Here is a 72,089-nt window from a genome sequence, read left to right as displayed (position 1 = left end):
CAGCTGGCACTGTTTTTGAACAGAGATTTCTCACAGGAACTTTGTGAGCATTACACATTCCATTTGCCTCAATAATGTGAAACTTATTTTTTCTAAAAAAAGGAATAGGCAGATCCCAGCGTGACTCACTAGAGAACAATAGTTAAGTCATAACTTATTTTTGTCTTTTTCCCCCAAGAAAAAGGAGGAATTGGTTAAATGTATAGGGCATGTAAGCAGGCATACATTTGCATAGGGTGACTTGGTGGAAAACTTATACAAGTATACACACCATTACCCAGGCCCAGGTGAATCTTGTGAAGGAAAGGTTCAGGGAATCGTGTAGTGACTTTCACTTATCTGGAAGGGACAGAGCAGTCTTCCTGAGGAAAGGGAGATGAAGCCAAAATCAAAAGAATGAGTAGGAGTTGGTAAGACCACAGTGGGGTGAAAGGGCAGGAGCCTCATCTGCCAAGACCCTGGATGGGAAAGAAACTGAGTGCGGTGGGCAGAGGGAGGAGAGTTAAAGTATTCATTTCTACCACGTATGCCTGGATTAGAATCCAGCCCACCTCCTCTTGTTGCTGTGTGGATGTACTCACGCTTAATTGCTTCCCATTCTTGCTTCCATTTCCATGCTTCCATCCCCTTAGTTCTCATTTTAGTGTAAGTTTGCTGGAGACAAATAATATCAAATCTTCTTTTCTTCTTTTTAAAAATTTTCGAGTAACACTTTTCTCCCTAACAACTTTTGATGAAGCTCCTTTCTTTATGTGAAGTATCCAATCAATGGGCCTTCAGAGCTATGTACCTGTGAATACTTTCTAACGCCTCATTTCACACATTAATCAGTTTGTTCATCCCTCCCTCACTCCCTCTTTCTCTCTGTTAAGTTGATTTTTTTGGTACTGAAATGTTTCAATTTCTCCCTCCTTTCTTTTTGTGCATATTCTATAGCTACTTTATTACCATGGGGATTACATTTGACATTCTAAAGTTGTAATACTCAAATTTAAACCAGTTTATCTTCAGTCATGTACATAACCTGCTCCTTTGCATTTCTTCCCTTGCTTCCTTTATTTTATTTTATGCTGGTCCTGGGGCTTGAATTTAGGGCCTGGGTATTGTCTCTGTGCTTTTCTGCTCAAGGTTGATGCTCTACCACATGATACACAGCTGTACTTTGGGGGTTTGGTGGTTAATTAGGGATAAAAGTCTCATGGACTTTCTTGTACCCACTGGCTTTGACCTAAGATCCTCATATCTAAGCCTCCTGAGTAGTTAGAATTATAGGTGTGAACCTCAAGCACTGGCCCCTGCTTTTTTTTAGTTGTTGGTGCTACGGTCATACCCTTTCACAATGTTTCAAAAAAATAGGAATCAATTTTATTATGTCTAGTCCTAGGGAATGACCTCGGAGCTTGGGTGCTGTCCCTGTGCTTGTTTTGCTCAAGGCTAGTACTCTACCACTTGAACCACACCTCCAACTCTGGCTTTTGCGGGGGGGGGGTACTTAATTGGAGATAAGAGTCACATGGATTTTCCTGCCTGGGCTAAATTCGAATCATGATCATCTTCAGAGCTCAGCTTCTTAAGTAACTAGGATTACAGGCATGAGCCTGTAACCAAAGTTACAGTAACACTAGTTTAGAGTGATAATTCCTATAGGAAGTACCCCCATTTTCCTCTTTCCCTCTCTTCTGGCAGCACTGGGGTCTAAACTCAAGGCCCTGTGCTTGCCCTTTTTTAAAATTTTTTTTTATTGTGAAAATACTGTACAGAGGAGTTACAATTACATGGGCAAGATAGTGAGTACATTTCTTATCAAGCATTGTAGCCTCCTCCTTTGTTTACCCTTCCCACCCCTTCCCATCCCCCCCCCCCCCTCCCCCACCAATCCTCCTGCCCCCCAAGTTGTAAAGTTCATTTTTGACATGACAACTTGTACTTCTCATTGTTGCAACAGGTCCACCTGTATCCATCCTTATTTAAACGACTTGTTTTTCCCCTTCCCCTCCACAAATTATACCGACATCAAATACAGTAAAAGCAGGGGTTATACTGTGGGGGAGGGACATACAAAGTAACAAAGAAATAATCTTATAATTGAGTTAGAAACAAATGCATGAAAGAAAAAAAACATTTAAAATACATATCTTAGGGTTCATTTTCCTAACATCACCTTATCTGACCTTTTCTGCTTGACTCATACATAAAAATACTATATATTGCAAATAAGGGAAATCATGGGACCTATGTTTCTTTGGGCCTGGCTTACTTCACTTAATATAATTTTTTCCAAGTCTTTCCATTTCCTAACAAATGGGGCAATGTCATTCTTTCTGATGGAGGCACAGAATTCCATTGTGTATATATACCACATTTTCTTGATCCATTCATCTACTGAGGGGCATCTGGGTTGGTTCCAGATCTTAGCTATAGTAAATAATGCTGCAATAAACATAGTTGTGCTGGTAGCTTTAGTGTGGTCTTGTTTGTGAACATTTGGGTAAATGCCCAAACTTGGGATTGCTGAGTCATAGGGAAGCTCTATGTGGAGTCTTTTGAGGAACCTCCATACTACTTTCCAAAGTGGTTGAACAAGTTTACACTCCCACCAACAATGCAGTAAGGTTCCCTTCTGTCAACATCCCCTCCAGCATCTGTTGTTATTAGAGTTCTTGATTTTTGCCATTCTAACTGGGGTAAGGTGGTATCTCAATGTTGTTTTGATTTGCATTTCTTTTATGGCTAGGGAGGTTGAGCATTTCTTCATGTGTCTATTGGCCATCCTTCTTTCTTCTTCAGAGAAGTTTCTCTTTAAGTCTTTAGCCCACTTATTTATTGGGCAGTTGTTTCTTTGAGGATTTGTTGTTGGGGGATTTAATTTTTTGAGTTCCAAGTATATTTTAGATATGAGACCCTTGTCCCTTGTATGGCTAGTGAAGATCTTCTCCCAATCCGTGGGCTTTCTATTGATCTTGGTAGCTATGTCCTTTGCCATGCAGAAGCTCTGCAACTTCATGCAGTCCCATTTGTCCAACCTTTCTTTGATTTGTTGTGTTTCCGGGTCTCTATTAAGAAAATTTCGGCTTGTGCCAAGGAGACCTAGGGTTTCTCCTATTCCGTCCTGCAATGTTTTCAGAGTGTCTGCTTTGACTTCAGGGTCTTTGATCCATTTGGAGTTATTCTGGTGCAGAGTGATATATAAGGATCTAGCTTTAGTTTTCTACAAGTAGTTAACCAATTTTGCCAGCACCATTTACTGAAGAGGCTGTCTTTCTTCCATTCTATTTTTTTAGCTCCCTTATCAAAGATTAGATGGCTATAGGTCTGTATGTGCTTGCCCTTTTTGTTATAGTTATTTTTCAGATAGGGTCTTGTGATTTTTGCTTGGTCAGCCTCGAACCACCATTGTCTAATCTCTGTCTCCCATGGTACCTAGCCCTAAGTTTCTTAGATCAGGTAGAATGTTTTTAATGGAGTTACAAATCATTATTGCAATAATACTTTCCTTTGAGGGAAAAACTAAGAGAGAGCATTCTAAAAGAAATGTACTCATGACCTGACATATGTAAATCTGTACATTACCTTTAAATAATAATTTTTTTAAAAGGGAAGGGATAGGAGACGGGTGCTGGCTCAGTAATTCTCCTTGAGCTCTGGGGAGTCTAATGGCAATAAAGGAAGTTAAAATAACAATGGTCCCTGAATTGTGTTCACACACCATGATCAGAAGCAGCAGTCAAAGCATAGATCCCTAATGTTTGGGGGCCAAGGCCCTTTTTGCCCTTTCTGGGTCTTATAAACTCAGTACAGGCAGTTCCTGGGGCTGAGGACTTGGCACATGGTTAGATGCTACTGTGCTAAGAGCTGAGAGTGACAAATTAACAACAATTTACCTTCCAGTCCTTTCTGGAAGTTGCAAGCCTTCAGTGGAATCCAGAGTTCCAAAGAAATGAATGTGAGACAGATTATGCCATTTTCCATGTGGAGAAATAGTCCTGGTGACTCTTCTCTTCCAGAATGCCCCCATGGACATATGTTTTTATTTCCATTTAGTAGTTGCTTAGGAATGGAATAGTGGACCGTGTGGTACAGTAATTTTCTTTGGGTGGAGGAGCAGTACTGGGGGGTTGAATTCAGGGCTTCACACTTGCTAGACAGGTATTGTACCACCTGAGTCAGATCTCTAGCCCCTCCTTGTGGTAATTTTATGTTTTCCATTTGAGTAACTCAAACTTTTCCCAAGTAGCAAGAGCAGGTGAACATTCACATTCACATCCCTTCACATTCTTTCTAGTAGAGGGGGAGGGTTCCTGGAGCTTGAACTGAGGGTCTGGGAGCCACAGCTCTACTTCTAGCCTTTTTGGTAGTTAATTGGAGATAAAAGTCTCACAGGCTTTCCTACCTGGACTGGCTTCAAACCACTATCCTCATATCGCAGCCTTCTGAGTAGCTAGGATTATAGGTGTGAGGCACCAGCACCCAACTACTAGTGTTTATTATTGTCTGTTTCTTTGGTCATAGCCATCCTAGTGAGTGTAAAGTTATATGGCCTTTGACTTGCAGTTCTCCAGTAACTAATAGTATTGAGCATCTTTCCATGTGATTATTAGCATTCATTTGCCTTGTTTGTACAAGTTCCTACAAATTCTTCGTTTTAAATGGGTTTCTTAAAATAGGTTTAAATACAATTTTTTATATTAGAATTCTAGATATTGGTCCTTTATCAGATATATTATTGGAAAATATATTCTCCCAGTCTGAGTTGTCTTTACATGTTTTGATAGTTTATTTGAAACTAAAGCTTATAATTTTTGACAAAGTCAAAACATACCTATCTTAGAGTGTGTTGATTGTCTATCTGGTTGTCTAACTTAAGATCACAGATTTTTCTTCTAAGAGATTTATAGTTTCAGCACTTACATTTAATTCTGTGATCCATTTTGTGGTAATGAATACATATGGTGTGAGGTTGGGGAGTACAAACTCTGTTTCACATGTTGATGTCTACTTGTCTTAGAACAATTTGTTGAAAAAGACTTCTGTTCTTGGCATGCCTATTAAAATGAATTTCTATACTTTCCTGCATTTATTTCTATACTTTCCTGCATTTATTTCTAGGCTCTTAAGTTCTATTATCTTGGTCTATGTATTATGATGAAACCTTACATCTGTAGCTTTGCAGTTTTGGAAGTAGAAAGTATGAGTATTCACCTTTATTATTGTTTTTCAAGATTGTATTAGCTATTTGGTCAAAACTGATAGAATGGAGAAAGACAGATCAACAATACCAGTTTTATATCATTGTTAATTTTCTGCTTATTCTAGCCATAATTAAAAGTGATACCTCTAATTTATAGTGGAATCATCTCTCCTTTTATCAGTTTTTATGGTTTTACCTTCCTGAAATGCCTGCCTCGCCTCCTTTCTAACAATATTTTAAAAAAATAAAAGGTCATTGCTATAATACAAAACTTTAAGCAAAATCACATGGTATTAGTAATTCTCTGTGTAATTTTTGGCCAGATTCACCAGTTTTTCACATTTTACTTCATTTGCTATGTTATTGTTTCTTTGTATGTTTATCTATATATTCATACCATTTCACTTATATACAATTTGATAGTGAACTAGATAAATTATATGTATATTTCCTAAAAACAGGTATTTTGCCAGACCTGAGGCTTGAACTCATGGCTTTGTCCTCTCTCTTGATTTTTGTGCTGAAGGCTAGCATTCTACCACGTGAGCCATGCCCCATGTCAGGGTTGGTTTTTTTTCAGGTTAGTTGGAGATAATAGTCTCTTTGATTTGTCTGCCTATCCTGGCTCCAAACAGTAACCTTCAGATTTAAGGCTCCCGAGTAGCTAGAATTATAGATGTGAGGCCACCTGTGTCTAAGACTGGGACTAGATTTCAGTACCTGTCACTTTGGCTGGTGCCTTACCAACTGAGCCATACCCCCAACCCCAAACACTTGTAAATACCATAATCACACTGATCAAAATTGGGGAAATTTAAATTATACAAGATTATTATATAATCCACAGTCCTTGTTCAGCTTTTGTTATGGCAGTTTCTCATCCACCAGTTCAGGACTATCTGTTGCCTCTGCTCTAGAACAAGTACGTGTTTTCAGTAGTACAGAACAATCTTACAGAATCTCTCTCATATTCATATGACTGAAGTTTCCTTATAATGGGATTCTTTTTCAGGTGCCATTGTGATATTTTCTGTTCCCATTATTTGCCCACTGTTGGAGGAGATAGATTATTTGTTTTTCATTTATTGGATTATAAGGACTACAAATTTGTAGTCCTTCTGCTTCAGCTTCTTGAGTGTTGAGATTACAAGCACGAATCAATATGCCCACAGTAGAAATTACTTGTTTTCTTCAGATTCATTTTTAAAAATATTTTCTCCTTGTTTACAAGGTTCTTTTTGTTTGTTTTTAAAATAATCATTTTTAAGTTAGCCATGCACATTATAGACAACAAAAAGCGAAGTCAGAATTATTTTTTTACAAATATTTTCCCTCTGCTTGTCTTACCTATTCACTTTTCCAATGTTACCTTTCAATGAGCAAAAATACTTCATTTTGATGAAGTGCGAAATTTGTAGTGTTTTTCTTTTGAGGGATTTTAAGCATGTCTGAGACATTTTTGTTTATCCAAAGGTAAAGAAAACAGATTCCTAAGTTTTTTTTTAGAAGTCATATATATATATATATATATATATATATACACACACACACACACACACACACATATTCCTTTATATTTCTATTGCTTTACCACTTTTTTGTCTTGTCTAGTTATTTTTCTTTCTAACCAACCTTTTTGTGTTAATGAAATGTTTAGCGTTCCATTCTTAGGTATATTTTGGCTATTTATTTATGAGACCGTGTGGTGCTATACAGCCAGGCTGGCATTCAACTCTCCATCTCACTGCCTCAGCTTCCTGAGTACACCACTGTGCCTGGCCTCTTTTGACCTTCTTTTTTTGCTGAACCTCTGCATTAGATGTTTTAGTGATTTAATGTAGAGGATCACAATATTGATTCTTTTTTTTGGGGGGGGTCCGGTCGTGGGGCCTGAACTCTGGGCCTGGGCACTGTCCCTCAGCTCTTCAGTTCAAGGCTAGCGCTCTACCACTTGAGCCACAGTGCCACTCCTGGCTTTTTCTTTTTGCTTATGTGGTGCTGAGGAATCGAACCCAGGGCCTCAGGCATGCAAGGCAAGCACTCTACCACTGAGCCACCTTCCCAGCTCACAATATTGATTCTTAATGTCACTGTCTAGCTGAACACCAGTGGCTGAGGTTTGTAATCCTAGTTACTTGAGGCTCAGATCAGGAGAATTGTTGTTTGAACCCAGCCCAGGCAGAACATTCCATGAGACTACATCTCCAAGGAGGAAAGCTGGACATGGTGGCATGGACCTGTGATCCTAGCAAGGACAGGAAACTCAAGTAGATAGATTGCAGGCAAAAAAAAAAAGAGGCTCTGTCTCAACTATAAGTGGCAAAAAAGAGGACTAGAGAAATGACTCAAGTGGAAGAACACTAGCCTATTAAATGTGAGGTTCTGAGTTCAAATCTCAGTACCACCAAAAAAAATCACTGTCTACTTAAGAATTAACATGTACAATGGCATATAAAATGCAAGAACCTTGTGATAATTTCTGTTTAAAACCTCAATTTTTACAGTGTAGTCACATACCACATCTACATGTGCTATAAGGTCACACCATTGAACTTTATGCTCTGAAATAAATTGAAAGAAGGAAAAGATGCTATATTTGCCCACATACTTAGTGTCTTCAGTGTACTTCATTACTCCTGTAGCACTCACCTCATCTGGGATTATTTTTCTTTAGAACTTCTTTTTTACATTTCCTGTAGTATATGTGTGCTGGAAGCAAGTTCTTAACACTTCTCCCTTTTCTAAAAATATCTAGATTTTTGTCTTTGTTGAGTGATAGTTGGCTGCATATGGGTTGCTTTATAAAAATGGCATACCATTACTTTGTTGGGTTAATTGTTGTCATTTGTATTGTTGCTTTTTGGTATATGTATCATTTTCCTTTGGCTGTTGTCAAGTTTTTTTTCTTTGATTTTAGTATCCTACATGGGGTCTCATGTTAATTCAGACTTACATTGTACATCCTGCAGGTATTCCTGCCTCCATACCTTCCTCTCCTACTTCCCGGACTTGGTTACATGTATGTGTGGTCCATTGACCTCATGTCACTCGTCAGTGAGACTGTGTTCTGATTTGCTGTTTCCCAGTCATTTTGTTCCTGCTCTTCAGATTATGTTCTTTTTATGTTTCCAATTTTCCATGAAGCCCTTTTTGTGAATATTTCATTTCAGAAATGATACTTTCCATTGGTTTTTAAGTCCCCAATATGTAATTAGTAGCTTCTTTGAAGTCTTTCTCTGCTAATGAAGCATTTGATCACTCGGGTGCATTTTCTTTTGAATAATTTTTTTTCTATTGCCTTTGTTTCATTGTCCTGTTTCTGTAAATGATTAGTAAATTTTGATTATATGGCAAACACTGTGAATGATACACTGTACAAACTCTGGAATCTTGTTATATTCTCTCCTAGAACTGCTGATTTTGTTCTAGCAGGCTATTAACTTGACTGGACTCAAACCATTAACCAATCCTATCTCTCCTAAAGGGGGTATTAGAACAATTTTTAGCTCATTTGTCTTACCTTCACAACTGTTAGCTCCTGTATACTATTTGTCATTTCCCCATTATGTTCATGTGAACTAGAAAAACATTTGCCTTCAGTTGGGTGTTCCTCTCTCTAGTGTTCTTTTTGTTCTTGTGCTAGCCCTCCTCATTTTCCATCTGCTGTGGCACCCTTAAACTTTATTCTTTGATCACAGGTGTGCCGAGGCCACTATACAACACACAAATCTGTAGGTTCCTTAGGTCTCTCCCTGTGTAGTTCTCTTTGCTTAAGGTGATGCTGTTCTAATCTCTGTCTTCTTCAACTTATTGCTTATTGCTTTCAACTTATTACTGTTAGTATTTTGTTTCTAATTTGTCATTACCATCTGCACAAGATAATAATGATATAGGCTACTCCACCATTACTGGAAGCCTAACACATCTGTAGTTTCAGGGTTTTTTCAGAGTTTAGGGTTCATATTAGCAGCTATTTTCTTTCATTAGAGTTTTCTACTTAAAATACAGTTACCTCTGACAGGACAACCCCATTGCTGATGCTGACTAGAAAATAGGCAAGTGTAGAAATCATGGAAAAGATGATGGGGAATCCATGCAGATTCTGCCATGGGAAGAAAGTAGGAGGGAGGAATGTGAAAAGAGGGGTGAATAACATCAAATTCATTTCTTTGCCAGTCTTTGGACTTGAACCCAGGGCCTGGGCACTGTCCCTGAGCTTCTTTTGTCCAAGATTCTACCACTTGAGCCACAGCACCACTTCTGGCCTTTTCTGTTTATGTGGTACTGAGGAATCGAACTCAGGGCTTCATGCATGCACTCTACCACTAAACCACATTCCCAGCTCCTCAAATTGATTTTTAAATGTAACCTTCCCTAAGGGTAGCCCCACATGGATGAGATTATCTCTGGAGAAGGGATGGAAATGGGGACTCTTTTCGGACCTTAGTACAACTCTGAAGTTAGGCAACTTGGTATTCAAAAATCTCAAAGGATGTTCCTACCCAGAAACCCCATTTCAGTTGTTTCTCTGCCGCAGGCAGTCCAGGGCACTGTTAAGAAAGCAATGAAAAGCTGCAATGGATATAAAGGCATAGAAACTCACCCCATGGAGCAAGCCTACAGTCTTGGGAAGAACAGGTTTCAGAAGACACCTCCCCAACAAGTTCTTGACTTGAGTCTTGGAGAGTCAGTGAAAGAAAGAACCCACAGGGATCCGGGCACAACCTGCAGGGTAGTTCAGCATTAGTCACTCCGTAGGGCAAATGCCAAAACTTTTATCCATAATTGTATAATTGATTATATGTACCTAGCATACAGGCATTTTTTCTTTGCATTGTGTAGGTAAATATAGGGGACTGAAATTTTTTTAAGTGTGTTAAAATCTATTCACACTCTTTTTGTGAGCACACTTTTGTTCCAGTTTTCAATAGAAGCTGCAGCTAATGATGGAGCTTTGCCATGAGCTGGAAGGAGCCAGAGGTCACAGCTCAGGTGGTGGGGAATGGGACAGCCCCCACATTGAGACTTCTTTAGAAACAGGACTCCCTTGGATTCTGTAGGCACCCAGAGACACACCAATGAGCACTGTACACCACATAGGGGACTGGAGAGCGTATGACATCCTTGTGAGTTTATTAGGACTCCTGAAGAGGTCCTTCAGGTCCAGATTTAGTCTACAGAACAAGTTTTCCTCGATTGAGACTTACAGCTATCAGAAAGACAAGAAGGTGGAGGGTAGATGCTGTCCAGACCTTAGGCCTTGGGTTCCTACAAAGATACTTGTTTTCATGTGAGAAGGCAAAGATGTGCTTAGAGAACATGGTTGGCAACATGGTTTTCCTTCTGGATTTTTCCATGGATTATTTTATTTTAACCAGGGGTGGGGAATGTATATTCAGAAGGGCAAGTTACTTCTCCTAGTGGTGATAACATTCTGTTGTCACACATTTCCCCTGGAATGTTGTGCAAAGAGGACCCCTTGCCATCTGTGCACACTACAGTCTTAGAGGGAAGACATTCCTTTGAGATTCTGGATGTTTTATCAGTTACCTGGCAGCAGTTTGACTCCATCAGGCTTAGGGGATGAGGGAGTTCTGTTCAGCCATTCTGTGATTGATAACAGTGACCCTAAAGAGAACTGTTTGCACAGGAGCCTGTGATTTCAACACCTACCTGCTGCTGGTGCTGTATTTGTTCATGGATGGGAACACCTGTGCAGAATGAGCAAGTGCTTGCTGTGTGCTGTGCTCTGGCCCCAAATTGGATTAAAATGTTAATGGCCTCCATTGTAGATGGGAAGACTAAGTCCCAGTGCTGATAGGTATTAGGGTGAAGTTTTAACCGTAGGCCATCTTGACAAGAAGACTTAGCTCTCTTCCTCTTCACCTTATCACACATTTGTTAGCATGAAGACATTTGGGATATGAAGCATGAGCAGAACTCAGACCTCCCATGTGAGCCAAGCCCATTTGTTAACCTTTGTACCCCCATCAGTGGGCATCTTTTGCCTCAAGAGTCTGCTGGCTCTGCTGGCATCTGGCAGAGATCTTTGTATCAGCTCTTGGGAGAAGGACCCACAAAGGTGTGACCGGTCTGACTCTTGACCTTCCACCTACTCCTGAGTCCTCTGCTGTCAGTGGCCTTGTCACAGCCACTTCATTCAACCTTAGGAGAAGCAAGAGTGAGCCTCTGGACTACTTCAGGCCCATAGGATAGAAACTGGATTCTCTCTTGGGGCTTCCCCACTGGGGCTTATACTCTCCTATACACCCCTGTACACTCCCAGCACTTCCTAATATTGGTCTTTGAATTCGCTACAGGTGACTAGATCCTTGGAGGTAGTATCACAGTTCCTCTAGTTATCCTTTCCCAGTTTGTTGACACATGATGGCAATATCTAATTCCTCCCTTCAGACTGAGACTCCCTGTCATCCCCAATGGACGGTCAGTCCCTTCTTCTTGGAAGGTAGAGGCATTTCAATGGGAGATTCCATCCTTTGATTTCCCAATTTTCTTTGAGCCCCTTTGGACTCTGCTGCTCTCCAGGTCAGCACCTACCTGTAAGAGGCCAGAACTATGCTGGTATCTTCTGCCACCAAATCATAGCAGTTCAGAAGCACCAGCCTGAGTGGACAGTCACGTGGGTGTTCCAATTGGTGTCTGCTTCACCACCTTGGGCAAGTTAATGAACCTAACAATGTTTATTCTTACCTCCAAAATGAAAGAGCTCAAAATTCTTGGGGAATACTTGAGAACATTCAGACAATAATCTATGCCCTCAATAAATCACTTACAGTTGTGGTTAACCCCAAATTCAAGAAAAGGAAAGCTTTTGTACTTGTACTTTTGAGTTCGGTGCTAGCCTTGGCAGTTGGTAGCCCAGGTTAACCATCCCTCACATTCTCCTGGCACCCTTTCTCTCCATTGCCTCCTTTGATCATCACTGAGCAACAGGATACCCAGGCATTAGGAGGTTGCTACATCTTGGAGATGTAAGGTGGTGACTTGGCAGCACTTGGACCTTTTGGTTAGGACACAGCTGCTTGACTACCTCATCTGTTGCTTTTGACAGTGAGCACAGGTAGGGACAACTAAACTGTTCTTTCAAGCCTGTGATGGTGGTCGGGGATTTGAACAAGTTCTATTTCTGCCCCACTGCCATTTTTTTTGTTTTTGTTTTTTGTTTTAAATAGAATGATAGGGGACATGATCATGAGTCAGATTTGGTAAGGTTCCAACAAAGATTTTGGCATTGCGGATGGAAGACCAGATGTGTTTATAAAGCTAACTCATAAGAAAATTGAGGAGCAAAGTTGACAAAGTTTTTTTTTTTGGCTTTTAAAGAATGGCTAAAAGGGCGGACAGACATTCTGACATTAATATTAAAGGACACTATTAAATATTAGCACCAGCTTTGACACAGCTCTTATTCTGTTCCTTTCCTTCCCTCTGTATTTTCTTTGTATTTCTCCCTTCATTTTTCATTATGTAGGAGTTGTAAATGTGAATTAGCTAATATCTGAGCCCTTTTTTCAAGTGTGAGAATTTGGTCACTCTGAGCAAGAAAAGCTTTCTAGATAAACAATGTGTTGGTTTTCGTAAGAAGAGTGCACTTTTTTAAGTAAGCATTTATCTGATTTCCATGAGAAGTCAGATTTTTTTTTAACAGTGTCTGGGATGATTTGATTAGAGAGACTAGTGGAAAGGCTGTGGGATAGAGGTAAAGATGAAGCAGGAACCGCTTTCTGTAGGTTCATCATGTTTTCTGAACTTTTATATCTGCTTGGAATTTCTCATAAGTTCAAAAGAGACGCTCAATGTAAACAATTACAATGCATTGAAATAATTGGATAGCTCTTAAAATAACATGTATGAAGAATTTTAATAAAATTATGTAAGGAGATGAGGACATCAACCATCCTAATGTGTCACCTTATTGACTGGTAACTTCTGCTCATCATGTTCCTTTAACATGAATTTCCGTCTGCTTTCAGCGAGCTGGACATGATTTCCACAAGGGTGACGGACATTAAGCTTCGGGATGCAGCGGAAAGCCTTGGGGAAGATGGCACAGGTGAGGCCCTGCTTCCTCTGCTCTGGGAAGAGCCCTGGGGTTGGGGTGAATGAGGGGCTGATGGACTATGCACTTACTGGGAGTATATCCAGTCCCTAGCATGTTCAGGTAGGCCTTATCCTGCACTGTGACCCCAGGCACTTTCATATTACTTGTGGGAGGGACTCCCTCTCTTCTCTGTCAAACATGGAGACTTTGGACAGCATTTTCCTCTTACTGGAGGTGAATATGTCTCTGACTTGAAAGCAAAGGAAACAGTGCTGAATGGATTCATTTGTCCAAGAATGTCCCAAGGCATCACTAGAGGCCTTTACAGGATGACCTGATTATATAGAAAAAATACATAAAAAAACAGCCTTTGAAGTTCTCTCTCTTGTGACTTTTCTCCTTCAGGAGGTCTTTGTTGTCTTCTGAGCGAAATTCCAGACCCGTGAATCATTATCTCAGAGCAAGGTCCAGGATTACTCTCCTATGTGACTCGTCCACTGTTATCCACACAGTGCTATTTAAGGCTTGATAGACTTGTGAAATTGAGATTAAAAGCCTTCAAGCTCCACATAAAGTCCCTTTTCCTAGATTAGATATTTGTATGGCTCTTGCTTTGCTATCACAGGCCTCCATCTTCTTCTTTAAAGTCAAGATGCCAATAATGATTTTCTGTGATGTAGTTCAGTTAAGAAAAGCCTCCGTCAATATTAAATCCTAGCTACTAGCCATTAGCTTCAGACTCCCTTTCATATGTTACAGATGAATTTTTCTTATTATTCTGTATAAGAACCACTTTCTCCAAATGTAAAGGTAGGAAAGTAGTTTCAAATTTCTCATAGTATGGGACACAGAGAATTATTGCTTACTTTAAGTCAGAAAATATTCTTTGAACAAGTATTTTGTTCTCTGAAATAACCTTGGTAAATACTAGTTCTGGATACTTACACAGTCATCATGAAGAATCAATTTTAGAAGAAGGAAAGAAACTAAATTTTCTCCATTTCAAATAAGAGTGAGCTTTAAGTATTCAGACCAACCCTCTCCACTTAAAATAAACAATTTTAGATAATAACATTCTGGGGCCAGAATAGAAAGAAATATTGTAACCCAAAAGAATAAGGGAGCACTTTGCCCTCAGATCATATTGAAATTTTGAATTTCATTTTCATGTCTTTGTGGGGTCATAGGTGAGAGGGTCAGGAAACAAAGTTGGGGGTATATACAAGGTGCCTCTCTTGTAGAAGACCTTTCTACAATAATCTGGGAGCCCACAGAGATAGAAAATTGGAATAGATGTGAACTAGGGATAGCTAAGCCCTCATTTGGATTGGTAACTTCAGTTTGTGTCACTTGGTAATTAATTAGGAGAACTTCAAGCCCTAAACTTGATTCAATTGTGTTCCTAGACTGTACACACCTCAGGTACATTGCAGAAGCAAACAATCTTCTCAAAGGGAAACCTCTGTCTAAACTTCAAATTACTATAGAACATAGTATTTTCAATTCCATGACAAGCATGTCATTAATGATAACCAGGTGTGTAAGGCAATAAGGCATCATAAATGAAAACCAACATGCTGTGCATTGAACTGTGTTCCCAGAATTTATATGCTGAAGTCCCTAGCACTTCCAAATGTATCCTTATCTGGTATTAGTTAAAATGAGTTATGTGGAATAGGGTGGTCTTACAATACAATGGCTGAGTCTTTATAAAAAAGGAGATATTTACGAGGATTCTATATCCATGAGGATATAAGCAGAGGACTTATGGGAGTTGGGGCAAGAGACCAAGAAAAGGGGTATAAGAGAGATGAGTAGTGAATAAGATCAAAACACATTGGATGCATGTGTGGAATTGTCATAATGAACCCCATTATTTCATGCAATAAAAATACAGCATATAAACTTTAAACAAAATAACAATGGGGGGATTTGAAGATAGACACATGGGGAGAACATCCCTGAAAATGTAGGCAAAGAGTGGGGTGATGCATCACTATTGTGTGCCTCTCTACAAGAGGTCAGAGCTCAGATAAGAAACAGATTTCTTTCCATCTCAGCCCTGAAGGATCCACGTGTGTCTGCACTTGATTTCAGCCTTCCTTCCTCAATAATTAGGAGACAATTTATTTCTATTGTTTCAATTACCCAGTTCGTGGTGGTTTGTACCACAAAGCATATTTCTTAGTTTTGCCAACAACCTTGGCCAAGTAATAAATGCAGAAATAAGAGAATTCACATAAAGTTACCAAATATCAGGATTAACAAATACACGCAATAGAGTACTTTGCAAGGTAATAAAAAAAAATGTTTGAAACCATCTAGAAGTTTCAGGGAACCTTAAAAAGTGGCATAGAAAACAATCCTGTGCAATAAGTTAAGAAAAAGAAAGGGTTAAAAAAAGATGGAAGGAAGAAATAACACTTTTCAGATTGTTAGTTGCTTTTTGCAGCTAACCAAAATGTATAAGAAAGTACCCAAACTCATATATTTGTACATACTAGCTAGCAAAGAACAATTGAAAATTGAAAATACTTAAAAGTATTGTTTACAATAGCACAAAAAATTGAGATCCTTCAATATATATCTAAATATATAAGTGTAGTGAGTTCTAGACCACCCTAGATTACATAGAGACTCTCAAAAAGATTAGTTAACCCACAAATAATTGATTAAAGAAATTAACAAGGACTGAATATATGGAGAGAGATATTGTACTTTTGGATTGGAAGACTCACTGTTGCAAGATGTTAATTCTCCTAAAATTGAGTTGTGACTGTGTACGTCTAGGTACAGTGCACTGTTTAAAATGCAGCTATGTGTTAGGACATGGCTCAAGTGGTAGGGGACTTGAATAGCATGTGCAAGGCTCTGGGTTCAATCCCCAGTGCTGGGGGTTGGGAGAAGAGCTATGAAGCTCAGATAAACAACTTGGGATTCTTGACCAGTAACAACTGGTTTGACTTGACTTTCATAAAGGTTTAAAGATTTTTATTTAGGAAGAGGTTAAGTCTATGTAGATAAAATGATGGTAATGCTGAAATAACCTAGGGAGAATGGCAGGAAGCAGATAAATGTGAAACAATCAAAATCCCATCTGGACTATTTGCAGGCATTAGAAGCTGTTTCTAAAACTTATGTGAAAAAAGAAGGAACTAACATAGGACAATTTTGAAAAAAGAACAAAATTTAGAAAGTCACAATACTTGATTTTTTTTTTTTTGGTCAGTAGTGGGGCTTGAATTCATGGCCTAAGCGCTGTCCCTGTGCTTTTTTTTGCTCAAGGCTAGCACTCTACCACTTGAATCACAGCGCCACTTCCAGTTTTCTAGTGGTTTATTGGAAATAAGAGTCTCACTGACTTTCCTGCCTGGGCTGGCTTTGAACCACAATCCTCAGATCTCAGCCTCCTGAATATCTAGGATTACAGGTGTGAGCCACCGGTGCCTGGGCCACTTTTGATTTTTGAGTGGTTAATTGGAGATAAAAATCTCACGGGGACTTTTCTGCCCAGGCTGGCTTCAAACCATGCTCCTCTAGCTCAGCCTCCTGAGTAGTTAGGATTATAGGCATGGGCCACCAATGCCCAGCTTGTATGGTTCTCTTTTCTTTTTTTTTCTTTTGGTGGTTATTAGGGTTTGAACTGATGATTTCACACTTCCTATGCACTTTACTACTTGAAAAAAACTCCCCAGCCCTTTTTGTTTAGTTATTTTTCAAATAGATACACTTTTTGCCAGGGTCCAGCCTGGGATTATAATTCTCCTGTCCCTCCCCTTCTCCTATCCCTTGTAGCTAGGATTACAGATATACTCTATCATACCTGGATTATTCTGGGATATAGGGTCTCACTAAGTTTTTGCCTCAGCTAGGGTTGAACCAAGCCTCATATCTCTGCTTTTCTCTCATACATGTATGAATGCTCACACATGACCCTTATAGTTCTACATCTGCATTGTGGGGATAATTATGCTATTCTATGCACACTTCTTCAGAAAGAGTGACTTTTTTTTTACTGAATTTTAAAAATTAGAAGATTTTAAGAACAAAGGCATTTCTAAAAGTAAATATAACCACTAAAATTTCAATGTGGGGTTACATTAGCTTGAGATCCCAATAAATTAATCAGAATATAGGATAGCATGAGGAAATAATGAAGGGAAAGACAAAAGGCATAGATGTGTATAAGGCTGTAGTGTACATTTAGCAGAGTCTTGAGAGGAAAGAGTGGCTGAGAATGTTCTGGAATTGGTAAGATGATGATGATGGTGATGATGATGATGATGATGATGATGATGATGATGATGACGACGACGATGACGACGACGACGACGATGATGACGATGACGACGATGATAATGATGATATAGATGGCCTGGTCCTCAGATTTAATGAACAAGGAGGATAAGTAAAAGATAACACATGCAGTGTGTGTCTGCAAAAAACCCAAAATAAAAATCTTAAAATTAGTACAGGAAAAAATTAGTAACTGGCATCTTAATGCAACAGAACCCAGAAAACAATGAAATAATAGCTTTAGTATATTCTTAGAAAAAAATTAACTGCTGACCTAGAATGCTTCACCTAGGACACAGCTTTGGTTCTGCTAATCACTGGAAAAAAAGGAGCAAATAATTAACATGAGGGAGGAGAAGGGAGCCACCAGTACAGATACTGTGGATTCTAGAACCATAAGAAAATATTAGTGCTGGAGGATCTTAACCCTCAAAAATCAGTGGTTTTTCTGTATGCCAATAATGAGAAGAGGAAGGCTGAAATCAGGAAAGCAACTACTTTTGTAATATCCCCCCCACCAAATAAAATACCTAGGAATTAACCAAAGACGTGAAGGACCTCTATGATGAAAACGTTAAAAACCTGAAAAAGGAAATGAAAGTCGAACTAAGGAAATGGCAAAGCCTCCCATGCTCCTGGATTGGGAGGATCAACATCGTGAAAATGGCAATACTTCCAAAGGCTATCTACAAATTCAGTGTAGTACCCATCAATATCCCAACATCATTCTTTAATGAAATAGAAGAAGCAATCCAAAAATTCATATGCAATAATAAAAGACCCCAAATAGCAAAAACAATCCTTAGCAGAAAGAACAGTGCTGGAGGAATATCAATACCAAACTTCAAACTCTACTACAAGGGAATTGTAATCAAACAGCCTTGTACTGGCACAAAAACAGACATGAGGACCAATGGACTACAGCTGAAGACCCAGAAATGAACCTGCAGACCATGGCCATCTAATCTTTGATAAGGAAGCCAAAAATTAGGATTGAAGAAAACTAAAGCTAGACCCTAATAATATCATCCTGGACCAGAATCAATTCCAAATGGATCAAAGACCTCAAGGTAAAAGTAGATACCCTGAAAACATTACAGGAAGGAATAGGGGAAACAATAGGGCTCCTTGGCATAGACCAAACATTTCTTAATAAAGACTCAACAAATCAAAGAAAGGTTGGACAAATGGGATTGCATGAAGTTGCAGAGTTTCTGCATGGCAAAGGACATAGCTAGATATATCAATAGAAAGCCCACAGATTGGGAGAAGATCTTCATTAGCCATACAACAGACAAGGGCCTTATATCTAAAATATATTTAGAACTCAAAAAACTAAATCCCCCAAAAACAAATCCTCAAAGAAACAACTGCCCCCATTAAAAATGTGATAAAGACTTAAAGAGAGACTTCTCTGAAGAGGAAATAAGAATAGCCAATGGACACATGAAGAAATGCTCAACATCTCTGGCCACAAAAGGAATGCAAATCAAAACAACATTGAGATCCACCTCATCCCAGTTAAAATAACTATCTAATAGCTATTTTAATGCTATTTTATCTAATAGTAACAGATGCTAGAGGGGATGTGGTCACAAGGGAAAGCTACTACACTGTTTGTAAGAATGTAAATTGTTCAACCACTCTGGAAAGCATGATGGAGGTTCCTCAAAAACTACACATAAAGTTCTCCTATGACCCAGCAATCCAATTTCTGGGTATTTCAAATGACCACAAACAAGTCCATACTAAAAGCTACCAGCACGACTATGTTTATCACAGCATTATTCACCATAGCTAAGATATGGAACCAACCCAGATGCCCCTCGGTAGATGAATGGATCAAGAGAATGACACCGCCCCATTTGTAAGGAAATGGAAAGACTTGGAAAAAATCATATTAAGTCATACTCGAAGAAACAGATCCCATGGTTTCCCTCATTTGTAATAATTAGTATACGTCTAGGATAATCCCAAGAGATGAACAGAATAGCTCAATAGCTACATACACATGACCATATAAGATGATGCTAAGCAAAATGAAGTCTAAGACATGGACACAAGAGGTTTTCTTTGTTGTTTTTAATGTACTATGTGATTTCTTTTTTTTCTTTTTCCTATGGTTTATCTCCTGTATTTGTATCTTATCTTATCTCCTGTATTTGTATTTTATCTCCTTTCACTGTATTTGATTCTGGTACACTGGGTATTGTATATGCGTTTATCTGAATTAGGGAAGGAAAAGGGAACAACAAAATGGTGAGACAAAGAACAAAGGGTGAACCCATGCAACAGTGATACTCACAAGACAATATGTTGGAAATGAACCGTACAACTTGGGAGGCATGGGGAGGAGGAAAAGTGGGAGAAAAATGAGGGAGGGGCTAACAAGTTCAACAAGAAATGTACTCACTGCCTTACATATGTAACTGTAACCCCTTTAAACATCACCTTGGCAGTACATTTTTAAAAAGAAATGTAACCAAAAATTTTAAAAAGAATATATTAGTGATGACTTGTTGCCAATAAATTTGGAAAAAAGATAAATTCACAAAAAGGTATAAATGAAAAATATAGGTTCAAGAAGTAGAAATCCAGACCATCCCTGTAACCATTAGAGATATTGAATTACAAAGCCTAGCACTAGAAGAAAAAGACCACAAATGGACAGCTAACATAAGTGGCCCAGGAAGCACAGAGTTATACTCAGGGCCTTGGCTGCTCCAGTCTTACCCACACCATCATTTGGTCAGCAGCATCTCTGACTGTCAGGAGAGGAACTGTATTTTTTCACAGCTTCAAGGACACCTACCAATATTTTTCCCCATTTTTTATTTTATTGTTATTGTAGAGGTGATAGATATAAAGAGGGGTTACATAAGCCAGGCAATGAGTGCATTTATTTTTGGACAATGTCACCTCTTCTCTTGCTCTCTCCAAATTTTTCCCTCCCATCCCCAACCACAGGTTGTATAGTTCATTTTCCACATAGTATCTAGTGAGTACCACTGATACATTAGTTCATCTTTTGTCCCACCTTTTTTTGTCTAAGCAAAGGCCAGGTGGTTTTCCAACCAAGTGCAGGGAACTCAAAATAACTCTCATAGGAAACTATCCTTTAACAACATGAACATTTTGTGGTTATTCCCACTAGACATTAAGAAAACTATGCTGTAGAATTTACCTACTACCAGAGAGAGGTTCTCTCTATTCCTGCTAGAATAATCCTAAGTAATTCTCCTCATGAATTCAAGATCTTGTAAATTTCCCAAGGGAATGTTAACAAAAATGAAATAGAAATATCCTGTCATATTTTAAAGTAATTTATAAAATATTTACTTGTAGCCAGGCACCCATGGCTCACACCTGTAATCCTGGCTACTTGGGAGGCTCAGATCTGAGGATCATGATTGGAAGCCAGCCAGGGCAGGAAATTCTGTGAGATTCTTATTTCCAATTAAGCACTAAAAGCCAGAAATGGGGCTGTGGCTCAAGTGGTTGAATGCTAGTCTTGAACACAAAAGCTCAGGGACAGCACCCAGGCCCTGAGTCCAAGTCCCGGGACTGGTACATGTACATGTGGGCACACACAAACACAAACACATACAAACACACAGTTTACTTACTATTTGAACTAAATTGTTTTTAGCAAATTCCCATGATGTACTGGGCAGCATTGTGGTGATCTCTGATGTTGCATCTTTTTGCTGTGAATTTTCAAAAATACTCAGAGGGAAAGGAAAGAGCTCCTATTGTGAAGTTACAGATATGATAGAATCTATGGGCAAGGATGAAGGTGACATCAGAAATGTATCACAAAATCTTCAAAAGTCCCTCGAACTGCAACATTGAGGAAGCATAGATGAATCGGGCACTCCTGACCACAACCTGCCCCCTCCACTATGGGGATGACCACCATCTGGTGCTTCAGTAGGCCATCTTCAGTGATTGTCCTTAGTGTAGTGGATAAAGAGAATGTTGATTCTGGACACACTGATGCACTCTTGTAATCCTAGCTCCTGGAAAAGCAGAAGCAGGAAGATTACAAATATGTATCACACACATGTATTAAACTATTACATTATCTCCAAGTTATATCCCATATATGCATACTGTTATCACATGTTAATAAAAAGATTAAATGTTTAAGGAAGGCTTGGCACAGTGGCCACTGTTTGTAAATCCCAGCTACTTAGGGAGCAGAGATCCAGGAGGAGCAGGGGTTGAGGCCAACCTGGCAAAACATTAGTTAGACTCGGTCTCAATAAGCCAGGTATGGTGGGACGTGCCAGTCATTGTAGCTACACAGAAGCTATCAGTCATGATCTGAGGCCAATCCCAGGTGAAAATATGAGGCTCCACCTGGAAGACAACATGAAGCATAAAAGGTCTGTGGTTTGGATTAAGTGCCTAGCTAGCAAATGCATTGAGTTCAAACCACAATAGTACTTCCTCCAAAAAGTTTAAGGATATGGAAATGTTAACACCCATATTTTAATAATTGCAAACAATATACATGTATCAGTTATCTCAAAATATGCTATAAATCTGTACAATTGAAATAATATTTTTGGTTATACTGGGGTTTGAACTTAGTGACTCATCCTTGTATGCAAGCATTCTACCACCTGAGTCACACCCCAACCCTTGTTGCTTTAGTTATTTTTCAGATAGGGTCTAGTACTTTTGTCTGGGGCTAGCTTTGGACCGCAGTCTTCTAGCTCTGCCTCCGGTGGAGCTGGTATAACAGGAATGTAACAGCATGCTCAGCTTGTTCTTTGAGATGGAATCTTGGCAACTTTTTCCCAGGCTGGTCTGAAACCACAGTCTTCCTATTTCTGCCTTCCAAGTAACTGGAATGACAGACATGCACTACCACACTGTCCCCAAATAATGTTTTTTAAAGGAAAATAACTTGCATTATCACATAACCTTTACTTCATCCAGACTTTTGTTGTGGCCTGTATATATTTCAGAGATCAGTTGCTTGGGCTTTGATTCTGTGCTCATGCTCCAAAGAGTTCATGGCCCATGTGCTTAACGATCCTAAAGAAACAGAAATCAGAGGCAATTTCTGAAGCAAATGATTGAGAAACCACTGGATGGTGGGGATACAATTGTGCCAGTTTCCCACCTGCACATAGATACACAATCTTTCTCATCTTCTTTTCTTTTAATCTGTATAGGAAAGAAAAAATCCAAATTCAAAACCTTCAAGAAGCTGTTTGGGAAGAAGAAGAGAAAAGAATCCCCGTCATCCACAGGAAGTAGCACTTGGAAACAAAACCAGGCCAAGAGCGAGGTCATGGCCATCGAGTCGGGGCCCGTGGGCTATGACTCTGAGGATGAACTTGAGTAAGTTACTTTTTATGCCCATTATCCTGTATGCCCCAGCCAGGAGATGGTTTCTGGACACAGGAGGACCCAAAGTCTTAAGAATTTGTAGGGTCCCTGAGCCTTCCCTCCTCCCAGGTAACATCCATAGAGCTTACCACACGTACTGTATTTTACCATTGCAAACATAATGTTGGAGGAAACCTAATTAGGTAGCTGCTGCATAGATTAAAAGTCCACGATGGCTAGACAGAGGAACTATGCACCAATACCAGCTACAGAGCGAGACTTAGGAGCCTGCCCAGCATTCTACACCTGAAAGTTGCAGGATTGGGATGTGGACTGACACTTAATTTCACATTTCATAATACCGGACACATATATCTCTGAACTTGAACACTGAGTAGTCTAGTATCTGGATGGCGGTGAGGTGGGATGAAGAAGGGAAGATTTTCTGTTGTTCAGTCTTAGGAAAATCACCCAAGAATACCGTTGTGAGGGCGGACCCAATTAGGGATGAAGATAGTTAAATCGCTTGATTTTTGTAACTTATTTCACCAGACTGTGGTTATACATAACTTGATGTTCTAGCAGTTCTTTCTGTTGGGAAGAGAAACACATTTGTTGCAGTGGCAGCCTTTTCTCTTTCTTCTACACATTGACCCCCTCACTCGAGAAGCATGATATTCCTCACGAGTCAGCTGACATGAGGTCCTAGGTTTGAGCATCCAGCAAGGATGTCCTGTGCCTGTCTCCTCAGCAGCCTCCCTCCCCACGCACATCAGCTTTGGGAGGTGTAGAAAATACGTTGACCACTTGGTGGCACCAAATGACTGAAGAGAACAGATTGGGTTTTGATTGACAGTACTAGCTGGGATCACGCCTGAGTAGTGGCTGTGCCTTATGAAGCATGGTGGAAATGCTTTGCACATGTTTTTAAGTGCTGCGCTCTGAGCCTTTGGGGAGACAGATTTAATGGTGATAACATTACTATTCATTCATTGTTTTCACTAGCTAGTCTAAGAGGAACTCTTTTAACACCCACCCACGCCATCCCACATCCTGAGGAGCACACTGTCCTCCCAGGGGCAACAAGTCTGAGAGTGACCTCTGCAGCCACGGACAGGAACATAGTCATCTAGAGGACTGAAGGGGGAGAAATGGCCTCCTTCCCACAGCAACCCAGGGCAAAAAAGGGGGGAACAGACCCTTTTAATCTTTCTGTTCACAGCATTTAGCAGAGAAGCTATCCTCAAGATGATCATTTATCAAGGTTGACATTAGCTACTGAGAAAGGAAGTTTGAGATACCTGATCTGATGAAGCTCAGGAAGTGAATGGTGTTTTTCAAGAGTGGCACTGAGGAAGAGACAGTTCTCTAGCTCTGTGAGATTCTATGTCTTTCAGCCACCGCAACAGTTTCCCAGCATGGTCACAGGCACTGGCACGGGCAAGAGATTCCATGCGCTAAGATAGCTTAGTGCTGGCAGAACCCTTCTGGAGCTGTTGGGTTTCAGTTGATGGGTGTTTATTACCTCCTTGTCTTTACCTATACCAATTCTCCAAGCCCTCCTTCCTGTTTCCTGTCATTGGTCTGTAGAAGGAGCAGGATCCTTTGTCTTGCAGAACGTCCTGAACCATGGATACTTCTCTCTTGGTACAATTGATGGTACAATTGAATGTGTGCCTATATTCTCTGGATTCCTTGTGAACTCATTGATCTAGATGTATAGCTCAAGTCAATGCTGTCCCTGATGTATCACATCTTCATATTTAGCAAGGCCCTGGATTACAAGGATACCAGTGTGATCCCTCCACCAACCTTCACTCAGTGCTTTTAACATCTGCTACTGATCCATTGATTCTCAGCAATGGTACTTTTCATAATTCCAGCATTAGTTTTATATTTGCTAACTGGATTGCTCCTTTGTTTTCATGGGGTTTTATTTGTCTGATTTTGCTTTTGGAAAAATTCAGAGCCTTGCACTTGCCAGGTAGTTGCTCTACCACTTGAGCAGTTGCTCTTTGCAGTGCTTTCGGCTTTAGTTACTTTTTAAATAGAGTCTGGTGCTTTTTACCCAGGGCCTGCCTCAAACCAGGATCTGCCAAATCTCTGCCTCTTACGTAGCTGGGATTATGGGCACGAACCACTACATTCAAGCTAGATTTCTTGTATGAAGAACTATCTTTCATCAACTTAATGATAGTATAAAATATAGTCTGAACAGGAAATACAGGCCAATGATTATTCGCTCAGCTGACTCAGCTCTCTTACTAGTGTGCTGGCACTCCAGTGCCTCCCAATGGTCACCATCAGGGTTTCTTTTTTTCCCAGACATGAGTGATATATCTGGCCTTGCTCTGTGCTATCTGTGATAGTTTTGCTTAGCTTCATCCCATGAGACTACCCCAGCTTACAGAGCTCTTTTCCCATGTGTGGGCTATAGTGTCCTTTATCATGTGATGCTTTGATTTACTACTGGGGTAGAGGGTTTTGATTGTGATTCCCAGAGGGTGGCCACAAGCTTTCCATGTTAAAGGGAAATCCAGATGTGTATTTGACCTCTGGATTAAGAGCTGCTGTTAGCAATGAGGGCCAGGTGTTTTCACTGGGCTGCTTGCTTCCCAGAGCTGTGAGGACACACCCTTCTTGGAATCCTGGGTTCCCATTTTCAGGCTTCCAGTCATGAACTAGCAAGTTTAATTAAGAGGATATATCCAGCATGATTTGTTCTGTAGGAAGGCAGGGCCACACATCAGTCCCCAATGCCCCATCGAAGACAGGATGCCCAGAGACGGCAGGGTGGAGCTGGTGTGCACAAGATGTCCCATGTGTGCATTGGCGGCTTTCCTTCCTTCACCAGCAGTCTCTTGGTCATCTCCTTCCACCTATTGTTCAAGTTGCTAGGAAAATCTGACAGCTAATTCCCACATCCTCTGAGCATGTTTCATGAATGTCCTGTGGGTTCAGATCCAAATCAGATCCTTGAGCTGGAGGCCTGGGATGGTGATGATGCTCAAGACTAGAAGCACAAGTAATATGCACAGATCAAAACAGATCATAGAAAAAGGTGTGGCTTGGCAGATGTGCAGATCTCATTCTAAAGGAGCCACGGGTAAATGGTTTTGGCCATCTTAGGAGGATGCTCTGTCAGGCTTGCCTTCAGACTGTGGTACAACCTCCACTTCCACAAGGGGCTGACCTCATCTTCTCAGGACATCCAAAACAAGTTTCCACAGAACCCAGCCAAAGCCAATCCCTCCTTTCTGCAGGCTTGCTGCCTTGGACCTCACACCTTGATCAATCTTGGGTTTTTTCCACCATAAAAAAGATTTCCTACAACCGTTAGATGTCTTAGGGAAATACCCATTTGTATGAGGCTCCTGACAGTAACTTGTGATGTTTAACAGCAAGGGGGATAAACTGAAGTACGAGGCAACTATAAACTAAACACAACAGAGGGCTCCTTGTATGCTGCGGTGCTAACCCCCACCCCCTTTCACACTCCGAGTCCCTCAGGGCTCAGTGAGATTCAGAGCTGGAACCAGGATCACAGTGGTTCTTTTACCCTAGGGAGTCCAGAGGCACGCTGGGCAGCCGGGCCCTCTCACATGACAGTATTTTCATTCCTGAGGCGGGGCAGGATCCTGCTCGACCTGTGAGAGTGTTTTCCCAAGAAAATGTGTGTGACCGGATTAAAGCTCTGCAGGTAAGCACCACTTGGTATATATGTCAAATATCAATCCAGATGTTTCTAAATCATTTGTGTTTGGTCCCTGATGTATTGAAAATAGACTCACAGACACTTCACAGCTCTCCTAAGATGCACAAATTAGCATCTAAGTTATAACTTAGATGAGGATGGGTGCATCTAAGTAATTTTCATGGCTCATGTCTGTAATACTGACTACTCAGGAGACTAAGGTCTGAGGACCAAAGTTCAAAGCTAGCCTGGGCAGGAAAGTCCATGAGACTCTTCTCTCCAATTAACCAGCAAAAAGCTAGAAGTAGAGCTGTAGCTCAAGTGGTAGAGTATCAGCCTTGGGTGAAAAAGCTAAGGGACAGTGCCCAGGCCCTGAGTTCAAGACTTAGATGAGAGGAAACAGGGAGGGGGAGCAGGTGGTGAACAGCAGCCCTTTCAGTTCTTGCTCCGTACCACACAAGGGCATTGTAGGTATTTCTTGATGAATGAATCAGAACAGGAAGGTTTGTTAGGAATCTTGGATGAAAATAGTAAGAGCAGATGTTCTTTATTTCAATCCAGTTAAAAATACAATGTAATGTGCGAATGGGACCACCACCTCCAGGAGGGATTCCTGCCAAGCGGGCAGAGGACACCGGCATGAGTTCTGAGGATGACGGGCTACCCCGGAGCCCCCCAGAGATGTCCCTTCTGCATGACGTGGGCCCCAGCACCACCATCAAGGCAAGTGCAGCCCGTACCCTGCATGTTTCCATCTGCACCTGCAGCAGCTGGGGCTCTTTGTGCTTCCTCCCCTCACCTGCCAAGTTCTCCAGGAGGGAGGGCAGTGTCTACACAGAGTGCGGGCGCAGGTCAGAGAGTCCACCATATGCTCTTGGATTGTGCTTCTTTTCATTTTTAGAGCAGTAATTCAAATCTGATGAGGAGATGTGGTTTGAGTAACTTCTTTCTTCAGTGGTAGATCTGATACAATCAACCTTTCTACCTCAATTTTCCTGTCTAAGCAGACAGCTGGACCCAGAATCCCATTTAAAAGAAGGGAGATACCTGTTCTCATGACATTGACCAGTGGAAGAAGTAAACATATGTCACCACCATGAGAAACTGATGATTTGAGAAGAAGTGATTTGAACCTAATGCTGGTGAACAGGGTGCAGGCAGGTTTGACAGTGGGAAGGGTTATGACCTCAGCAGGGAGAAGGACCTAATTCTAGATACCACCCTTCCCCCTGGTATCAAAGAGGAGGCACCTGAGGAAGTGAGAACTAAACTCTTCCAAGTGCCAGCTCACATTCATACCCATTCAGCCCTCTTATTTTATTGTGGAAAGAACCTTTAACACATACAACGTTTTTGTACAGGAGTGATAAAATAAATGGTCATGTAGATAAGCCTTTCTATAGGGTGGATGCACTTGGTGTAATCGAGTTATATTGACCCATGGAAAATAAATGAAGGTCAAACTCTATGTTTTATAACAGCTCTTGCCCTTAAAAGTACTTTCATCTCTGACCTGGAGAAGAGGCTGCTCATAGTGAAATGGGGGCTTGTAGCTTCTGTATTGCTCTGAATTACATTCAGTAACCATTTCAAACCCCACACACCTTGTGTTTTGTTGTAGCAGGAAGCAGCAGGCATGTTACTGATAAAAAGACAGGACTAAGTTTCAGTCCGCTCTGGGATCAGTTCCTACAAAGTTGGTTAGAGAAGTCTCTTCAGGGTGAGCATGGCCCTACTCACTCCAAGAGCAGAGTCTCAGGACAGTGGGGCTCCCCACTACTCTTCTCCAACCTCCAGAAGGACTAGATACTGAAGAAGTTGGCCTGCCCTGCTTCTGGATTTTCCTAAGTGACCCTGTAGCCCTTGGTGCCTTAAAACACTCTGTGTGCACTTTTACTGGCCCCCTCTCAGGAACCAGTGTGGCTGTGGTGTGTGTGTGTGTGTGTGTGTGTGTGTGTGTGTGTGTGTGTGTGTGTGTGTTGGGCCACATGGTGAGAAGGCACCTGTTGGGAGCAGCCTCCTCATTCATTGGCGACTGACTCTCCTCCTGTCCACTGGTCTCTGACTCACAGAATCTTGGTTCTCTGCCTTTAACAAGGACAGGCAGGAAAGATGAACAGATGATTTCTAACTCCATTCATTAGAAAGCAATCCCAGCTCCAAATTTGCTCAGTCACCATGATTCACAAATTCCAAATTCCAGTCCACCAAGTAGGGGTCACTTGTGTTGGACCAGGGCTGACTTCATCTTTCACTTGTTAATTTACTGAGAGACAGAGAGAGAGACAGAGACAAAGAGACAGACAGAGACAGAGGGGGGGAGGAAAAGGAAGGAAGGAAGGAAAGAGCCAGGCATTGGCTCAATCTTGGCTCAATTCTACAGTCCAGGCAGGAAAATCTATGACTCTTATTTCCAGTTAACCACCAAAAAGCTGGAAATGGAGCTGTGGCTCAAGTGGTAGAATACCAGTCTTGAGTAGAAGAAAACTAAGGGATAGCACTCTGACGCCAGGTGTCATTAGCATATACCTACAATATTAATTACTCAGAAGGCTGAGATCTAGAGGATTATGGTTCATGATCATCCTAGGAACAACAGTCTGAGACTTCATTCTAAAATAACCAGCAGAAAGCTAGACTAGAGGCATAGCACAAAAAGTAGAGCACCAATGTAAGAAACCCTAGAGTTCAAATCCTACTAACACCAAACCCAAAAAAATTCTGAAGTTTTTATCAATTCTGGGTATAGGCACAATGTAGTAGCTTCATAGGAAACAAAGCTTGAGCTATTGTTCTTTTAATTTAATTAATTGTGAGGGTGATATCAGGGGGCTACAGTTACGTAAGTAAGGTAATGAGTACATTTCTTGTTGAACATTGTTACCTCTTCCCTTGTTTTCTCCCACTTCGCCTCCCCTGTGAGTTGTAAAGTTTATTTCCAACATGAATATCGCTGTTGCATTGGTTTTGTCCTTTGTCTCGCCATTTTATTCTCTTTCCCTTCCAGTTTGGGCTATTAAGAAGTAAAAATACAAGTACTCTTTGCCATCATGATTTTGAGGGGACAGTTATTATATTTTATGTCCAGAAAGTTTATTGTGCAGTTAGCTGGCTGAAAAGAGAAAAATGCCCATTTTAAAATGTGCTTAAACAACAAGGTATTGTTTCCTTTAATCCTGTGAGATACCTTCCCAGGACCACATGCTTAACAGAGAAATATTAGATTACCGTGGAAAAGAAAATGTCTTTAGTAGCAAATAATTGTGAAAAAGTCCCAGGCAATATTTCCTGACAGAATAACTTTGTCATGAATTTTTTGAAAGTCATTGCCACATGAATTAACATACAATGAGACTGTGCTTGGTAATTGTAGTTAAGATTATATGTAGCTCAGGGATAGAACACTTGCCTAGCAGGTGCAAGTGTTCTGAGTTCTATCCCCAGTACTGCCAAACGAAAAAGATTGTCTGTGTAATTGGTCATATTCTAGGTTTCCTGTTGTTAGGGTATTGGGCAAGTTAATCACCTCTTCTGTTCATCACAGAGCAGGGCAGGTTCATTACCTTTTCTATGTTTCTTCAGAAGGTTTCAGGAAGGATTAAGTGAGTCCACATAGGTGTTTGGCTCCCCTGTACAGCAAAGCCAGTGGCTTCTCTTTGCCCCCTGGTGTGGCCAGGGGCAGGTTTGGCCCTGCTTCTTCTCCTTGACTGGCAGATGTTTTCAGGTATGCCACCCTCTGCCTAATTCGCAGTGTCTGAGCTCTTCATTTTGTGGACAGAACATCAGAAAGCAACTTTCATCCCTAAGAAAGGATCGTAAGGAATCTCTTCAGGGCCTTTGAGCCACATTCTCCTCAATCAGAGGCCATAGATTAGACTTAAAAAAAAAAGCCTCTTTCAGCCAGGCTCTACTCAGGAGGATAAGATCTGCAGTTTGAAACTATCCCAGGCAGAAAAGTCCCCGTGAGACTCACATCTCTAATTAACCACTCAAAAACTGGAAGTGGTGCTGTGGCTCAAGTGGTAAAGCACTAGCCTTGAGCACAAAGAGGCTCAGGGACAGTGTCCAGGCCCTGAGTTCAAGCCCCACAACTGACAAAAAGAAATCCTCTTCTAGAATCATCTAGGAGCACAGACTTCAAGAAAAATCAGGTGATTGGGATGTGAATACTCTCTGGCTACTGCCAACTTCCTGGACCCATGTTCCTCCTCAGAGACCCTACCCGTCCCACCCCATGTAGTTACGTCACTTATCAGTTATAGAACTCACAATTCTCCTTACTCATGAAGGAGCTGATCTTTCCAGGACCCAGGAACCTTCAAAACAACAGAGGAGATAGAAGGTAAGAGTTATAATGTCAGAGCAGTTGAGCTCCCTAATGGATAGATAGGCTGTACCATGAAGTAGGGTGTGCTCATAAGCAGAGGTCAGGGAAGTTAACCTTCTTGCCAGGATCCCAAGACTATTAGCTCCTCCCATGGGGGAGGGGCAGCAGTTGTAGATGAAAATGGAAGACCTATGCTGGTATAGATGTACTCACTCTCTTTCATGAAATGACTGCCTCTGAAGCTCATCTTTCTTGTTCTCATGAGACTTGGTCAGTGAGACTTTTTTTTAAATAAGTCTCTATATGCGGTTCCTCTAGACAAGGGCAGCAGTAATGATTCTGTGTGATGTACAATAGGAACACCCTGTTTGAGAGCATCAAGGAGGATTATCTGGAAAGATATCACTTGTCTACTCTAAGACATCTTTCTGAGTCACCAGCTACTACAGGAGAAGCCAAAGCTACAGGCACAGGCACAGTTATATCTAAGAGTTAACTCATTTGTTTTAAAAATAATTTTCTTTATTCCCAGAAGTATAGGAGTAGCTAAGAAAAAGTTAAAATAGATGGTCTGCTTCTAACCATTCTCCCTTATTTCAGTAATTACTCCCTTCCAGCTTATAGGAATAAATTTCATTCTGCTGTTAATGGAAAAGAAAGAAAGAAAGAAAGAAAGAAAGAAAGAAAGAAAGAAAGAAAGAAAGAAAGAAAGAAAGAAAGAAAGAAAGAAAGAAAGAGGAAGGAAGGAAGGAAGGAAGGAGGAAAAATAAGGAAAGAGAAAGAAAGAAAGAAAGATGTGTGAAAAGAGGAAAATAAGTTCTTTAAAGTTATTCCTTTGCAGGGTTAGTCTGAGTCAGAGCTAGTCAGTATGAGAGTGTCATCCAGTTTGGTGAGGACCACTGTGCACCTGCTTGGGGTCAGAGTTGTGGAAAAGGAACCAAGCACTCATAGCTCTGAGAGCTTGCTTCTGGGGATGACATCAGCCTCTAGTTCATTACTTCTTTCTCGAAGAGTCTGTTTCCATGAAACCCTACTAAATCATTGTGTGGTGAATAAAATCATGTACTTAGGAGGTTAAAAGATAAATGTGACAATCTCTTAGACCACCATGCTGAATTAGAAAGTTTGGTTTAAAGATCATAGGGTTGCACTCCAAACCTAGCGCCTCACAGCTTCTCCCTCTGAGCTTGGCCCTTCTTGGGACTGAATGTGCTCAGGGTGCTCATGGTACTGGCTGCTCTGTGTGCTGCTGCCCATCTTTGCATGACAGCATACTGAGACTGTCTGCGGAGACACCAACTTCCTCTTGGGTCTTAAGGGGTGGCCCTCCTTCTTCCACATGGCTACTTCTTCCCTGTCAGTGCTTTGTACTTTGCCGACTTTCCACTCCTCCCTGCTGAAGTGTAGAGTAGTAACCGATCTGGTAATAGACCACCATCACCAGATGGTTACTTACAGACAGACCTCTCCATGAGGATGTGGAGAAGGAACAGAACTTCAGTGATGGAATGCTGGGCGGAACACTTGAGCCTCTCTGGGTCACTGACTCCTAAAATTCCACCCCTGGACCACTGTCTCTGCTTCCAGAGACAGGAACAGTGCCTCTGTCCTTGGAGACACTGTGCTGAGCTGTTTCTTTGATGAAAATAATGATGGAAACAGGGAGCTGAAGGAACAAGGGCACAAGCTCTCTGCATTTCCTCGGGGTTTAACCCAACACTTGGAATCCCAGCCATTTTTAGAAAGTTTCCTGTCAAGAGCCAAGTTGAAATATCCCTCCCGGGTAAAGCCTAGAGACAACATGGAAGCAAAATAAAAGGAAAGTCCAAGTGTTGGCTATTCCTATTTCTGGTCATGAAGTTAACGTTTGGTATTTTGCTCCTTGTCCCATGAAGATCTCTTTAGTGCCCTCATCCCGGCCGCAGTCTCCAGACCACACGAATGATGCCACCGTCTCCTCCCGGACTTCAGACAATAGCCTGGCACCCGTGGCTGATTTCAGCTGCCCTCCAGAATTCTCCTCCTGCCTAGACAACTCTGCTGCTAAGCACAAGCTCCTGGTCAAGCCTCGCAACCGTAAAATGAGGCGACTGTCTTCGGTAATTTGGCTTCCTTCTCTGCATAGGGGCTGTGTAGGGACAGGCAGACTGGCATCCCCCTCGCCTTATTCTGCCCTTCCCGTGGTTAGGTCCATGCTCCCTCTGAGCACCCCCAGAGTCGATGAACCTGGGCTGCACGAGCCGAGTTGCTCACCTTCTTCAACATTGCATAAACATGCCATTCATACATCCATTCATGAATGCTTTCATTCTACACACATTTTACCAAGAATCTAGTCTGTACTGTATCAAGATACTTTATTTCTCCTTCAGTTTATTGGCCTCCTGTCATCTGCCTGAGCTCTCCATCCCCAGGTTTAGGCATATTATGGCTCCTGCCTGATAAACTCTGCTCCTAATGGCTTCTTCTTAGCCATATGGGCTCAGCTCAGAGTTCCTGTTCCTAGAGTGGCTCACCATGGTCTTGCATTCTAATAATTCACCACACATAGAAGTGACCTTTGTAAATGTATGTGCTCACCTTGTGCCCCTGTCCCCAGCTGTGCTTCCCAACCCCCATCACAAGGCCAACACAAGCTGGCATTCAGTAAATTTTTGTTGAGTGACCAAATGAATGAAAGAATAAATGCATGCATGAATGAGTGAATTATAGAAGACAGCTGAAAGAGTAGAGTTTACACCTGCCTTGGGCAACTTAGTAGCATGGGGATCCAGGGTGTTACCTGAGAGTTATCATCTCTGGAAGGTGATCATCTGACTTACAGATTACATTGGGCTCATGGTGTCAGTGGATTTGACATCCCATGGTAAAGAGCAGAGGGAGAGCCAGCCGGCCCACAGAAAGAGAGAGAGATTCATAAACCATCAACTTCTCTTTGCTGCCCTTGAGACACAATTGTGGTGTAGATGGAGTGCCAGGAAAAGCTTGGTACCTGTGCTGCAGACATGGAGTAGGCCCACTCAGGACTTAAAGGACTCCATGGGGAATGAGTTTTCTCTTGGTCATGTGACACTTTGTAAACTTGTGCCAACAGGGTTGGTTTTCAGGGAACTAAAGACAAAAGAGGGGGCTGGGAAGGTGGCTCAGTGGTAGAGCGCTTGCCTTGCATGCATGAGGCCCTGGGTTCGATTCCTCAGCACCACATAAGCAGAAAAAGCCGGAAGTGGTGCTGCGGCTCAAGTGGTAGAGCGCTCGCCTTGAGCTGAAGAGCTGAGGGACAGCGCCCAGGCCCAGAGTTCAAGCCCCACGACTGACAAAAAAAAAGAAAGAAAGAAAAGGAAGTGGCAGATCATTGTTTATATAACAGCCCAAGTACCCCTAAGAACTGACTTTATGAACCTTTTCAAGGCTCAGCCTTGGTACCCTCCACCTTTGGGCTGTTTCCACATACTGTTTTTTTGAGTGAGTTGTGACTACCTTCATCTCCATTCTTTATTGAGAGGAAGAGGAATGGACTTCGTGGCAGTAAGGAGAAAACTGGACTAATAGCTGAGTTCCAGAGACCTTTCAGAAGAAAGGTTACATACCCCAGGGGTGCATGGGAAGGGATAATCCCCCGAGACTAGAGCCTTGGTTTGACTTGAGTAGAGAGTGGGAGAAATATCGTTAAGACCAGAGAATATAAGAATTTTAGTTTTAACTGAACTTTGGGGATGTTACTTCAAGAGACACAGTTAGCTGTTGACATAGTCGATATTGTATGAATTGTGTTTTAGGAAAGTCAGTCTGGCTTTGTTATGTGGATCTGTCCCTTCAGAGTGTTGACATGGAGACTGGCCTGGAGGCAGTACAGGGTCATAGAATGAGCACTAGCTCTTCACCTGGGCCACTTGTTAGCTACCATTTTTGGCAAGGTTTGATGCCTCTGGAGCACTTGGTTCACCAAGTACAAAAGTGAAATAACAGTCCCTTCCCCATTGGGATTAATAGAAGATTAAAGGAAATAACAGGTGTAGAGCACAAAATGTGGAAGGTATTTTCCCCCATATTGGTCACTGTCCCTCTGCTTCACTCTATGGAGCAGCATCCACTGATTTAAATTTGACCCCTTAGGCTACAGGAGGTATTTATTTTAAGGTCCTAACTTCCATTGTTATGTGGAATTTATGAGCTAGGGTTCCAAGAAGACGATTAAGACACCTGTGTGTGGTTGTCTACTCCAGTTCCAGCTTTAGAGATACACTGCTTTCTCTAAACCATAACCAGCCTTGACAAGGAAGTCATAAGCTGTCTAATATTTGCTGCAGTGATGGCGTCTTTGGTTTTTGTATCTCGTAGAGGGCCCAGTCTGAATCACTGAGCGATCTGATATGTACCCCAGAAGAGGAAGAATATAATGAGAAGCTATTTTACCAAGTCAGCATGGAAGAGAGCATCAGCTCTGGGCATCAAGAGTCAATGCTGGACAGAGAGCCTGAGCCAGGGGTACCAGTGAACCTGTTCCCACCCGGGGGACCCCGTGCCCGACGCGCCCGCCTGCAGCACTGCCCAGCGCTGAGTGCCAGCATGGAGGAGGCGACCTGCCCTGGGGATGAGCCCTCCAGCCGCCCGGCCACCCCAGAGGTCACCGAGCCCGTGGCAGGCCCCGGCCCTAGCTTGGAAGCCCCATCGGAGTCAGAAGGTATCCCTCACCCTAGTCCCCACATAGAAATCCAGGAGGAGGAGCCGTCCACCCCAAGCTCGCGTCCCCCCGCCGAGGACCTGGCTGAGGAGGCGGTTTCTGCTTCTGGAGAGGTGGAAGGTCCGTTATCCACCTGTGCGTCTCCTGAGACTGTCACTGTCACCTTGGAGACGCCCCCTGATTCCGATGGGGCAGCACACAGTGTCCAGGAGGAGGAGGAGGCGCTGACGCTGGAGGTGCCTGGTCCTGAGGGCGCAGGGGACGAACCCTCCCCGGCCCCTGTCCCGCCTGCCCCGGCCCCGGCCCCGGCTCCCGGCCCAGACCCAGCCCCGGCCCCCGTCCCAGGTCCCAGCCCGACAGCGCCCAAGAGCTGCTTGAAGCACAAGGCCGCCGCCGCCGCCGCTGTGGACCAGGGGCCCGGCGGACGCCCCACGTCCCCCGCGGAGTCGCTCCCGGAGGAACCCAGTGCCCGAGCCCAGGACGCAGAGGCCGCGCCTGTGGAGCCCCCCAAGGCCAAGCAGGCCGAGACTCCCCACTCGGGTCCCGAGAGGGCAGCGCCGCAGGGACGGAAGAGCGAGCCCAGGGGCGCGAAGAAGTTCTCGGTGTCCTCGTGCCGCGCGCGTTTGCGGCCCGGCAGCGCCCGCCCGCCAGAGCGCCCCGGATCCGGGCCCGCGGGGGGCCGTGCACCCCCGCTGCGGAGCGCGGCCTGGCGCAGCGAGGCGGCCCTGGACGACTTGCCGCTGCTGGTTCCCGAGCCCCAGCCCCAGCCCGGGAACTCGGAGCCTCTGAAACCCGCCGAGTGCGACTCTCAGGACCCCGGGGAACCTAGGGCCCCCCAGGCTGGACCAGGAAGTAGCCTCCAGGATGCAGGGGCCACCCCTGGCTCCGGGGAGCCATCTGCGAGGGACGACAGGAGCCCCTTCCCGGTCAAGCTGCGGTCCACCTCCCTCTCCCTCAAGTACCGAGAAGGCTCTTCTTCCCAGGAAGCAAAAGGAATCAAGAGATACAGTGCTGAGGTCAGGATGGAAAGAGGAGGGCTGACTCTGCTCCCCAAAGACGAGCAGTGTCACACGGGGTCCGCCCCTGCGCTTCGAGGTGCCAGGTCCCCGAACAGCCAAGGAAAGGGGAAGGCCCGGTCTCCCGAGCAGCCCAGCTCTAAGCCACCCCTGCCCAGGAAGCCGCTTCTGCAGAGCCTCACCCTTCCCTACCCGCCTGCAGGCCTGGACACCAGCCCAGGAGAGCCAGAGAAAGTCATCCCACAGCGCGACCCCAGGAGGGAGAGCAGGATGGCAGAGAAGAAGTCGCCTCACAGGGGAGCTGGTAAGAGCCTCTGTGCAGCATGTTTGGGAATGGGCGGGACAGAGGGAAATCCCTATTAACTGTAGTTGCTTGCTGGATGGCCACAAAGTAAACTATAGGTCTAAACCTTGATGATGCCTGGCATATTCAAGGCCCTGGGCTCCACCCCCCAACACACATCGTGCAAAACAAGGAATAGAGCAGACAAGGAGAGGTTGATAGCAGGATTTTGTCAGGTATATAGACATAACAAGGAAAACGTAAAAACTGATGTATAGTATCCTTCCTTAAGAGAGGATGGGATCCTTGGTGGATTGTTCAAGTGCTTCTTTCACTTAATCTCAAAATTCAGCCAAGCTCCAAATTCCAGGACTTGTGCATTTATTTTGATGCAGTGTTTCTTAGGGCCTAAGCTACTTTTTTGGCTGTAATAGTCCTTCTGACCTTTTCTCTGAAGGAAGAATTTCTTTTCTTTCATAATAAGGCCCATGTGATCTGGCTTCACATGAAAGCATCCTGTGAGTGATTGGAGTCACACATCTATGTACAAATATAAGCCCTTCAGAAGGTCAAGAATCACTCTGTTTCCTGTCCCAAAGTAAGAGCTCTTGTTAGGATTGGAGTAACATATAAGAACTTTACAAGGCCCAGCTATCATATAGAGTGAGCAATGATAAAATAGATGGCTTTTCTTTCTGACATTCTTCACTTACATTTCAGACAAAATGAATATTTACAAAATAAAAAGAACATTGCCGTCTTTACTAGAAGTCTGCAAGCTAGATAAGCTAAAATAATTGTGTGCACATGTGTGTTATGTGTATGATGAGAAAGTTTTCCATGGCAAATTTTAGTTTAAGCCTTTTTTAAGTGGCTCCTAAAGCAGATGTTCAGGGGTGCAGAGAGTACCCTAAAGTTGATGGCCCTCATGAAATCCTGTACCTAAAAAGGAAGCACACAGGAGGAAATTTTAGCTCAAAGCAATGTAAACACAGGTCCAGAGATACTTTAATCTTTTCTGTCTGTCACCTAAGAAGTTAGGTACAGTTATATAATACCCTTTGAGAACCTAAGGTGCAGCCCAAGAATTCAGGCATTTCCACAGAGCCTGCAGTTCTGGCCTTGCTGCCACTGAGCCCCTGGGCTCAGCTGCTGCTTCTACTGCTACTGTATTAGCATAATCAGGGAGAGTGCTCAAAGGGAGGTTCAAGTCAGAGCTGATGATCTTCTGCAAATTTCCACCACTTTATTGAAGCAACTATAGAGTGATTCAGAAAGCCATTTTAATAGCAAGGAGAGTTGCTCAGTGCAGATTAAACCCTGACTTCAGCACCATCTACCTTCATGGCCCGGAACTAAAAATGTCTCTCAAGGGCTTACTGAATGAACAGAACTTAACAGCAGGAGACTCAGGGTCATAGTGAGAGCTGGAAAATGAGCTCTGCAGCGCAATGCTTGGCCCCTGAATTACTATGGCCTCCATGGCCCAGGCCTGTAGTAAACTGTGTTGTCTTTTTCTTGGACTTATAAAATATAATACCATATTAAAGGTGTTGCTTAAGTAGTAGAAGTAGTAGAAAAATATTATCTTGCCCATGTATTAAAATTCTAAGCCACAGAAGTAACAAAGTAACAAAGAAGTAACAAAGATGAATTGTAAAGTGAAAGAATCTACATTACTTTTATGGCCACAGTTAATGAGTTTCATTTTAATGCAAAGGGAGGAGGAGAGGAATTACATTCTGTTAGGAACCTCCTTACACACAAGCACACCCTTTTCAGGGTGTTATTTGAAAGGCCAGTGCCAGGACAGGCTGTGGGTACTGTCTTATCTAAACCCCTTGGTCTGGTCTTGGGTTGTCCCCTGTAGACCAGTATCTCAGAATCGTGTTATTGGGCTTCATCCCCTCATCTATGCAGCAGCCCCCACCCCACCTTCCCTAGAAATGGATGTGTTTGTAGTTCAGTTCATTAGTATACTTCTACTCTCATTGCTCCCAAATCATAGCAGCTGGAGGCAATTTGATTCACACAAACCATATAGATAATAAAAGTTTTAATAACAGTGTTCATCTGTTCTCCAGAAAGGCCTAATTGTTGCTATTTATTATCTTCTGGTGGCAGGTACTTTGCACAGAGCTCCTATATGGGCTGCCATCATCCTCACTCCTGAGCATGGACCATGAAAGTTAGGTTATTGAAGTATATCATATGGATGAATGATTCTGCCTTGAAGGGGCTGGGAAGGACACAATGGCTGCAATAAACACAGGAGCCCAGTTTGTCAAAGAGTCTGGGCTTCCTGGCCCTCCTTGGCTTGTTAACTATAAGCCCCATTGTGTCTGAACTCCTTAACACAGAAGGGGCCTGTTTGTATATCTGGCTGATGGTTTACTTATCTGTCACTAGAGGAAAATGACCCAAGGTTAGAAGATTTGTGCAGTTTGCAGGACATTCATGTGCTCCTATTGGACCATTCCATCCTAGAACACAAATTACAGGTCAGGAAGCAACTTTCTGTGCATGGGGAAAGTTTGATAACTTATTATCTTAGCAAGGCAACAATGGCTCATGTCTGTAGTCCTAGCTACTTAAGAGGATGAGATCTGAGAATCTTGGTTCAAAGTGGACACAGGCAGCCAAATCTTCAAGACTTAAATCACCAATTAAATAGCAAAAAGCTGAAACTGGAGGTATGGCTCAAGTAGTAGTCAGCCATGAGAAAAAAAAAGAGAACACAAGGCCCTGAGTTCAAGCACCCATATTAGAAAAAGAAGTGTTTTGTGTAGAAAGATCTCATAAAAGTACACTTTAAGCTAGGACCTAGGCACCTTGGCAGTCATGGACTCCCAGCTACTCAGGAGACAGACATAGGAAGATGGTGAATTTGAAGGTGGCCTCTGCAACTTTAGCAAGATCCTCTCTCAAAAATATTTTAAAGGGTGGGCTTGGGGGTAGAGTGCAGTGGTAGAGTGCTCACAATACCAAAAATGAGAAAAATTACAAGTGTTCCCCAGGTATCACCTATTGGCCTTCCTTGATGGTATTTTTTTCTGAGTGTGAGATTGATTTTTGCACATAATTATGGCCACATATTGCTGTTTTGGAAGCTGATGCAACAAAGTGCTACTCTCACCTAGGGAATTCATCTAATAGCCAGCATCAGCTCCAGTCCAACCAGCATTCCTCCATGGTGACATGCCCCAACCCCTGACCCTCTTTTTCAAAGATTGTCCTCATTCATTCATGCATTGGTTTAGTGTGTGTGTGTGTGTGTGTGTGTGTGTGTGTGTGTGTGTGTGTGTGTGTGTATGTGTGTGTGCACGCACGCCTGGGTGCATATGTGCACACATGTACACACACTGGTACTGGAGATTAAACTCCAGGACTGGCCTTGCTCTCCGTTAGCCTTTCTTTTTCTTTTTTAGATGAAGTTATACATTTCTATTAAAACTGCAGAATTCCCTCAAGACCCTACTGTCCTCTGAGAGGTAGACATGGAACAGCCATGGTGCTGGCACATGGTACCAGTCAGGGGCTTGTGTCCTTCCTTCATCTCAGAGCCCCAGTCTACTAGCCTGACAGAGCTCTCAACAGAGCAAGTAGGAAGGGAACAGGTTTGTCAAATGTGTGGGACTGCCCTCACATCTCTAGGTCCTACACAATCGCAGCTATAAAACTTAGACAGGAAATGTCATAACACTTGGTCATCCTGGTCTTGAGGTGTGTTTCCCTCAGTTTTTCACTCAAGGCTGGATCGCTACCACTTGAACCATACCTCCAGATCCAACTTTTTTTTTGCTTAATTGGAGATAAGAGTCTCGTGGATTTGTCTATCCAGGCTGGCTTTGAACCCCAATTCTCAGGTCTCAGCCTCCTGAATAACTAGGTTTACAGGCATGAACCACCAGCAACATCCATTCTTTCTTTCAGCAAATATTTAGTGTACTCCTGTGTACTGTACTAGTAGTCCCAAATGATAGATCACAGGCTTGATTTTCAGGAGGTCATTTTTTCCCCCATAAGGGGTCAGTGTGGAGATTAGAGATGCTTTTGTGTGTGTGTGTGTGTGTTGGTCTTGAACTCTGAGCCCAGGTGCTATCACTGAACAAGGATAGCAATCCACCACTTGAGCTAAAGCTCCACTTCTGGCTTTTTTGGTAATTGATTGGTGATAGTCTCATGAACTTTTCTGTCTGATCTGGCTTCCAACTGTGATTCTCAGATCTCAGCCTCCTAAGTAGCTAGGATTTACAGGTGTGAGCCACCAGCACTCAGTAGGATATGCCTTTTTTGTCTCTGGATATCAGAGCATTTGTGAAGGAAATGGACTCACAGACTGTCACTCATCTCTGATAACACTTATTTCAGATATATTCAAGCTTCTTTGGGTAGATTATAGTTTTGTATGATTGAGTGTGTCCGCATGTATTTGAACAATCTAACCATGTATCTCTTAAATTCTTTATTAAATATAACTTTATTGTGGTAAGAACATTTAATATGAAATTTCTCTTAACAAATGTTTAAATGTACACTATCATGTTGTTGATGATAGAAAACAATGTTGTACAACCCATCTCTAGAACTTTTCATCCTATATAACTGAAGTTTTATACATGATTAGTAGCAACCCCAATTTTCTCCACCCCAGGCAACCACCATTTGATGCTTTGATTCCACGAATTTCATTGAGATTCCACAAGTGGGGTCATGACCATTTGACTTTTGTCTTTTTGTGACTGATTTGATTCTCTTTTAACACAGTGTTCTTCAAGTTATTCACGTGGCTACTTAGGGCAGAATTTTCTTCCTTTATGAGGCTGAATAGTAGCTCATTGTACATAAAGAACACTTTCCTTTTCTTTCTGTGCCAATTCTGGGGCTTGAACCTAGGACCTGGATTCTGCCCCCTGAGCTTTTGTGCTCAAGGCTAGTGTACTACCACTTGAGCCACAGTTCCACTTCCAGCTTATTGATGGCTAATTGGAGATCAGGATGTCACAGACGTTCCTGCCTGGACTAGCTTATAACCATTATCCTCAGATGTCAGCCTCCTGAGAAGCTAGGATTATAGGTGTAAGCCATTGATATCCAGCTTAGAACACATTTCTTTATCTGTCATCTGTAGGACACTTAGATTGTTTCGACATCTTGGCTAGTGTGAGTAGTGAAACTAGAAAACAGGAGTACAGATGCTTTCTATGAACTCCTGACTTCAGTTTGGTTTGGTTTGGTTTGTATGACAAGGTTTTACTCTAGCCCAAGCTGGGTTTGAACACCTAAGTGTTCCTCCCAAGTACAGACAGAGATTACTATGCCTTGCTCAATTATTTGAGAGAAATAACCACCTATCTTGAATTTTTAAAGAAAAACACTTCAGTTTGCTAACATTTTCTTTTTAGTCTATCCTTCCCTTCTCAATCCCTTTCCAAAAAAAGTCATCAATCCTCCAACCTCAGTTTCTCATCTTTCTGTACTCTTCAATCCCTGTGTGTCTTATCTTCACACCTTCTAGCACAACAACCACTCCACAGTTCCCCTTGCACAGACAGACCATGATTCCTTGCCTATTTTTTCCAGGTCCTTCTTCCATTTTCTCCCTGCCAGAAGCAAACTAACCATCTGATGGGTCCCCTCACTTGCTACTTCACCATTCAGATTCTATTTCCATTCATACACGTTCTCTGTCCTTGGTGATCCGTCTCTCTAGGTACTCCAAGTAAAACACCTCAATCATGGGGTTATTACAAAGGCTCAAGTATGGAATGCCTGCCTAACAAGCTGGAGGCCCTGGGTTCAATTTCTTTTTTTTTTAATTATGAAAATACCATACAGAGGAGTTACAATTACATGGGCAAGATAATGAGTACATTTCTTATCAAGCATTGTTGCCTCCTTGTTGTCCGGGTTCAATTTCTTGTACTGCCTTGAAAAAAAAGCCAAGAAATAAAGTCAGTCACTGAAAATATTGAAAACTGGGCACCAGTGGCTTATGCCTGTAATCCTAACTATTTAGGAGGCTGAGATCTGAGGATCGCAGTTCAAAGCCAGCCTGAGCAGGAAAGCCGGTGAGACTCTTATTTCCATTTAACCACCAAAAAAGCTCAAAGTGGATCTGTTACCCAAGTGGTAGAACACTAACCTTGAGCTAAAAGAAGCTCAGGGACAGCACCCAGGTCCTGAGTTCAAGCCCCAGGACCTGCACAAAGAAACACAACAAAACTAGAAACCCCTCAAAAGTACCTACTGCTCAAAAAATATTCATAATGAGGCCAGGTACCAGTGGCTTATCTCTATAATCTTAGCTACTCAAGAGGCTGAGATCTGAGGATCAGGGTTTGAAGCCAGCTCAGACTGAAAATGAAACTCTTATCTCCAAATAACCATCAAAAAGTCAAAGTGGAGCTGTGCTCAAGCATTAGAACACTAGCCTTGAGCAAAAAAGCTAAGGGATAGTGCCCAGGCCCTGATTTCAAGCACCAATACCCAGCACACACACACACACACACACGCACACACACGCACACGCACACACAAATTCATGGTGGGGTTGGGATATAGCTCAGTGGCAGAGCACTTGCCTCGTATATGCAAGGCTTTGGGTTCAATCCCTGACACTGAGAAAAAGAAAACAGTTTGGAGGCTCCTCAAAAAACTAAACATAGATCTTCCCTACATCCCAACCATACTATTCTTGGGCATTTACCCAGAACATCACAAGCCAGGATACCATAAAGACACATCCATGTTCATTGCTGCACTATTCACAATAGCCAAGTTTTGGAAACAGCCCAGGTGCCCTATAACAGATGAGTGGATAAAAAACACACGTGGTACTTATACTCAATAGAATTTTACACAACCATGAGAAAGAATAATATGTCATTCAGCAGGAAAATGGATTGATCTAAAAACAAATCATGTTAAATGAGGTAAGCCAAGCTCAGAGAGACAAAACAGTACATGTTTTCTCTCATATGCAGAAGCTAGATCTAAAATACACTGGGACATGATGAATTATACAGGACTCTAGGCAGTCACACAGTGAAATCAGAGATGGATACTCTTCGGGGAGGAACACAAGGGAGCAATACCTCCGTGCCTCTGATTATATAATTTATTGAAATGAACTCAAATGTGTATATTCATAAGAAAGGATTGCGGTTCTTCCCAAGAGGAAGTGAACACATACCACCCTATCTTACTCCCTGATAACTCAAAAACCCCAGACAAAATGCATAAAGTGAATAGAAAAAGACTCTGAAAGTAAATTGCAGCTGGTGGAGTGGGGAGGGAAACAGGTACACACCTGTAATTCCAGCACTGTGATCCAGGAGGTGGGAGGCACTGTGAGGCAGGAGGATCACAGATTTGAACAGGCCAGCAGCTGTGAGCAGTGAAGCAGCACCTGTCCACCCTGCCTCTGGTGGCACCAACAGCCCCTGCAGGCTGGGGCTCTGAGGCCTCTTTCTGTCTTGCTTCTGCTGCTCCCCACCAGCAGCAATGAGCTCTTGCCACAAAGCAGCAAGCACCCTGCAATGGAGAATTTTCTCCAGTTTTTATGCCAGGAAAGTGGTAACGGCAAATTAGAACCCCCTGCCCTTGTGTCAGCAGCAATGGTGTCCTCTGTTGGGCAGATCTCTTGACATTAAGTCCTATCCAAGATGAGAGCTGGCAATGAAGTGGCCACATACACCTCTGCTGAAGGTAGTGGCTATACCTGTTGCCAGGAGAGCTCCTGGAATCCTTCAGCCCTACTGCAGGTGAGCACAGGTGAGCACAGGCCCTGCCTCCCCTCCCAGTAGCACCTGTGGGTCACAATGCCTTGGACCCTCCACACATACTACTTCCATGGCCACGCCCAGCCACTAAGCCACACCCCTCATCAGCCTACAGCAGTGACAGTCTAGTGGCTGGTGGTCCCACAGACTTCTTTGTCTTGTCACAGACCTGTTGTGGTCCCAGGGGCAAGACTAGCAACACGTGAACCAATGATCCTTGAAATGATGTTTGAAGTCATGCGCTATCCATGGACTACATGTAAGTGAAACTGTCTAGAGAGAACATAGCAAAACCGTTGAGAAGCCTTAAGATTGCCAGCATAATGTTCAAAATAACTAGGATTAGCTAAGTATGGTGATATACACATGTAATCCCAGCATTAGAGAGGCAGAAACAAGAGAATCGAAAGTTTGAAGCCAGCTTGGACTATGTAATGAGACCATAGCTCAAAAGAAAAACAAAACAAAAAGGGAAGATGGAAATAAAAGCTGTACAATATACAAAGAAGCAGGAAAGCCTAAAATATTCTCAAGGAATCTTGAAAGTTCTAGATATTTAGAATATTGGAAATACTAGATAAAGATATTTCATCGTTTCAAGAAAGAAGAGAATTAGAAGCTTCAAAGAATTTGAAGCTGGAAAAGTGACTGGAAGAGTGGCTGTGTTAGTATCACACAAAGACTCCAGAAATGGGATAGTTTTAAGGATCAACAAATATGTTCCCTTATGATAATTTTAGCAATATTAGTAATATTTAGTATAATATTTTAGTAATATTAGTAATAATAGTCAATTGCTAAGGGCCAATTTTCCAAGAATATATAACAATCCCAACTGTGCATTTTCTTAACAACAAAGCTTTAAAATTCATGAAACAGAAGTTGTTGGAACTGAAAGGAGAAACAAAAAATCCCATGATAACACATAGAAACATTAGTGTTTTTCCTCTGTCAATAGTTAAGAAAAGAAAAAGGCACAAAACTCGGAAATTTGTAGAAGTGTTGAGCGATAAATGCCCTTGGCCACCTTGACATATTTCTTGGACATCTCAACTCACATTCCCTGTAAGCGCACATGGAACATGCATGAAGATAGACCATATTCTTAGTCACTCAGAAACGCTTGTTCAACTTGAAATTATTCCAAGTTTGTTCTTTTCCCATATCAAATTCAACAAGAATTCAATAGTATATCTGGGAAGATAATCTGAAAATCATTACATATTTGAAATTAAACATTAAACCACTAAATACTCCATGGACCAAAGAAAAAGTCTCAAGAGAGAGTGAATACTGAATTAAAATGAAAATACAACATATCAAAATTTGTGGAAAGCAGATTACATATTATAAAGACAAAATATTTGAAAGATCATCAAAGTTTCCATTTTAAGGAACTAGAAAAAGAATATTAAACTAAATGCAAAGCAAGAAGGAAGATAATTACAAAGACAAGAGCAAGATATCAATGAAGATGAAATGGGGAGGGAGAGGAGCCTAAAGATGGCTCTTCCAACAGCTTACTAAAATTGATAAATCCCAAGCCAGGTGCAATAGAGCAAGCCTGTCATTCTAGCTACGTGGGAAGTGGAGATAAAGGGATCAACTTTTGTGGCCATTCTAGGCCAAACACACACACACACACACACACACACACACACACACACACACACACACATTTAGACTCTGTTTCAACCAATGGCTGGTGCATGCTTGCTTGAGTAGGAGGTTTGCAGTCTAGGCTGGCCCAGGCATAAAATAACCAACAGAAAAGGGCTGGCAGAGTGACACGGCTAGACAGACTTCCCCCCTAAAAAAGACACAAATTACTCAAATCAGAGAGTACCAGATATCAAAAATGACCATCAGGAGTTGGGTTCAGTTGCTCCTGCCTGGAATCTTAGACTCTCAAAGGCTAAAAACTGAAAAAGCATGAGTAAAAGCCAGCCTGACCAGAAAAAAATCTGTGAGGCTCCATCTCCAATTAACCTGCTAAATGCTGGTCTAGAGGTATGACTGAAGTAGTAGAGCATTAGCCATGAATGAGAAAACTGAGATGTAATATAAGATCTCGAGTTCAAACCCCAAGCACCAGTTTTAAAAAATAGTAATAAGGGAATACCCTGAATTTTTTATGCGTATAAATTTGACAAATGAGAAGAAAAAGGCCAATTCTTTGAAAGACACAAACTATCAAACTTAAAAAAAGAAATAATCTGAATAGTCCTGTATCTGTTAAGTCAGATCGTTACTTTAAAGCCTTTCTGAAAATACTCCAAGCTCACATAATTTTACTTGTGATTTCTACCAACTACTTAAAGTAGAAGTAACAATTAATGCAATTCAATGCAAAATTAAGAGGGAACACCTCCCAACTCATTTTATGAGACCCAACATCACTTTGATGTCAGACTTAAAGACAGTACAGAAACTGTACATGGATATCCCTTCTTAATTCAGATGCCAAAGTCTTTAACAAAAAGTTATTAAATTGCCCATCATGACCAAGTGGTTCTGGAATATAGGAACACCCTTAGGTAAAAGTATAAAATTTGTCATTGTCTCCCATCAGGAAAATTTAAAGAGCTCCCTTCCACTTCTGGGAGGTATAAGGGAAAACCTCTGTTGTTCTAAGCCTCCAAGGGGGACACCAAGAGACCTCTTGGGAAGCTGGAGAAGTGTGCCCTGCAACTGGGGGATATGGTAGACTGACGCTGGACCCAAGCCATCTGTGCCATAGGGAAGACCAGACTTTTGTGTGATTTGCCTGCATTCACAGAGTCCTGCCTGATAGGCTACCAAGAGGACAAGGGGACACTGGGGAGCAGAATTCCAGTCAGCCCTGCACTAGTAGGAAATTGCTTAGAGTTCGTCCTGGACATTGATTAAGCTCAGACATGAACAATCCCACTGACACAGTGGCAGGTGCCAAGCAAAGGACGGTCCTGCCTAATCTCTCCATCCACTCATATTTTTATCTGGCCCTCACCTCAGCCTAGACACCCTGTTTTTGGGGAACAAGGGACTTAATTTGACTCAGAGGCTTTGCCTTCTAATTACTTAATTAAAACTGGCTATAGTAAAGTCACTGCTGGGACCTGAGGATAGGGAAGGAAAAGAATTAGGAATCTTCATTCCATCTGGGACAGAGGTGCTCTGGGAAATGAGGGTGGAGCTGTGCTTTGCTCTATCTGGAAGCTGTAAGGCAGCCTACCTCTGAAGGGAATTTGGGCTGTCAGCCACCCCAGTGCCATTTCACAGGAGCTGCTTCAGTACTTGTCTAAGGCAGTCATTAACTCTTAGGGAGATGAGAGTGGAGCCCCCAGTGCACTTAGTCCCAGGGCTCAGGAGGGAAGTTGGTTTGAAGAAGACCAATTGACAATTGTTCCAGACCCCTCTGCTAGAGGGACCAGAGAACATGGCAGGAAGTAAGGGACTGTGGTGCCCAATGTGGACAGCCCAGGGGGTGGAAGTCCTGCAGACCAGAGGTTCAGAGGAGGGTTCCTCTGTCTGCAGACAGAGGTCAGTTTTCTAGACACTTTGCATCAACCAGCAAGGAGAGGCGATAGACCCTCCTTTAGCAAGCTTTTGCCTACAAACCAGGGATATCTGGAAGCCTACCTCCACAGGTCCTGACTGACTGGTTCAATTGAGTACCAGCCAATGATGAACATGTTAAAGGCTCCCAGGAAATTTTCATGTGTGGCAACATTGGTTCTTGATGTTAGAATATAAATAGGAAATGTCCCCCCCACAGACTCAGGTTTTCAACTCTCAGACCCCAGCTGGTAGGAGCTATTTGGGACATGGTCAAAACTTTGGGAAGTGAAAGCTAGCTGGAGGAAGTGGGTCATTGGAGGTGTGCCTTTGAAAGTTCTGCGGGGTCACCAGTCCTTTCCTCATTTTCCTCTTGTCTGCATGAGGTGAGCAGCTTCCTCTGTCACATGCTTCTACTACCACAGTAGACTGACACCTCTGAAACGGAGCCAACAATATTCCTTTCCCTTTAAGCTGTTTATGTCAGATATTTTGCACATGAGAAAGCTAGCACATTTAGGAAGTACTTCTTAAATTTAAAAATGCCTAGGAATCTGATCAAGATGGTGCTTCTGAGTCAGTAGAGGTGATTGATGACTGTTAGTCTGAGTAGCAAGGATCAGGGGTACACTGTCCAATATTGAGCCCCTGGCTACATTTAGTGTTTACATGTGAATTTAAATGTATAGAAATTAAACAGGAAGATGGTGCCTAAACAATAGGGAATCACCCTAGCTCTCTCTCACCAAACAGAGAGTTGGGGTCCTAACATACAGTTCCTCCAAACAAACAAGCAGAGAATCACAGGAACTGAAAACTGGTAATTTGCACACTCAAGGATGGAAAATCTTGAAGATCCCTCCCCAATCCTGCACAGGCAGCTTGGCTAAACCTCAAAAGCAGCCCACCACTGCTTGGGACTCAAGGACCACCAGCGGACTACAGAATCCAGACACAGAAAACTCCCACAGCGACAGACCTAGACACACAGAAACAGAGACCAGAGGTGAGGCACTGAGACCCAGACCCTGACAGCTCCCATGGCCTCACTGCTCTGCCCACAACCAACACAGCAGAATGTGACACCAGACCTGGTGAGCTGCAGTGCACAGAGACAGAGATCTGGCACAGCACTGCTGGTGAGCCCACAGCCAATTCCAGGAACAGTGAGGGCCGTGCCAGGGACACTGCCCCCCCCTACACACACACACAGACCACCAGTGCTGTTGGTGACCCACAGAGCTTGACCCCAACCCATCTCCCTCCCACCCAAGAAGGAACACCACACTTGAAGAGGCCAGAGCTCTTCCTTACTCCCCACAGCCCTGGCTATCAGGAGAGTGACCAGACAAGTCTGAGAACAAAAGTCTCCGGAGACCTGCCCCTTCATCCCAAAGTGAGAACCCCCCCATCCTTCTATAATGGACATGTTTGAGCGCGCAGTGGCTGGCAGAGAGCTCCCAACCTCCAAACCTGTGTGCACTGGCCATTGGTGGACCTTTCCTTCACTGGGAGCCACCAAGAGAGGATGCACACCAGCCCCAGGCTGGAGCTGTGAATTGTCTTTGCAAGGGCCCATGTTGGGAAGCACAGGCCCCTGAATCGCTGGCGTGTCGGCCCCTGTCAGGAGCTGTGAATCGCAGGTACTGACAGAGCACACCCCTGTTGGGAGCCACGAAACACGTGCGTGCACTGGCCTCTGTTGGGAGCTGGAATTGTGGGGCACTGGCAGCCAACAGAGTACCTCCCTGCTGGGAACCATGAAATGTGTGCACACTGGTCACTGTTGAGAGGTGCAAAACTCACATGCACACAAGAGGTGGGCCACATATCGGACACTTGTGGGCCAAGGTATCCATGGGGACCTCAAACCTTCCGAAGCCAACACCTATCCTGGAGGTCTGAATCTAACCTTCCCAGCCCTCACTGCAGACTATACTGAGCTCCTTTCATCTAGCTTGGGGGTAAGGACATGCACAGGCACTAGCTGGCCTGGGGTCCCAGTGTGGGTTAGCCTACCCAGTGTGAACTAGCTCAGGCCAAGCAAAGGCTGCCACCTTTTGGTGGCCAAGCTCAGGCTATAGCCCTGATAATCCCTGAACCCAAGTGAGTAAATCACAATGAAAGATTATAAGATTCATGGACAATCAAGACAACAATCCAAATCCAGAAGCCGACAGCAATCCAGGAAAGAACTCCAGTGGGAGTAAAGAAGAAATAGAGGACAAAAGAACCATTACAGAAATGATGACAGAATTGGCCAACGAAATAAAAGGGGAGATATAAAAGCAATTTCAAAAGCACAAAGAAGAAATGGCAAAGAAGTTCCACAACTTCAAAAAAGAGGTACAGACAAAAATAGACATAATATATACATCATTAAAAGACAAAATTAACATTTTGAGAACTGATATTGTAAGCATAAATAGTTCAGTTTCCACAATGCAAACCACAGTAGAAGACATAGGAGACCGAATAAATGAGATGGAAAATAGAGTATCAGGAATCAAGGATAAAACAAAGGAGCTGGAACAGAAAGTCAAATGTATGGGAAAAAAACTAAAGGGAAATCCAAGAATTGGCAGACTCAGCCAAAAAATCAAATCTATATATCATTGGGGTTGACAAGGGGGACGGCATGGAAAACCTAGTCAGTAAGATGATTACAGAAAACTTCTCCCATCTAAAGAGAAAAATCTCACCTGCATAATAGAAGCATCTTAGAACACCTAGTAGACAGGGTCCTAGAAGAAATACTTCTAGACACATTTTTAGACTTGAATAGCAAGGAATTGATTTTAAATGCTGCAGAATCAATGAAGGAACTATATTACAATGGAAAGATCAGAATCATTGCAGACATCTCCACCCAAACCCTCAACACAAAGAGAGTCTGGAATTATAATATCCAAGCCCTGAAGATCAACAACTGCCAACCCAAACTAGTATACCCAGTGAAGCTATCATTTACATTTGATGGTGAAACTAAAACCTTTCATGACAAAGGAATTCATGAATACTAAACCAGCAATACAAAGAATACTAAAGGAAGGAATACAATCTGAAGAAAACAATCAAGTAAACACATCAGACAAAAATCACTAGAAGACCAACTTAGTAAGCACAAGAAGAGTAAAAAGAAGCAAAATAAAGGAAAACAAGAAAATGACAGGAAACATCTCTCTATAATAACCCTAAGCATTAACAAACTCAATTTCCCATCCAAAAGAAAAAGAACAGGAGATTGGATCAAAATGCAAGATCCATTTGTTGTCTCCAAGAGACCAATCTCACAGCCAAAGATAAAAACAAACTGAGTGAAGGGATGGAAAAAGATCTTCTGTGGAAATGCACCCTGCAAGAAGGCAGAAGTAGCCATATTGATATCTGATAAAATAAGCTTTTTATTAAAATCAGTACACAAAGATACTAATAAAGGGAATGATCCATGAAGAGGAAATCACAGTGATCAATATCTGTGCACCACACAATTGATTATCTAGATATGTTAAACAAATATTCTGACTTTCAGAACAAGATAGACCCAAACACAATAATAGTGGGAGATTTTAAGACCCCACACTCACCAAAGGACAAGTCACCTAAACAAAATCAATGAAATGACACCATAACCCAAGTAGACTTAACAGACATCTACAGAGTTTTCCACCCAACCACAAATGCTCATTCTTCTTAGTAGCCCATGGAAGATTCTCCAAAATAGATCATATTATAGTTCACACAAATAACCTAAGCAAATACAAGAGGATTGACATAATCCCTTGCATTTTATATGACCACAGTGGAATCAAACTAGTTCTTTTTCTTTCTTTTCTTTTGTTGGTTGTGGAGCTTGAACTCTGGGCCTAGGTGCCGTCCCTGAGCTCTTCAGCTGTAGGCTAGCATTCAGCTACTTGAGCCACAGTGCCACTTCCAGTTTTCTGGTGGTTAATTGGGGATAAGGGTCTCATGGACTTTCCTGCCTGGGCTGGCTTTGAATCGTGATCCTCAGATCTCAGCTTCTGAATAGCTAGGATTGCTGGCATGAGCCACTGGCACCTGGCTTCAAACTAGTTCTTAACAGCAAAACATACTGTAGAAATTACTCAAATACATGGAGGCTGAACAGCACACTACTGAATAACACTTGGGTCATAGAAGAAATTAAGGAAGAGATTAGAAAGTTCTTACAACTCAATGAAAATGAAAACACATCACAATGGAACCTCTGGGATATAGCAAAAGCAGTGCTGAGGGAGAAGTTCATAGCCCTAAGCAAACACATAAAACCAAAACAGCTCAAGTAAATAACCTTATGGTGTAATTAAAACTGCTGGAAAAGCAGGAAAAAAAGCTACTAGATGGAGAGAGAGAGCAAAGATTCGGGCAGAAATCAAGGAGGTAGAAAGTAAAAACTATGTAAAATCAATGACATAAATGCTGTTTTTTTTGAAAAAATAATATTTACAAATCACTTGCAAGATTAACAAAAAAAGGAGAGAGGATTCAAATCAGTAAGATCAGAGATGCCACAGGAAGTATTACAACAAACATCCAAGAAATCCGAATAATTCTAAAAAATTACTTTGAAAATCTATACTCAATAAAGAAAGAAAACCTAGCAGAAAAAAATGAATTTCTAGAAACACACAAACTGCCTAAACTGAGCCAAGAAGATATAAACCAACTAAATAAAACAATAACATACTAAATAAACCAATAACATATGAGATAGAGGAAGTAACCAGAAGTCTTCCAACAAGGAAAAGTCTAGGCCCACATGGATTCACTGTGAAATCCTTTAACACCTTTAAAGAAGAACTAATACCAATACTCCTCAAGCTTTTCCTTGAAATAGAAGCAGAGGGAGCAATCCCAAACTCATTCTATGAAACCAATATCACACATCCCCAAACCAGGTAAGGATCCAACAAAAAAAGAACTACAGACCAATGTCTCTGATGAACACAGATGCAAAGCTCCTCAATAAAATATTAGCCAACAGAATTCACAATAGCCAAGTTATGGAAACAACCTTGATGCCCTACAATAGATGAATGGCTCCAAAAAAATGTGGTACCTATATACAATGGAATTTTACATAGCCATTAGGATAAAATAATGTCATTTGCAGGGAAAGAGATAGAAGTAGAACAAATCATGTTGTATGAGGTAAGCCAAGATCAGAGAGACATGCATGTTCTCCCTGATATGTGGAAGTTAGATTTAAAATGCAATGGGATATGACAAATTATACAGGATTCTAGACACCCATATTATACAGGATTCTAGACACCCATATACAGTGAGAACAAAAGAGGATAGTCTTAGGAGAAAGCCACCCAGTTGTAATAACCAAGTGCCTCTCTCTCTCTCTCTCTCTCTGTTACACACACACACACACACACACATATATATCTATAAATGAACTCCAAAGATAAGGAAACAAAAGACCTTAATTTGTCTTTTTGTTTTCAGATAACTGTATTGTTTACCTCAATACAATCTGAGGGAAGGGCGCAGAATCAATGGGAAATGAGTGAAAATTTGTAGCAGTGGAACCCACTGGTTACACTGGACATTGATGAATGTAAATGGGCAGATGACAGCCACAACTAAAGTATACTAAGTGGCAAGTATTACGTTAAATGCTTTACATGCTAATTTCCAACAGTAATCCCATAGGTTGAATGGGAAGTTTAGGTTGAAGAACTTGCCAAAAGTTATATAGTGAATTTGGAACCAGAGATGGACTGGGTGGTCCATGCTCTGCACTCTTAAACCATGATGAGATGGATCCCAACTGAGGCAATTTGTTCCCCAGTGGACATGTGGCAATACCTAGAGATAGATCTCATTGTCACAATGGGTGAGCACAGGAGGAGGGAAACACTGTCAGATTCTTGTAGGTAGAAAGATGGTGAATTTTCTACAGTGCACAGAACAGTCTCCACAATATAAACATTCAATCCAGGATGTCAGCAGAGCCGAGGTTGAATAACTATTACTTGCCACTCAATCAGTAAGTTAAATGGGGAGGAAGCCAAGATGAAGTGTTTGTATACATATTAACTTGTAGGGAAAATCATTCACTGCAATAGTTTCCCCTCTCTGTTTTTGTCCATTCTTCTGCTGTATATCAAAGCTATTTTCAAATGACAATACCTTTCCATCCCTGTCTTTTAAGATCCCAGCTATGTCTCTGAGGTTATGGAGACCAGCTGTCTGGTCAGAGGTGGATTTGAGTCATTGCCTTTTTCTGAGAGTCTAGCTTGAATTGTGCAGGCAATAGCAGTTGAAGAGATGTGCTTTTGACTGAACCTCTCCACTGACAACTCAGGCCTGGCTGCTCTATTGCTCCACTAAGATGAAGGGGTTGGACTGGGCCACTAGTGTCTGCCTATCTTTTCACACTAAGGGTTAGGTAGTTGAACTGGAGGTTGGCACAAGAGCCTGGCAAAGTATCTGTCCTTGGGATGGCCCCCAATATATGTCCCAGCACATTTATTCCCTCTTTCACAAATCCAAATAAATATGATTTGTGTGTTGATTTTTCTATATACATGCCTTCCCAACACATTTTACCTATGAACTACTCAGCCCTAAACCACAGTTGAAAAGAGAGCAAGAAACAATGCAAACTCTAAGGCTACCATTTGGGGAAATGCTCACAGAATTTTTTTCCTCTGGACACCTAAAGCAAATCCCAGCCCTTGGACGGGACTGACCACCCCTACATGATGAACAGGCCTTCCTCCTGAGAAGCCTGACTCTGTTAGCCTTCTTCCCCAGGCTGGACTCATCCATGATGTCATGCTAATAGCTACTGAGGTTTAATTGTATGCTCATTGCATGTACAAATAGGTGTCAGCTATTTCATAGAAACAGACCATCATATAGAAAAGACTCACCCTGGCCCTCACTGACTCTTACCTCCTAGGATGTAAACACCTACTGGGACTGTGTTTTTGAAGATTGTGAGCAATGTGCAGGTCAGGGAAGAAATTAGCTAAAAATTAGCCTGAGGCTGGAAAGGCAGAAGAACCAGCCAAAAAGCCCCTAGCTATGATTTCTGAACTGGGAAGCAAGAGCAGATTTGGCCATGGTGGTTCATTTGCATGGCTGGAAGTGGCTTCAGACTCCCTAGTTGTTTTCCCTGAGAGCACCATTTTGCCAGAAGACTGTAAAGTGGATCTGTTTGTAGAAAAGCCAAATCCAGCTGAAGAAGTTCAGTGGTACAGTGATTTTGTTGTATGTGGAAGGCTTCAACCCCTGCACAGAGTTTTAAAAAAACAGCAACTGGGTATTGCTGGTTTGTACTTGTAATCAGGAGGTTGAGATCTGAGGAATGTGATTCAAAACCAGCCAAGGCAGGAAAGTCTGTGAAACTTTTATTTCCAATTAAGCACTATAAAAACCAGAAATGAAGTTATGGCTCAAGTGGTAGAGTGATAACCTTGAGCAAAAAAAGTCCCCTGACCCAGGCCCTGAGTTCAAGCCTTGGGACCAGCACAAAACAACATCAACAGAAACCTTGATTTTGCCGATTTGGGTACAGAAGCAGGAGGAGGGAGATTGCATGAAATCCAAAAAGGCATGTGGATATAATTGAAGCTGAGGGGGTGAGGTGAATGGGGGAAAATGGAAAACTAGGAAGAAACTGCCAACCAAGAGGAGTGTAGCCCTTAGCTTGTTCCTCACCCTGGCTCACTGCAGTGTGGAAACAGCTTTGTGGTGGAACTTGCCATATTTCTCTGTATGGACAGGCAGCTGTGCTTCTCTTCTTATCACTATGAAGAACCTAGTGAGTCTTCTCATTTAAAATTGTGTGTGTGTTTATGTGTGTGCACAAGTGCACCAGTACAGGGGCTTGAACTGAATCCTTTATGCTCCTAGTCTGCATTTTTCATTCACAGTTGGTGCTCTACCACTTGAGCCATGCCTTTACTTCTGGCTGTCTGATTAATTGGAGATTAGAGTTTCACAGATTTTTCTGCCTGGTTTGGCTTTGAACCTCAATTCTCAGATCTCAGCCTCTTGAGTTGCTAGTATTATAGGTATGAACCACTGGTGCCCTACTTGTTTTCATTTAACTTTATTTGAGAATATGATCTCAGCCTCTTGAGTTGCTAGTATTATAGGTGTGAACCACTGGTGCCCTACTTGTTTTCATTTAACTTTATTTGAGAATATAAATGTAGAGAAGGACAAAGATGATATATGGGCAGCCTAGTGAATTTCAAGGTTAAGGAACAAAGCAAAGTTCCTGTAAGCCTCTGGTCCCAGTATCAACCTGTCAGTATATAACCTGCTCTACTTGTATTTCTGTTCAAAGGCATCTTTCTTAATATGTATTGTTTATCCGCTGAACTTGCAGGCAGCAGCATTACAACTCATGTGTGAAAAGCTTATGTAACATATATATTTTCTCTGTTAGGCACATCACAGCCTCCTTAGGAAGGAACATTAGAAACATTAAACAGCACTTCAGCATGACACTTGGGGACACTTAAAATGGTCAAATCACCAAGAATAAATCCCAAATATGGCACAAAAAGGACAGTAGTAGCCAAGTGCCAGTGGTTCATGTCTGTAATCGTAGCTACTTAGGAGGCTGAGACCTGAGAATCACTGTTCAAAGCCAGCTTGGGCAGGAAAGTCTGTGAGACTCTTATCTCCAATTAAATACCAAAGAATTGGAGTTGGGGTTTTGGTCAAGTAGTAGAGTTCTACCCGAGAGCGAGAGAGTGAGAGAAAGCAGGGGGGGGGGGGGAGAACAGAAAGAGACAGAGAGAGGGGGGGGAGAGAGAGAGAGAGCACAAGCCCAGGGTCAGTGCCTATGTCCTGAGTTCAAACCCCAGATTGGCACACAAAAACAAACAAAAAGAACATTTGTATTCATCATGAGAGCTGATACAAAATAGCAACGTCTTCTTGCTTAACTGTGGCTAGGAAAATTAACATTCAGATTTTCTGTAGCCCAGTGCCTGTGTACAGATGAACTGGAAAGTATTATGAGTTGGGCTGCAAACACCTATTAGTGAGAATGCATGTAGAGAATCAGCCAATTACAAGGAATGATTATTTGTTGAATGGAAAATGAAAATGAATGGCATTAGGTAGGTTTACTTTGGAGGTGATTAGGACACAGTTTCATCTCGTGTCTTTAGGAGTAGGAGCTTCCTCTGTGAAGCGCTCTTTCTCACTTGCAGAATGCTCTAAATGTTGATATAAAGCCTCAGGCAAGCACTAAAAGCAGGAATTGTGTGGTAAAAATCACTCAGCCTAACTCCTGCCCTGACCTGAGAGCCAATGTAGACTCTGTGCATGTCTATCGACCCATAACTGTTTGTGTGAAGCAGGACAGACAATAGATCCATAAAGGCCTTTATAAAAAAAAAAGAGATGAAGTTCTTCATGCAGGAAGCTTAATAAAAACCCTGCAGCATGCCTGAGGCCTCATGTGTCTCTAGGATACAAAGCTCATGTCTGTTCTAGGTACACACCCTATCCTCACCAGATTAAAAGGGCAGCACCTGAGGACCTAGAACTGGGCTTTGTTTACAGAAGCACAAGAAACTGTCCTGGCCTTAGCTACTTGTGAGAATTGGTGATGTTACTGCCATCTTAGAAGTTTTACTGAGCAAGCCCTTTTTCCAGAGAGAATGTATAAAAAAACCTGGGGGTGAACTTTGAACATGCATTTTTTTAGAGGTCAGCATAGCAGGGAAAGATTGGACAGAAGATGCTTAAGTTTTTACATAGTTCTCTTGGGTTGTTGACTTTATAGGAAACTATTTTATCCTGTTTTATCCAGGATAAAATGTTGGTACAAGTCAATTTGTACCAACATTGTACTTTCATAAGCAAGAAGGAATTTTATGAAAGGAGTGAAATGCTTTAAAGTTACTGCTTCTTTGCTGGGCACTAGTAGCTCACATCTGTTATCCTCGCTACTCAGGAGGCTGAGATGTGGAGAATTCAATTCAAAGTGATACTGTCTAGGGGATGTTCAGGTCCTTTTCTCTGCCCTTCAACAAATAAAAAGACAGGAAAGTGTATAAGTTAACCAGAGTAAATCTATTTGAAGGTGAAAATAAAACCATGAAAGAAAGTAGCCTGAAAGATCAGGCTTCCTAAGTGGGGAGGAGCCCTCCTTGTCATCCCATGAGACAAAGAAAGTCCAAGGCTGTTTCAGTGAGGTATTTGGTCCTTAGTCTCCTCCATCTAAGAGTATATATCTTTCATTTGATTTGTTAAGCAGTGATTACTAGCGTCCAAGGCCTTTCTGATTGGATGTGAGTTTTTGTCTGGCTGCTCATCCTGGGAGAGCTTGCCTCCTGCTTTTGCATCTGATCTAAGGACATGTGCCTGGACTTATAACTGGCAGGAACAAGAAAGATGATTCACATCCTTTGTTTTTCACCATGTGGGCCTTTATTTCCAGTTGCCTTCTACCCCTAACTGCCCACTGGAGTCAACTACCTGTTCCTCAAAAGCTAGCCTAGACAGCCATGTCTCTGAGACTTAACTCCAATTAACCAGCAAAGGAAACCAGAAGTGGAGCTGTTGCTCAAGTGGTAGAGTGCTAGCCTTGAGTGGAAAAAACTAAGGGAGAACATGAGGCTCTGAGTTCAAGTTCCAGTACCAGCACCCCACCCCCTCAAAAAAAAATACTACTCTGATGCCTCTGATACCAGCCTTAGGCAAGCTGAGAATCACTGATTGTGAAAGACCCTCCTCTTTCCCTTCATATACATTTGTCCCCTGCAGCCCCTTTGCCTGCAGGCACAATGTCTCAGGACTTCCAGGTGGAGATACTTGGACTCCAGGTGAGAACAAGGATGTTCCCAAGTCAGGGCCTGCTGACTTCATGGTGAACAAGCTCCATTACCTGTCTCTCATCTTCTCTTCCCCGATGGGTTTGACTGGAGTAGTTGCAGTTTGTTCTCTGGAGCAGCCCTGGACAGTGTCACCTGTGGCCTTCTCTCCCAGAGGGAAGCTTAGACAGGAATTAGGAAACAAAGGGAGAACCCTGGCAATGTCTTTTTCCTTTTCCAGGATCTTATATTATTGTTATTATATTATAATTACTATTAAGATTAAGAAGAAACCTAGCAAAGGGAACCTTTTTTGCTTTTTTCTTTCAGGTTTAACTCCTGGCATTGGCTATGATAGTTGGCATTTTAATACTCAGGAAATTGAGAGACTTTGGTAGAGAGGGAAGACCTGGTATAGATTGATTCCACTGGATGACCTGTTTCTGGAACCAGGTGGACTGAAAAACTTTTGCTGTGACAGTGGAAAAAGAAAGATTATTTTCTTGGCTGCACTCCTATCAAAATTCTTGCCCTTGAAAAGAAAATGTATGGTGGCTGAAGTTTTAGTTTGGTGGTTAAATTTAAAAATCAATTGTCTGGCATGTGTGAGGCTCTGAGTTTAATCCCCAGTACTGAAAGCAAACAAATAAAAAAGTATGATTAAAGAATAATTTAGTGGGGAGGGGGTGATGTTGGTGGCTCACAGCTGTAATTCTAGTGACTTGGGAGCTGAGATTTGCCGATTGAGATTTAAAGCCAGCCTAGGCAGGAAAGTCTGTAAGATTTCCAATTAACCAGCAAAAACCCAGAAGTGGAGCTGTGGCTCAAGTGTTAGAGTGCCAGCCTTGTACAAAAAAAGCTAAAGGACAGTGCCCAGGCCCAGGTATCAAGGCCCAGCACCAGCACACACACACTCACACTCGCATGCATGTACACACATGTGCGTGCACACACATACTAATAATAACAAAATTTTTTATTAAGTCAGAACGTAGATTTGGTTTTTCTTGTACTGTAAATCAGATACAAATCCAGTCAGGAGAAAATAGAGAAGCCACATTTTGAGAGGGCAAATTTGGAGTCTTTATTAAAAGGCTGATGACTGCATGGTTGCCTCCTGCCTCAAAGACAAGCAGCCAGCAAATACATTTAACACTTAGGAAACTGAGCTCCGCTGGCTGGAGAGGAAAGAAAGAACAAAAACAATACCAACAAACCAACTCAGCTCCAATGGAGGGCTGAAGCGGGATGCCACAGTGACCAGAGAAAAGCCAGGAAACAGGAGACAGGACACAAACATGGAGACTCGTGGCATGGCATAATGGTGCCTGAGCTGGTCTGGGCCTAAATAGGGTCTGGACAGGGGGCAGAATCACAGGAAACCAGTCAGTCTTAGGTACTAGACCAACAAGTTTAGTAACCTATCATCCAGGTCCCTGCCCCTGCCTCCAGGGAGTCAGGAAAGCCTCTTACCTGGGAGGTGGGGGCCTCACCCTCCCCCACCAAGAAGACAAGATGCCAGATCCTACCATCCACCATGTGGTACTGCCCAGACCCAGATCTCTCCACTTCAGATTTAGAAAATGTTGAATTTCTCCAGGACTGTTTCTTCAGAAGTACGTCTTTTTGGCATCATTTTGTCCTGCAGTGGCCTGAACCTACCCTGCACCACAGTGCCAGGCTAAGGAACACAAACATGAGCACACATGCACAAAAATGAAGCCAGGCCGTGAGGATAAGCAAGTTCTAATGGGTAGGATAAAGGATTAATTTTTTTCTGAAAAGAAATGCTACTTCAAAGAAGACAGCATACACCCTGTGGTCAAGATGCAAAAGATACTCCTATGTATTACCTCTGCTTTTGTCCAACAGAGCAGGCAGCCATTGGTGTTTATACCCTAGACTTCATGGCCTCTCCCTCAGAAGACTGTGCTCTTGACAGTTCCCAGCTTCCAGACTCACACCCCAGGTGTCAGATGGGGTATTATTCACCCAGGCCCTACAGCTGGGTAAACAATGAAACAGAGGCTGATCATAATAGGTACCACAAAGACAGGAAAGGAGAAAAATAATCACTACTAATCAGTGAATTAAAATGAAGTGATGAAATATCTCTGTCTGATAAAGTGGTCTTTCTAGAAATTGTGCCATGTTGGAGATTTTTTTTGCATAGTTATAAGTCATCCTGAATACAGATAGACCAGTTATAATGCCAAATAATCTATCTGGAAACTGTGGTTCTCCTCTGTAGGGTATTCTGACTCTTGTCAGGTATGTGTATGAAAGAGTGATAAACGGGCATGGCTCAGGGACAATGGATGAAACTAGGGCTACCATCCTTGGCAATATGTTACTACACCCAACCCTACCAGGGTTTCCATAACACACAGTGCTATTCATGGGGACAGAGAGCTGAGCTGGGTGACATGACTCCATGGTGCAATGGTGTGTCATGTACCAGGCTTCTCCATGGCCCTGCAGGGTAGTAGGGCAGAGAAGCCTTCTTCACACCCTGATGGTCCTCATACCTTGTACCCCCACCACCTGCCATGTTAACGGCACACAAGCACGGTCTTAAAGAACTGCTATGATTACTAACTTCAGGAACTAGAGAGCTTGCTGTCTGCCCTAGCAAGAGACCGCATCATTACTCAGCACTCCCTATATAGTTTCTTACCAAGAGAAGGGAATTAGGATTCATTTCCTGTTCAAAGGCACACTGGTCTATGAGGTCTGGAGGGAGACTTGGCCCAAATCTGCATCCTTCCTCAAGCAGTTAAAATAACATGAGCGACAAGAAAATAGACAGCAGTGGTTGTGCCAGCAACTCATGTTCTAAAGCACACACAGGGCAGGCCCTGTGCAGGTGGCATGTTGTCTCATGGAATATTTGCATTGTTGTTCTCAGAATTGAACCCAGAACCTTGAGCCAGACTCTACCACTGAGCTATAGTCCCAGCTCTTGTTTTTTGTTGTTGTTGTTTTGACACATTCTTACTATGTAGCATTAGGCTAGCCTTGAATTCAAGAACCTACCTCAGTGTCCTGAATGCTGGGATTAGAGGAATGTATCACCACACCTTGGAGGTGTGCTGTTTTCCTCATTTTACATTAAAATTGAGTCTTCCAGAAGGTCTAAAAATTTGTCTACAAGTCAGCTGCTAGCCAAAGACCTTAAACCTGGCCCTAGTAGCCCCAGGGCAAGTTATTAACTGCTCTGCTGCACAGCCCCAGGGAGGAGATATTCCTCATTACCACCGCCTACTGAACTCAGCCCAGAGGACAGGCTCTCTCTAAAGTTGTTGCTTATACATTATACCTTATCAAAATAAATCCTTAAGGCTCTAGAGTGTGTAAGGAGAAGGAAGAAATTTGAAGGACAAACAATAACTTAGAGAATCTTCTCTTAAACAACCTCAAAATTTTCTTTTTAGTTTTTTTTTTCCTGTGAAGTTAAACTGTTTGCCATGAGCTTTCTGGGCACTCCAGCACCTAGAGTGAATGCCTTCAGCAAGAGTCTACCCACCTTTGTTCTACAGCTGGGCAGATTGCCTTCTATAAGAATCTAGTCTCTTCCAGACCTGCACACAAATACTGACATAGTCCCCATCTGTGATGTGCTCACAGGCTGTTGGTTGCAAATGCCAGGCATACTGACAGCCTAAATTCCTTGACATTTAGAAAGGAGAAATTGAGATGTCAGAGGCCTTTAGCCATAGCCCCAAGAGTTTAAGGTTGTCTGCATATTGAGAAAAACAAAGGAATGTGTTCATTTCATTTGAAATGAACCCACATTTACATTATCCTGGGATTAATAACATCTTAAGCACATTTAATTTCAGAAGCAATTGATCCTGAAATTCTTGAAGGCTGCTTTATCCTACACATTTCCTGTGTTTCCATCCCTTCTCTTGCCCTACCCAGATTAAGTTTAGCTCAGACTCCACAGCCCAGTTCCCAGTGTGGGTGCCAAGTGTACAGTGGGTGCCGAGTAGGTGCAGATCAGAGGGGCCTCCCCTGCCAGTGCCACAGAACACTGTGCCATGCTTATCCACGACAAGGGTGCAACTTCTCTGAGATGTCACATGGTAGGAAATGTCCAGCCTATCACTCCTTTCTAAGCTCACATGTTGACAGACCACAGGTGGAATTTCAGGCCTCTGTGAACCAAACTAGGTTGCTGTGGGTTTTCTCCTTCCCTCTTGGTTGTCTTCACCCTCATACCTTGCTCCAGCTTCTTCTGCCCAGGATACTGGTTGGTCCTGGACAGTCTTTGCTAAAGGGTTAGAAGAGAATCTGGGTGAGTCCCTCTAACCCATTCACATTGCTAATAGGGAAGAAGGTTGAAAAGAAGAAAGCACAGAACAGAGGATGTCCAACACTTTGTAGGGCAAAACATGAGCCAAAGGGAAATAAAACGACTGGCATGAGATCTTGGTCATATGTCTGACCCTGTACTAAGTAACACTGCCTCTGTGTGATATAGCTACAGAGCTTAATTACACCTATAGGTCTGTATGCATACCTAGATGTTCCACACACAGTTTAACTGAAAGCATTGCTACCAAAGACAGACAGCACAACTGGTGCCTGGAATAGTCTCTTGATACAAGGGGGAACATCTTTACCTCTTTCCTAACATAGCCTTTCCAATGTTGTGTGGAAAGACTGTAATTCCCATGAGAAACTAGGAGGGGGAAGATGAGCTGCATCAGTCCCCATGAGATGTCAGCCTGCTACCTGGTCCACTGGGGCCCTTCCCTGGTCCAGCCTTGGATCCTCAGCTTCTCCTTAGGGCCTCCTCCCACTGCAGTCTTAATGCATGCTGGCTATGCCATCCATATAACCTTCTCTACTATTGAACTATTTCTTTTAGAAGCTGATGCCATTGGCTCCTGCCTACAAACCTAGCTACTTGGGAGGTTGAGTGGGGGTGAATCACTGTCTGAGGCCAGCCCAAGCAGAAAAGTTTATGAGATCTTATCTCAAAATAACCAGCAAAATATAGGACTGGAGATGTGGCTCAAGTTGTAGAGCACCAAGTAAGAAAGTGCAAGACTCTGAGTTCAAGGACCAGCACTACAAATATTTCTTTTAGCTTAAATAGAACGACCCAAATATATGGTATAAAGAACTTTCCAGAACCACATCTTGTGACCTTGAAATTCCTATCTTCAGTATGCAAACATAGTAAGGTAGCCAGCCTTGTCTGCACACACAAGGAGGGGATGATAAGAGGAGAAATAACAAAGGACTGGCCACCAGTGGCTCTTGCCTGTGATCCTGGCTACTCATGAGACTGAGCTGTGAAGGATCATACATAGTTTGAGACCAGCCCCAGCAGAAGAGCTTGTGAGGGCCCATCTTCAAAATAACCAGCAAAAATTTCAGGCTAGAAATGTGGCAAAGTGATAAGAGTACCAGCCCAGAAAACAAGTTGAGCATGTACAAGGCCTTGGGTTCAAATCCTGGTACTGGGTGTGGGGGGAGGGAATGAACTCCAAGTGAGGCTATGAGAATGCTGAAACTCTCATTGAGAGTGGAAGATGTGAAATACAGCTTACGTTAAACACACAGCCATCTGGCACCCCTTCCATGCCAAGAAATATTCCGACAAGGAGCAAAACATGAAATGACCTTGTAAAATTGAGCCATTTTTCCGCAAAGGAAAAGTTATGCTTGCAGTTGTTAAGATAGAGACAATAGTGTGTCTATAGCTTCTGAGAACCAGGCAGTGTGTACTGATCTCAAACAAGAATTCTATTAAAGAAATCTTATCTATGTTTGCATTTTTATCTCCTTCCAGGAAGATTTCCAAGAGGAAGTTGACTTTAAAATGTTCATTGACCTTAGAGGAGTAGTTGTATTTAATATTTTGTGGCTCAGGCCAGAGGACCATAATCTCTTTGATGCACCTTTAGAAATAAAGTCCCATTAAAAACATACATAATAGTTTGACCAGAGAGCTCCCAGATAGCTCTCCTCCCCTGCCCCAGCCACTTGGAGCCAGAGCAACACAAGGTCAGAGGTGAAATTGAAGAGGACAGAGCAGGACTGTATTGCATAATCTTGTGTTTCTGCCCACAGAAAAGGGTCTGCCTTCTGCAGTAACAGGTTCTACAGTGGATGGACAGCCCAACCCACCCTGGATCACCATGGCCCGGCAGAAGCGGCGGGGTGCTCCAGACCAGCCCCCCCACCAGGAAGACAAGCCTGGAGTGCAGATCACAAAGCCAGAGACAGGAAAGCAAGCCAAGCCACCAGAGAAAGCCCAGGTGCTTTTTTCCATGGATTCTGGAAGGGGCAGGTGGCCAGGATTGGGGTGAAGTGAGGACCTTCATGATCACTGCAGGTCCTCATGGGCACCATAATGTCTGTCACCTGTGCTGATTGCTGGTGTGTGGTTGGGGGTCTGTGATGTGCCAGGGGGCAGCCTCCATGCTGGAGCAGTCTGCCCATTCGGCATCTGCTGGGCTGTTAGGCATGCAGAGGAGCACACGCATCACTCAGACAGTGGAGGCAGCTCACTGTTCCCTGCCTCCTAGGCAACGCAGCTCGGCATCTGGAAACATGGAAGGAGGCTAAAATAACTTCTTGCTTAGACACCCAGTGACACTGTCAGCAGCTCCGTCTCATTGTGCAGCAATGAGCGATCCCGCTCATGCTGATACACCAGCTGCCCACCAGGTCTCTTTATTCCTTACCAGGGGCTGCAAGGCCTGAACCTGGAGTTCCATTTGGCACTCTGGTCTGAAAACAGCTTTCACCAACCCAAACAACCGTGCTTAGGTACAGACCAAGACTCAGAGGCTTTGTGTGCTCCAGAAGCCACCATGATAAATCTCTGGTAAAGGTAGCCTGAACCTGCAGTAGCACCTACGTCCAGACCTCAGAGGGACTTTAGAAAGGAAATGTCAACCAACTTACAGCACATGTCATAAAAGTCACAAAACTGCCTTGTATCCCAGAGGCTCACACCTGTAATCCTAGCTATACTCAGGAGGCTGAGGATCAGGGTTCAAAGCCAGCCCCGGTAGAAAGGTCCATGAGACTCTTATCTCCAATAAACTACACACCCCAAAAACAGAAATGGAGCTCTGGCTCAAATTAGAGCATCAACCTTGAGCATAAAAGCTCAGGGACAGCACCAGACCCAGAGATCAAGCCCCAGTACTGGCTCAAAAAACAACTCACAAGTTATTTTTAAACTAAATCCATTTTTACTTCCCCATGGAATCCCTCACATACAACACCTGGAAACGGGCATGTAGGGACACAGAAGAAGCCACAATGCGTGTGCTGGCCAGGATTAGCCTGGTCTGAACTCCGGTACTATGCTATGCCTCAGTGAGTTGACACACTAGAGCGCCCCTCAGATCATGGCAGCAGCATGACTTATTTTGGACAGATACTTTGTGGCTCATTCGATTTGGATGTGTTTGCTCCTCTCTGCGTATGTGGCTGGACAGTGTGTGTCTTTCTTGTATCATAGGAGCCCGTGAAGCAGGCTGATTTTGTCCGCAGCAAGTCTTTCCTGATGACCCCAGCTAAGCCCGCCGTGACCCAAAGGCAGGGGGCAAAGCTCAGTCTCAAGGAGGGGCTGCAAAGAGGAATCTCACTGTCACATCAGAACTTGGGTATGACATCAGCATGTATTAAATACACTGAAATCATTGACCTGGATTCTCCCTGTGGTTCGGATTTGTTTTGCTGAATTACTTGCCACATTGAGTTTTTCACACAGTTTATATTGAGCTATAATTTACATAACCATAAAGCACCATTCAGTATGTCTTTACAGTGGATATGAATCTGCAGAGTTGATCCACCCTTGTGGGACTCTTAAGTGTGGAGCATTTTCCTCACACTGAAGAGAAACCTTATGCCTACTTGCATGTTCCCACACCAAGCTCTAGGTAAACACTAATCGACTGACTCTCTGTCTCCATAAGATTTGCCTTTTTGGAACATTTTCTATAAATGGAATCGTAAATGTGTATCCTCTTGTATCTAGCTCCTACACTGGCATAGCACTTCTGGGATTCATAGCAGTAGCTTTTTAGTAGGGCTGGGGATCAAACCCAGGTCTTGCTAAGTATAGGTTCTATCACTAAGCTCCACTTTATCCCCAAGACCCCTTTCATCTTATTTACTTTTCACTGTGGTAAAAGACACAAAACAAGAAATTTACCTTCCTAACCATTTTTAGATGGACCGTGGAGTAAGAGTTAAGTGTATTCATGCGTTGTGCAACCTACCACCTGCACCCACGTTCCTGCCGGTTGAGTTCTGAATGTCCCTTGCTTACCTACATTGCCAAAACTGTTTAAAACTGCTCTTAAGCCTTTTTAAAATCACATCAGTTGCATATTCTATGCCAAAAATCTTCCTTAGACATTTGCATATTGACATATTTTAGGGAACACAGTCAAGACCTTGACACATGTTTAAAGAAATGGGAAGGGATTAAATGAAAACCCATACTCCTGCCTCATCTTTCTGTTTGCTCTGTCTCCCTTCTAGCAGCTCAGGCTGCAGCGATGACGGAGAAGGAGTTGCATCAGCTAAAGAGAGCCAGTTATGCCAGTGCAGACCAGCCATCCTGGATGGAACTTGCCAGAAAGAAATCTCAAGCTTGGAGTGACATGCCTCAAATCATAAAATAGATTGGCAGGTGTGCTTGTGAAGAAGGTCCACTGTGTTGACAGACCACTTAGTTTAAAACTGCCAATAAATCATGGCAGACAGACTGTGAAACTTCAGATTGATTTTATCACCAAGGTACTAAGAACTTGGGAAGAGGAAAGATCCAAGCAAAATAATGAGAACAATCACATAGCCATAACCCTGGGCTGGAGGGGCCTCAGACAAGAACAGCATTGAAAAAGTCAGGAATGGGTAGGTATGAAAGTGAGCCTTTTAGAAGTCCCTTGGCAAAGAGTCCTTGGACAGGGCAGACATGGAACGGAAGCAGGAATGCATAAATTGGACGCCCTTGGAAGACCAGAACAAGCCAGTATCTGCGCTGCCACTTGCAATGAGCCTGGGTCTCTGGCCACTGTCTTGCCCGTGGACCCCGTCATCTTTTTGTGTTTACTACTAGGCATGACATGTATGGTAAAACAGAGATGCTGTTCCTAAGAGCAGCCATAAAGCAATCGGATTTCCTGTAGATAGCTGCTTGGAGGAGAGGAAGGAACACAGCAGGGTTTATCAATTCACAGACTGTTTCCAAAAATAATTTTTAAACTTTTTCCACTAGGCATCTGTGTCCTTAACCCATTGCACAATGCATTGCCTGTTTAATAAAAGGTTTCAAACATGCCTTCGTTGTGTGTGTAAATGTTATTTCTATTCACAGGGAACATCCTCCAGAGTTTCCCGGGGGCTGTGTAGACTTCTCTCATATTCGTTGGATATCTCACTTGGATTAGTTTGAGAATCCGAGGTTTCTTGAGTTTTGTTTTGAGGTTCTCCCTCCTCTAATAAAATTGAGAAAATGTAGTTTTTTTATCTTTTCATCTTTATGGCATAATTCAGGGGATATATAACACTTCCTTGAAAGTTACTACTCTGAAGCAATGATTTGTATGACCTGCACATTTCTCTGATGGCTGGGTTAGGGTGTACTAGTTACTATGAACTCCCCTAATCCAGGAAGTGCAAGTGCTGAGGCCAGTCAGGAGAAGATACTTGGTTGTCCTAGAATTGTACTTGATCTCTGTACAATATCTCTTCATTGTTATCAACAGTTCCAAATTGTTCCCTTGAACAAGCCAGTCCTCTGCAGGAATTGTACATTTCTGATCAATATCAGTACAATATCATGACATACTGTAACTTGATTTGATTTGATGAATCTTAAGGGCCGCTATTTTAATTATAGCTCCTACTTTCATGAAAATTATTTTCTAGCTGTTAGTACTACATGACTTTATTTATTTATTTTTTTTTGGTCCGGTCGTGGGGCCTGATCTGGGCCTGAGCACTGTCCCTCAGCTCTTCAGCTCAAGGCTAGCGCTCTACCACTTGAGCCAAAGCACCACTTCCGGCTTTTTTCTTTTTGCTTATGTGGTGCTGAGGAATCGAACCCAAGGCCTCAGGCTTGCAAGGCAAGCGCTCTACCACTGAGCCACCTTCCCAGCCCACTACATGGCTTTATTGAGTCTACCTTTATTGAGAAAGTCCTGGGACAGTTTCTCCCCCAACCAAATTGAATTATTAATTACATTCTCTTAGAGACCATCAATACCAAATTCCATGGTGAATATGTTCTATACAAACATGCCATCTAGCCTTGCTCTAAAGCTTAAACATGAATAGTTTTAACTAGAAAAAGTCATTTCAGCTACAATTATCCTAAATCATTATTTCCTCTGTTAGGAGATTATTTTAAAGGCTGTAGATTTCACTGTCAGATCAAGAAGGTTGTATTTAGTTTTTTTCAGTCATGTTGGCTCTCTGTGTTTCAGGATGTGGTTTTCTTTTCCTCTGGTACCAGGTGAGCTAGCAGAATGCAGATATTTAGGACACTAAGAGAATTCACTGACTGGTAAACATTTCTGCAGCTGCTATTCCCTGCATGGTTTTTCTAAGAAGAAAGATGAACGGTAATTACTGAGCGAGACTCATTCAGGGTACTTTATATATTATTATCCTCTCTATGGTCCTTAGGGTAAGTACTTATGTCCACTCCGAAGGAACCAAGGCATGTTAACATTAAGATCATTGTCTAAGACCCCATGGTAAGACAGTAATTCCAGAACCTATGTTTTTAAGTCCTACCCCAGGGTGACATTCCATCCTTGTCTCTTATTTATTCACTTCTTTATTTTTCAGTGGCCCTGGAGAATGAACCCAGGGCCTGGAGCTTGCTAGGCCAGTGTTCTACCACTTTTCCACACCTCCAGCCCTTGTTGCTTTTGAAAAAATAGGGTATCCCATTTATGCCCAGGTTGTCTTGGACATAGAATCTCTTCTTTAACACTTTCCCATGTAGCTGGAATAACAGACATACCAGGTTTTAATTAGTTGAGATATGGTCTTACAAACTATTTTACTCAGACAGTGCTGGAAACACAATCTGCCTCCCTAAGATTACACCAAGCTTGACATTCCTATTTCTAAAACGCATTGAGTGCATGTGTGAATCAGTGTCCTCAAAGACAACAAGGCCAGAGAACATTGAACTTGACCTTGAGTGCTGCTCTATCCTGAAGACAAGCTTGCATCTTGCATTGCCTCCTAGTAACTACCTTTATCCTCATCCTTCAGTTCCTGAGAAGGCCTAGACAGTATGTGAGGGGATTTCTTCTGTCTTGTGATCTTGAGTTATGAGAACTAGTCTGAACAGTGCAGTGCTTCAAACCTGTGTAGGCACTCTATCAGAACCTTGGGTACCCCAAGAAGAAAATGGATGACAGTTTATCCTTAGGGCACACCTACTTTGGAGGGAGGGAACATAATAGACATAAAATATGAAAAAATTAAAAAGTAGTAATAAATTACAGTGATGATGTAAAATGGCACTTGGTTCTGGAAGAAAAGCTACTTGAGCCTAAGTTGAAAGGTCTTGCTGAGGAGGTAAAGCCATTATAAAGGTTAGCATGGTGACCTGCCTAGAGTAATGGTGGAAGCAGAATGAAGTGAAAAGGTTCCGCCACATTTTAAAAGCAGTGTGATCGTCAAACTTCAAAGGTATTTGGTGTTTTAAGTGTAATTGTTACCAGGTATGGTGGTCTCTGATACTCCAGATAGGAGGCTCCTAAGAAGGGGGAAAAGAAAGTGTATTAGTCAAACAAAATGAAAGAAAAATAGTACACAGTCTAAACCTGGGTGTAATGAATGCTCTGATACCACAGGCATTTGTGGTGAAAAAGTGAACCTACTAGAGGTTTTGCTCTCATTTACCTTAGCATAAGTGCTTTCCTTTGTCTTAGAACCTGGTGCATTTCCTCATCCTTACTCTGTTTTAGCAGCTGGACTTGGAGATCAAGGTTGGCCTGATAAGCTTGAGTCACTGATTAGTTGGGATTTTCTTACTAACTTGAGTTGGTGGCAGGGAAAAGATTAATTCTATCACAGCTTTTTAAGACAGGTATTCATCCCTGAGGTAAATATTTCTCTCAGCAAAAACTATTTTTGTCTGAAGGAGTTGTTTTTCTAGAATAAAGTGTCAGTAATCAGCTGGACACCCAGGCAAGGTCAGAGAGAAAGAGAAACTCTAATTGTTTTTACTAAAGGTTACAGCTTATGAAAGAATGCAAGGCTTAAGACAGAAGTAGTGCTTCTGCGATTTAAATGAAGCTCTTCATTAATACAATATTTGTCTCTGAATTCCTGGCTACTATGTCCCATGCTTCATTTCCCCTGATCTATCCTGCTTCAGTGAGAAGGAAGAGATGGAGGCTCACACTTGTAATCCTAGCTACTCAGGAACCAGGACTTGAAGCCAGCCAGGGAAGAAAAGTCCCAGAGACTCCATCACCAAAATAACTATAAAAAATTTGGGCTGGAGGTGTAGCTAAGTAAGCATGTAAACTGAGCAAGAGTATGAGATCCTGAGTCTGAGTCCCTGTACCAGCACAACAGATAGGTAGGTAGGTAGGTAGGTAGGTAGATATTTAGGCATTTATTTGGTTGGAACACCTGGGTGAGTGGGATATTATTTACAAATGAGGGGGCTGAAAGTGAAATATACAGAGAGAAGTTATGTTCCATGTGGAATTTCCCATAGGCATCTAACTGGAAATACCAAGTAGAGATGAAGTTATAAAATTGGGAGTCGCTACTATTTGGGTGCTATAAGAATTCAGAGCTTGAGGGCTGGGAAGGTGGCTCAGTGGTAGAGCGCTTGCCTTGCATGCATGAGGCCCTGCGTTCGATTCCTCAGAACCACATAAGCAAAAAGAAAAAAGCCGGAAGTGGCGCTGTGGCTCAAGTGGTAGAGCGCTAGCCTTGAGCTGAAGAGCTGAGGGACAGCGCCCAGGCCCAGAGTTCAGGCCCCACGACTGAATGCCCCCCCCCCAAAAAAAAGAATTCAGAGCTTGAAAGAGGAG

At 42.6% G+C, this 72,089-nt stretch overlaps 1 protein-coding gene across 1 annotated transcript; it reads left to right on the top strand.

Annotated features, from left to right (window-relative positions):
* Positions 1-13,192: 13,192 nt before the first annotated feature.
* On the top strand, positions 13,193-68,231 carry Kiaa1211l (KIAA1211-like ortholog). The gene is made up of 9 exons (XM_013019782.1): positions 13,193-13,262; positions 22,733-22,901; positions 26,454-26,589; positions 27,145-27,306; positions 32,806-33,009; positions 35,249-36,911; positions 65,119-65,306; positions 66,524-66,668; positions 67,558-68,231. The coding sequence occupies exons 1-9, from the start codon at positions 13,193-13,195 to the stop codon at positions 67,695-67,697; spliced, it is 2,877 nt and encodes a 958-aa protein (XP_012875236.1). The 3' UTR covers positions 67,698-68,231.
* Positions 68,232-72,089: the final 3,858 nt, after the last annotated feature.

Source organism: Dipodomys ordii, unplaced genomic scaffold, assembly GCF_000151885.1.
Source record: "Dipodomys ordii isolate 6190 unplaced genomic scaffold, Dord_2.0 Scaffold47, whole genome shotgun sequence".
Taxonomy (NCBI): Eukaryota; Metazoa; Chordata; class Mammalia; order Rodentia; family Heteromyidae; genus Dipodomys; species Dipodomys ordii.
Note: the sequence above shows the minus strand (reverse complement) of the source record. Positions and strands in the feature narration are given on the sequence as shown.

Excerpts from the sequence above, each read along its gene's own strand:
- Kiaa1211l (XM_013019782.1), top strand. The coding sequence starts at position 13,193 with ATGATTTCCACAAGGGTGACGGACATTAAGCTTCGGGATGCAGCGGAA. Across the intron at positions 27,307-32,805 it reads GCCCCAGCACCACCATCAAG|ATCTCTTTAGTGCCCTCATC; the intron begins GCAAGTGCAGCC and ends TGTCCCATGAAG. Across the intron at positions 65,307-66,523 it reads AGCCACCAGAGAAAGCCCAG|GAGCCCGTGAAGCAGGCTGA; the intron begins GTGCTTTTTTCC and ends CTTGTATCATAG.